At 48.8% G+C, this 70,864-nt stretch overlaps 2 protein-coding genes across 2 annotated transcripts; both read right to left on the reverse strand.

Annotated features, from left to right (window-relative positions):
- Positions 1-4,255: 4,255 nt before the first annotated feature.
- DZIP1L (DAZ interacting zinc finger protein 1 like) lies at positions 4,256-21,440 on the reverse strand. The gene is made up of 12 exons (XM_027791980.2): positions 21,212-21,440; positions 16,870-17,403; positions 15,917-16,001; positions 14,890-15,014; positions 14,350-14,511; positions 13,981-14,118; positions 12,215-12,245; positions 11,349-11,393; positions 10,749-10,885; positions 9,740-9,932; positions 9,157-9,361; positions 4,256-6,398 (listed from the first exon to the last, which is right to left on the reverse strand). The coding sequence occupies exons 2-11, from the start codon at positions 17,362-17,364 to the stop codon at positions 9,177-9,179; spliced, it is 1,596 nt and encodes a 531-aa protein (XP_027647781.2). The 5' UTR covers positions 17,365-17,403; positions 21,212-21,440; the 3' UTR covers positions 4,256-6,398; positions 9,157-9,176.
- Positions 21,441-23,177: 1,737 nt separating this feature from the next.
- On the reverse strand, positions 23,178-39,278 carry A4GNT (alpha-1,4-N-acetylglucosaminyltransferase). The gene is given in 5 exon segments (XM_027791981.2): positions 23,178-24,062; positions 25,023-25,434; positions 25,436-25,470; positions 26,222-26,442; positions 39,176-39,278. Coding segments are annotated over 5 exon segments (1,383 nt in total). The 3' UTR covers positions 23,178-23,450.
- Between the last annotated feature and the right edge of the window lie 31,586 nt (positions 39,279-70,864).

Below are 70,864 nucleotides of genomic sequence, written 5' to 3' on the forward strand. Positions count from 1 at the left end.
GGTTCTGCGGGTTCTTGGGAGCAGTATGGACAAGTATGTGTGTTTGAGGGGAAGAAATAAAAGCGGAGGCTTTGTTTTTTCCTTTGTAAGATATAGTTATATGCTGAGAGGAAATATTGGAAAAGCAGATGAATAAGCATCAGGGGACCCCAACTCACTGACACAATGATATCAGAGGTCCTTGCAGGGACCACGGGCTTGCTGCGGAGTACAGTTCAGCGAATGTGTGGCTCTTCCTGCGTTTGAGGCCAGTTTGGTCAGCCCAGCACCTGCTCGACTTTCAAGGGAGCAGTTAAACACTTCTGAGTACTTCATTGCTCTTAGGAGGGCAGAAAAATTGCTGGTATGCTCTCACTCCTGCCAGCCTCCACTGGAAAGGGGCTGAAAAGCAGGGGAATGTTTAATTTAGATAGGAAATGTGTGAAGTGGTGGTTAGGTAAAGGTACACAGGGCAATAAAAAATACAGAAAAAACACTCAGAAAAAATTGAAATACAAGTTTCTGACTGCATTAGAACAAATTAGAACACACACATAAAATCACAAGGAAGCCCCTTTGAAAGTTACATTTTATTTTTATGCAACACAAATACTCTGACAAACTCACCGAGCCAGCTATCTCTCAGTTTCATGTTGATGTGTGCAAGCGTGTAGATGACAAGATTGCAGGCAGGAGCATTATGGAGAGCTGAGACAGAGCTGTATCCGGGAATTCCTGCCCTCAGTAGATTTCTAATCTTCCAACATCAGTTTTCATTTCCTTACCTTGGCCGAAAACTTGCAGGATGAAAAATTTTAATGCCGTGAACTTTACTGAAAAAAAATCAAATTCCAAAGCAGAGAATCATTTATTTATGAGCCTGTTTGAGGTGTAACACCACCTGACATTACAGCTGCTCCCCTCTGCTTCTGGCCATAGTCAACCTTATCTTGTGGTGGGCACCACTGCGAACGGTGAGCATCAGGGGAAGGACACCATGGGAGAACCAGCATCCGCAGCCACGGAGCTGCAGTTCCTGCTGCAGAAAGCACTTGGTCTTTCCCTGTCTTGGGACATGGACCCAAATATCTCCTTTTCAGCTGAACTGATCTGTCTCCCGAAAGCCCTGCAGCTGAAACCACCTGCTTAGGGAAAGCTCTGGGTCTTTACTGAGAACAAAGTTTCTATTTCCAGGCTTTCCTCTGTGGTCCTGCGGACTAAAAGAAGTGAGGATACCCTCATTACTTCTTGGACTTTGAGAAAAAAGCAAGATCCAAAAGCCACCCCAGTATGACCCAGCATTACCTTGGTGGCAGCTCATTGTGTCCCAGTGCCCTTATGTCCCAATGCCCACACACAAAGGACACAAAACCCCGTGCCACATCCACAGCCCGTGGTGCTAAGCTCCAGCTGTGTGGGGAGTGGGGACACCCGCTCCATATGCTGCCTGGGGAGCACCCTGGGGCCACCCACCCAAAACACAGCCTCTGCACCTCATGCTGCGCCTGGGTCCCCCAGCACTGTCAGGAGGCTATTTACCCTAAAGGGGGTGAATTTAGACTGTGCAAATCAGCACCGCATGGGTAACTGAGCTTCTCGAAGGAGCAACACGCTGCTGTCGCCTGGTCACCCCACAGGCAGAAACGCGCGAAGGGTACAGTGTGCACCGAGGCATGTGGAGCAAAGCCATCACCATCCTGCCTTGCTGCCTGGCTGCAGTCTGGGAGGAGCAGTTAAATATTTGCTGGGCTGAACTGGGCTTGCTGGTTTCACCAATTGCACAGCAACGAGGAGGTTTGTGCCTCTGGAAGTCATTGGCTGAGTAAAGCCTGGAAATAACTGGAACCCAGATAGATACTGCAGATCTCTTGGCTTCATGAATAAATCCAGTGCTTCCTCCTGCCGTTGTTACTGGTAAGGGAGGGAAGACCCTCACCTTGCTGATTATTTTGCCTTTATTGACAATAAATTGCAGGGCAACGGATGCCTTTGGTAGCACTGACAGGGCCAAGGGAGATGAGTCAGGGAAACCGTGACGGGTGATGTGTGTGGGTGTATGTGTGCCTGCACTCAGCAATGGTTTTGTTTCCATCAATTTCATCTGAAAAATGCATATCCCGTTTCAGGGGAGCTAATTAAATATAGACTTGTCTAATAAAGCAAATGCTGAAAAGGCTGTGTGTATTATCTGTCAGAAGAGCTCTATATAGGTTCTTTCCGAGCTTCTGTAACATTTATAAGTATGTGGGAGCACGGCAGATTTGCATGGACTTTGACCAAGGGAAGCAAAGACGCATATCTGAAGCTACAAATTGGACTATGAGATAAGAACTCTCCTGAAATCTATATGCAATTAAAAGCCCAATCTTCCTTCCTATAGTGACAAGGTTATTGCTTTTATATAGCTGAACAGAGATGAATGAGTCTATGGATTAATAGCACTAAGATTTATGACACTGTGCTTGCCCCAAATATTATGGGAGAATAGCTCTCTGGGTGAGATATTCCAGCTGAATAAATTTGATAGGATTTTTCTTTTCCTTTATTTTTTTTTCAGCTTGGTATTATTTGGGAGAGATGCGCTGCTTCAGAGGTTGTTAGTGCTGTGGTTTGAATATCTACTAATTGTCCCAAGCTTATTTGTGCTTTATTAAAGTATTATCAATAACTAGAGCCCCAGGAAGACAGATGTAATTGAGAAAAACAAAACAAAACAAAATATTCTTTTGAAAAGCATGAGACTCCAATGACATTGAAACCTAGGCAAGAGACTGGCCAACGATTTCAGTGTAGTTGTGCTGCTTAGTCCCCAGGGGAAGGGGGTCATGTCTGTGCCCCACGGGTGTCCGGCTCTGTTACAGTACTGCAAGCTGGAGGCTGGTTGTGCAGGCATCAGCTGGGATGGTGTTTGTTTTACAAACGCTTCAATATGTCATAGAAATGCAAAGGTCCCTTTTCCAGAGGGAAACCCTGATTTACGTGGGGTTTCCTTCATTAAATCGGCTAGTTCTATATCTTGCTGGCTAGTTCTACTGTTCCTGGAAACTCCGGAGAGGACAAAGCCAAAGGAGTCACTTCTGGTCGGAGAAAGGGGTTGTCATCAATTGAAGACCATGGAAAATCCTCCCTGCTGTGCTGAACTACAGACAAGGTTGAAAAATTAGGAGGAGGAAAATAAAAACCTCTAAGAATTTAAACAGAGCAGTTTGGGTATGGGAGGGATGAGGTTACGTGCCCGGGCAGGGGACGTAGGTCAGGGCAGAGGGGTGAGGACTGGGCTGCCTGCACTGGAGGACAGGTAAAAACCTTGCCTGGGAAAAAATATGGCTACTGGGTTGCATCTTCCATCATTTAACAAAACTTCAGGGGTATTTTTTTAGCTTTTCAGGAAAAACCTCTGGGTGTTAAGCAGCACGGATGGGCATGCGTGCTCCAGCCCATGCACCCAGCCTGCTCACCACCCAGTAGCAAGCAGCAGGCTGGCGGTGCACAGCCACAGCATGCCAGTGGGCAGGATTTGACTTGGGCAGCAGGTGTGAAGGCTTGAGAGGGAGGAGATGTGGTGTCAGGCTCCAAGAAGCGCTGGCAGCAGGAGGGCAGGGTGCCAGCTCTACCTGTGGCAGCCTCCCCATTGCTTTCACTGCTAACAAAGTCACGCTGTCCCGTGGCGTTGCAGCATTGTTTCTTTACAGAGTGAGGGAAGTGAATTTTGGAGGCAGCTCTTGTTCCATTGTTGTTCTCCTGCAGGAGAAGCCATATTTTTTTCCTTAATACAGTCACAAAGAAATCTTTGTGCAAAGAAAATGTCAGGACATCTGCCTGCCTATCTAACCTCAGCTGTGAGTGAGAGTCCCCACTTGCACTCCTGGTTTTCTTTTCCACTGTGTGTTTTCTGCTGGATTTAGTTTGGTTTGCTTTGTTTTGCATTTCCCTGGCTGCAGTGATCCACCTGACTGGGGAGCATCCCTGCTGCTCTTCACTTCTTTAGCATCATGCAGCATGGCATGAGCATGTGGCAGTGCCAATGGGCACTGGGCTCATGCCACGTTCCCTGCAATGTGGCCCAGTTTGGTGTCATCAAGAAAAGGACAGTACTCTAACAAGGGGTATACAAGCAGTTGCTTTATCTAGGGAAGAAATCTATAAAACAACAAGGAAAAAAAAACTGAGCAAAATTTCTTTTCTGGGCAACACCCTGATGGAGCTGGTATCATTGGAGTTGCTTCTTTCCGCTCCTCCCCTCCCCTCCAGCTCATCACCTGTGATAACCCAAAGTGAATCTTCATGGCTCTTCCATGCCCACCATGCATCCTCTGCCATGTGGCTCGCTGCAGCTCACAGCACACAGAGAACAACTTCCCATGGCAAATGCTGGCTCAAAATGTCCAGTCTGAAATAAAAATGCTTTGCTTGTATCTCCATTCTTTGTTTGTCACGGTATGAGTGCCATGTTTCTCTTAGCACAAGGCTCTCAGCTGTTTTTGGAGTTTCCCAAACTTAGGGGAAGTTTTCACCCCACCCTCCTGGTACCACCTGGACTTGGTGTTGAGTTTGTGAAGCTCACCACAATGGCTCAAAAGCACCTCAGGCATGAAAACACGACAAAATGAATGTAAGAGTGATTCTTGCACTTGTCGGCAGGTGAATACGTGCAGGAGCAGCCAGAGCTGGGTCTGGCAGGGTTTGGTCAGCAGTCGGCAGAATGGGTGTGATGTAGACTTTAGCGCTGGGCAGGGCGCCTGCTTTGGCACTGAGCTTGCCACGTAGTCACGGCGAAACAGCTCTGCTTTCTGCCCTTTTCCTACCTGTTTGCTCTTTTGGGCAGAAACATATTTCCCCATTGATCTTGGGCCGTGTCAGCACCAGCGCCCAGCCCAGGGCTGCTGCACGCAGGCGGCGAGGGCAGAGGTGCGTGAGTCCAGGCAGGTTTCCTATCACCCCTCTCCCACGAGCATGCGACCTCCACTGGTAATTTTTTACAGTCAAGAAGCTCATCTCTTTCTCTTGGTTACCAATACCAGTGTTCTGAAAGGGGGGAAAACACCCCTCCCTTATTTATCAAAACCGGTGTTTGTTAAGGTCGACACTCACCAAAAAGAACAAAAGCTGTTAAATTAAGCACGATGTAACACATCTGGCAATAGCACTGTAAGCAATGAATAACACAAGCCAGGTATATTTCTTAAACTCGAATGATCAAAATAGAAGAAATCCTTTTCAAGGTAGGCAGCTACAGCCGTATGGGTGGGTAAGAGCACACAGCTGAATGTGCACGTACCAGGGCCATGGGGATTTGTGGAATCAGGGGGATGGGGGTCCTGCGTGTTTGTGAGCAGTTACCTGGAAGGCATTTTTTCTGTTCGGTGAAATTAAATTAAATCACCCCGTTCTGCTCAACCCTAGCTGGTCTTTCTGCTCCCTAGCATTAAACCCACGTGCAAGTGTTAGAAATAGGGAATGGCAGAAGTCTGAACCGGAGGTGGAGTGCGGTGGAAAAGAGAAGAGAAATGGAGCAATGCCTGTTTTTCCTGATGCATCTTCCAAAATTTTATACTTTTGAGGGATTGAGATCATAAATGCACTGCCACAAATGTACAAAATACAGAGAGAATTAGGAAGATGGACTTAATTTACACAGATGAGCATTATCAGTGGAGTCTGGTTTATATGGCCACATTTACAGTGCAAAAAAAATCATCCTTTGCGTTGGAGTTCCCACCAGTCCGAGAAGGAAGGGAGGAAGGAGACAGCAGCTCTGGCTTCTTACGCTGTCCAAAGCGCCCGCAGGCCATGTTCCTCCTAGAGCAGAAAATGAGACCTTTTCCATCGCCCTTGGGAGTGCTGGCAAAGAGGAGGAAAGCTGCTTTCTTCCCTTCCTGACTGTGTTTTGGACTGTTTAAAGCACGAAAGCCCCACACGGAGTGCCAGGCTGTGCCCGGTGCAGGGGGCTGCTCCCAGCCTGTCGGATGCGAAGCCCAGGGAGCACTGCTGGGTCTCCAAAAGCTCCTGGCACCGTCCCGCGCTGTGTTACTGCTTGTGTGCGTGATGATGGCAGAGCAGAAATCACTGCTTTGGCGACCACACAGCATTTATCCTCCTTGGTGCGATCCACAGTGGCTGGCCAGGGAGGACCCACCCCCCCTGTGCTGTCTGGGAGAGCTCCAATATTGGGGTCTTCCCCAAAAGAGGGGTGGCTGGAGCCCAGGAGCAGCCTGGCGAGGATCAGAGAGGCTGCTGCCTGTTTCTGGTCTTGTGGCACCATCCAGTGGCTGCTGGCAGAGGGCTGTCACTTCCCTGTCACCACCGCGTGTCCCCTTGCATCCTGGCTCCCCGGGGCCCTGGGAACAGAGGTGGTTCCCGAGCATCAGTGGTGGCTCCGCCAGGGAGCTGGTCTGCAGGTCACTGCTGTCACCTGCCAACTGGAGAGGAGCACAGAGAGGCTGAGGGGGAGCAGCGGGGCTAGACCCACACCCCACATTTGGACCCTGTGCCCCCCCTGCTACAAATCCACAGGGATTTCTTCTCCAGCAGGATGACGCAAAAATCAGGGCAAGGAGGGTCAAACAGGGCTGCATCAGGGCATCACACAGGAGACCCGGTCTCTATTTCTGTGGCTTGCAGTCAGCCCATAAACCTCATGCTTGCTTCACTGCTGTTTTTTTGGTTTGGGTTTTGTTGTTTTGTTTTGTTGGGTTTTTTTCTTTTGTGTATGTGTTTGTTGCTTTTTTTTTAAAAAAATACTTTACCAGTTGAAGGCCTAGAATTTCATTATCACAGCAATAAAGAAAAAAAAAAATCCCAGTATTTGTGCTAGGCCTTCCTTGGGTAAAATCTTTTTAATTTTTTTTTTCTCTGAAAAAGCAATTTGATTCTAACACTGCCACCACTTTAATTACATCAGCTCTCCCTCATAAATTGAGGTTATGTTTAAGTCCCATTTTAGTAATTTAATAATTTTGCCATTGCATCACTCCAATTATCTCTGGATTTGTTCCAGAGACCTTTTCTCAATTTGATTCTCTGGCTCTTATTGTTTCGATCCCAATTGCATGAATACTGATTTCCACCCCCACCACCCACCCCCACCCCACCCCAAAGAGAGGGAACGGACAAACATCACGGGAAGGACAGATGGCTGCAAGTGGGTGAAGGGGCCAAGGGCCAAGTCTCCGCTGCTGGAGGTTTGAACTCCCTGTGCACAGTGCCCTGTGTGCACTACTGATGGGTGGGAGCTGAGAAGTGGGTATGAGATGCCTTTTTTTCTGAAATAGAAATTATGTCAGAAAACATCCCTGTGGCCATCTGCACAAGATACGTGGAGTTTCTTGGTGGGGTGCTGGGTTTGGGTGATGCTGAGCTCACAGCTGGGAACTGTTTCAGCCTGCTGGGGCTTGGGGGGGGTGGGGATGTCTCTGTGCCGCTACACCCAGGTGTCTCTTCAGGAGCCTCACCATCATGGATGTGGCTGTCCCTGAGCAGGGCAGAGCAGGTTTAGCAGGGAGCTCCAAGGCACGGTGATGGCTCAGCTGGGTGGGAAGGGAGGAGAACTCCAGGCACTCTAGGGCAAGCTGGTTTCTTAATAGCTTAAATTCACTAGCACTCTCTGGACCCATCCCAACAGAGCTGTTTCAGCAAGCAAACGTTTTGTGCATAGGATGTACCACGGGGGTTTCCCTCCCTGAGCAAGCACTGGGTGGATAACACTCCGGTGTATGCAAGGATGCTGGAGGAAATCTCCATCTACACACGCAGCCCAGGCTAGCGGTGTATGACACAGCACCAACGCCTCATTTTTGGCCTGGGACACACCACAGCCACATGTAGTACCTGCTGCTGTCTGCAACTAATGCATAGGTAAGAAATGCCTCCTGCTTTCCCCCACCTCTCAGAGGGGCCATGGGGCAATTCCTACATCATGCCTGGACACATTGGGCTTTACAGCACATAGCCAAAAGTAAAAACAAGCTTTTCTCCTTGTGTTTGACAGCCCTTTGGGTCCTGTGGGGTCCGCTGCATCCTCTAGACAGTCTTCTTTCCCTCTGCACAAAAAGAGGGCTGCAGGATTTATTGCACCCTAGGAAAATACCCTGTTAGGGTCAGGCACACAAGTTGCCAAGGGATAAAGCCACCAGTGCCCCATTGCCTGGCTGGGTATGGGGGGCAGTGGGATAAGACACGTCCCACTTCAGCCCCAGGAAGAAGGTGACAAAGCGATGCTGACGGTGCTAACCAGGACCATCCCCACCCCCTCAAGAACAGGCAGTACCTGAAGCGGGTCTGACCCGTGGGAGCCAGTCTCATCCCCCAGCACCCCTGTGGAGAGCGCTGGCTCTTGCTTAGGGCTGAGCCTCACGGGGAACAGGGGAGGCTGCTTCCCTCCCAGCACCACTTCTGAGCTGGTGCACAGAGCTGGGTCAGGCGTGGGGCTGCTTTGGTGTCCCTTTCCCCACTCCTGAAGTAGATGCAGGGAAGCCTTGCAACACTCTGGGCTGCGATCCAGCCCTGAGCAGGGCAGCCCATGGTGAAGTCCCATGCTCCCCATGGACATGGACAGGTCTATCACACCCACCAAGAGCAAACACCTTGCTGCTAGCATGTCCAACAGATACTCATATCCATACCTTGGCTGTGTTTCACACCCATAACTGGACCTGGCTTTCTCTTGCTCCTGGAGCAAACAAGTAACTCCTTTCCTCAACCTGCTCTCAGTCACAGATGAGCTTTTTTTCTTCTCTGCTGCCGCCTCACACCCTCTCTACATTGTCTCTTCTCTGCATGGTCTGCACAGTTTCCACAAGCTTTCATTTTACATCTTTACTACTTCTGTTCCAAAACCCCAGGAGAACTCCTTCATCCCCTTGCAGAGGTTCTGGGAGGGAAAGAAGGAGCCGAACACCAGTGGGAACTGCCCTGTGTTTGTCTCCAGCAACCACATGGTGGGTAGCAGCCCTCAGGTCTGACTTTGCTGAGTTGTTTGGGTCACCCATATGGGCAGGGGGACCCCAGAAACCCCCTTTTCCAAACAAACCCCTCTGGGGTGCCACATTACCCACCACTCGGCAGTTTCCAAAGGTGCTGGTGTTTGGGCAGCACTCAGCATGCTTGGGGCCAGCTTGTGGCTGAGGCTCTTGGGCATTGCCCACCTGCCTGCAGATGAAAGGAGGTGATGGGACTCACCTCCACTGTGGGACAAGTCGTCAATGGGGGCTGCTGGCTTTGGAGGTCCGCAGGGTGCCCCAGGGAGTCCTTGGGGGGCTGTGGGTAGAGCAGGTCCTGATCTGAGGAGTAGGCTGGGGGATCACCAAGGCTCCAGGCTCTGCTGCAGCTGGTATCGCCATGGGCTGTGACCCATGAAGTGACCTGGGGCTCTTCAGGTTGCGAGCTGGAAAGCAAAATGGAGAACAAGGAGAGTCACCACCCACCTCCTGGTAGTCCTGTGGGTTGCCCTTGGGGGAGCCACGCACCCCACCTGACATGGGGTTGTATAGAAAAAGGTGGAAAAACAGATTTGGCAGTTCTTGCAAATCTGTATTTCACTCTGCTGGGGCTTTGGGGAACAGCTGATGTTTATTCTTGAACATGTCAGGCCAACCCACATGAGGTCAGTATGCAGAGAGCAATTGCAGAGACCTGCATCACTCTAAGTGCCCCTTCCTCTGCCTTGTTGCCCCACTGGGTAAGGGGACAGCATCCTGTGGCCATCAGTGGGTGGCAACAGGTCCCTACGGACAGTATGCAGAAAGGACAGGAGGTCATTCACCTGGGATGATGGAGAGCTGTCGAGGCAAAGCACTGCTGGGCTTCTTGCATCTCCTGACTTTCCCCATCACTGCTTGAACCAACTCGTCCCTCAGGGGTAGGAGACTGGGAAATTTCTCAGCCTTCTGTTGCTGCTGAAGCCTGACCAGAGCCTGGAGCTTTTTGTAGGTCCGAGTGGAGATTCCTTTTGCAACCTAAAGCAGAGGGCAGCTGAGGAGCCTGACATTGTCCTCCCACAGCACCGGGTGGTGAAACAAGCCCTTGGCAGTACTACTGGTACTCAAGTGCATCCTGCAAGCTCCAAGCCCTGCCCGGACACCAAGCCCCGACACCCATCGTTTCCCCAGCACAGTGTACCCCATGCAAACAGCCCACATTTGCACCTCCGGGAAGCAACCACATGAGAAGTCGTTCAGTCACTGTTTCCTCTTTGTGCTTTCGGGACGCAAACCAGAAATGCTGCCTTGCTCAGAAACACGGGTGGATGGAGCAAGGCGGGTTCCGGCAGCTGTGCCCACTGCCTGCCTTTGCATCAGCTCTGCAAGGTGCTAGGTGGTGGTATTGCATTGCCGGGAGCTCGGGAAGGCTTGCAGGCGGTACTATTTAATATGCTTGGCATGAAAAGGACTTGGACAGTGAAAGTCCCCTTGAAATCCCCGTGACAGGGGTGGCTGTGCCCTCCTTCCCGAGAAGAGAGTGAGCCCTGGATAATTTAGCATATGAAAGGCTGCTTGTGAGAAAGAGATTTGCTGGAGATATACTAATGACCAACCTCAGAGATGGGAGCATGGCAATTTATTCCCTGTGCTACTGTGTGATTTTGCCTCCACCTTCCCATTTGTCTCTCAGAGTGTGATTGCTCCAGATGGTGATTTTTTTTATTGCCTGTTAATGTTTTGATTGCTCCCTCCACAAAAACAAACAAACAAAAAGAAATCGGTCCAGAGCAGTCTTTGTGTCCCTGCACCAGCCCAGGGCTGGCATTGCAAATGCACTGTAAAGACACTTACCCGCTTGACACCCATGCTCTCCAGCTTTTCCTCCAGCACTTCCTCCAGGATAGGGCGAAACTGCTTCAGGAGGTTTGGGTTTCTCTGCAGGGCCTCCAGCAGCCTCTGCTTCCCACCCAGGGTGGCCTCCTTCCTGTCTGGAGTAAAGGTGGGTGCTGGCACCAGTGCAGTGATGTTGGTGTGCCCTGGGGAGGGGGCTGCTGGGGCCCTTCTCCTCCTTGAGGACATGGGTCCCACCGAACCCAGAGCAAGCAACTGATTGCCCTCAGCAGACAATATCCCTCTACGAAAGGGCACCTTCCTCCTCTAATTTGATTAATTCCTGCCCACAACTTTTTCGAAATCCCACCCACAGCCCAGCAGCTGCCTGGGACAGCTTTCCCAGGTGAAGTGCTGGCATCAGGGCTGGTCATGGGGCTGTCGTACTCTGCACAGCCAGGAGGAGACCGGCAAGGTCACCCCCTCTGCCCCCAGCCCACCACCTCATCACCGGCAGCTCCGGCCAGCACCCCCTCGTCCTCACCACACAACACTCCAAGGCAAATGACAGCTTCACCCTGGTGCTCTGGGGACAGGGATGGTCCCAGCTCTGGTACTCACCTGATGACTCTTCATCAGCCACCACTTCGGTCACCTCCTGGGTCACTGCAGGGAAGAAAGGAGCCTGTGAGGGTCGAAGAGGGGCCAGGGCCCCAGCACAGAAGCAAGCACTGATCACCACCTGCTTTTCCTATACGGAAAGTATGGACACACCTGTCCCTTTGGGGATCCAAGGCTGGCCCAGGTGTGGCACCAGACCTTGGAGAACATCCCGAGGGAAACCCTGGGGCACTTGTGCACCAAAGCCACCGGCTGGAGGATGTCAGTGGGCAATCAGCGCCCTGCTGCCCCTCAGGGCTGGGGTCAGCAGTGCTCCCCTTGGGTATTTACTAACAGACATCGCTGCTTTATGGCCTTTTTGTGTTTTCTGAGCAGCAGCCCCTGGCCAGGTCTGCAGCTGCACCGCAGGCATTAGGGAGCTGAGAAGTCCCCGTTTTCTTTCCCTGGCACCTGATTATAGAAAACCCAGACTGTAAAGAAGAAACCACAGCATGCCTCAGCTCCTTATTTTTATGCAAATAACCACTGGCATCATTTCGGAGGAGGCAAGGTCATCCGTTTGCTGTGAGTGCTTGATTGAAATCTCATTCCTTTGGGGTATGGCTACAATGCAAAACCCACCCAAGAGACCAGTTAGTTTTGTGCCAGCGACCAGAGCAGCGGTCTGTGCTGTTGCAGCAGACCGTTGAGGGACTGGAAGGTGTCCGCTCCACAGCTTTGTGTGAGAGGACATACGACCAGCTCCCTGGAGAGGATTCCACACTTTTGTAGAGGGAGAAAGAGAAGGCCTTGTGGTCTGAAGGCCTGTTAGCCATGAAAAATTTATCTAGATGCGAATTGAATCGCTTTAAAAATGTGATCATTATCTTCAGGTTTGCTTGCAGAGAGCAGCTTGATCTGTAAAGAAATAGATGGGGCATCATTCAAAGATCATTTCTTTATCTATAATTTTGGGTTATTTTTCCTCTGCCTGCAGAGTGTTATTATTAAATGCAATTCAAAAAAGGAGCAGAAAATAGCAAGAGCCTAAAGTGGGCACATACACTCCCCAAGAGCTCTTTCCCTTAAGCAGCCCATACCTGTGAGGGGTCAGCTTAGGGGCTTTCCATAACACGATCACTAGCACATCCTGTTATACCCCACGGGCTATTTATGGATCTGACAACAAGTGAAAGATGCTCCAAACTGTAATGCAAAGTGTTGCTCTGGTGATCTACACCCCAGTGGGCATGATTCCTGCCAATGATATTCATGTAGTGCTTCATGTTTAATGAGAGCGAAAAAGAGCCAAATGTAGCAAAGCATTACAGAATGGGCTTGATTTTAAGCTTAGCCTTAATTCAGCAAATATTTTAAGGCTGCTTAGAGTTAAACATCTGCTTAAACCCTCTTGATGAACCAAGGCCTCCTTTTTATTTTTTTAATATCACTTGCTTTCTTCTCCTGGGACTCTGTGACCTTGAGCTGCTCCCCAAGACAGGTGCTGAGGGCATGGTACCTGCTGATGTGCATGGTCCATAACTGCCCACTGGTCCTGAGATGGGGTGGCACAGAATGTCCTCTTCTCTTTCTTCAATTGCAAGGGGTAAAAACAAAACAAGAAGACTTGAACGTGGTGAAAAGGTGTTTGGAACCACCTCTTCCCTTCACCAGCAAGGACAGCTCTCTGGATTTTTATTTGATATTGAGATGGCCTCCAAAAGGCAGATCTGGCCTTGCAGAAGATATATGGCCAGCTTCAAAGGCTGCCGGTGGGAAGCTCATGTCTGCTTGTCAGCTGTGATAGGACACAGCTTTGGTTGCTGCATTCTTTTTATTCTTTCCCCTTGATAATGTGATAACTATACTCTGTTGCCTGAGGCTTTGAAGTCAGGCCAAGGTTGATTTGAAGTGTGTAGGCCCGCTCTTACCACCTACCACTTGCTGGGCTGATCTGCAGAGAGGGCATCCCTGATTCTTCTGAAGAGACCGTGAAGGAAACAAGCCCTTTTCTGGGTGAGGTGCCTGTTAGCTGCCAAGGACATCTAGCACCTACCTGGACCTCCTGTGCCTGGTTGTCCCTCCTTAGGTTCTTCAGCTCTTGCCTCTGCTCTGCCCTCTGCCAAATTAAACACATACGCGTTTCCTTCCTCAGGCTGTGGGCTTCTTGTGGGTATGGGCACCTGATCTCATCTGTGTTCAGAGAAATTAACCTTCTCTTTGGGTCCAGAAGTATGGTTGGCACTGTAATTCCAGTGCTGTTCCCAACTCTATGCTCAGAGGTACCATGCATGGTATAGCCTTCTTCAGATGTTTCTAGATGTTGAGAAGGAGGCTGATGCACAGGTAAATAAACTTCTTTTGTTTATTTAAGTGCTTTTCCATATGGTGAGCTTCTGCAGTGCTCTGGTGAATTGAGTTTCCCTGAAGTAAGCAGGACCATGACATGCCCTCCACCACCCTCCAGGTCCCATTTCTGGACTCAGGCTGTCAGCGCTCTACACCAGCAAAAGCCCTGAGCAGAACCTGAGCTGAGACCAGACATCCACAAAGCAGATGCAGGCAGAGGTGCATGGATGTGAGTGCATCTCCATCCAAATGCACCTCCTGGGATGCGCAGTAGGGGTAAGGACATGGGTACCACACTGCTCACCTGCGCTGTCATCCACTCTTGCTTGCCCTGCTGCTCTGCCCGGCTTGGTGCCTGCCACCGTGCCTCCTCAGTGTCATCATCCTGCAGGGTCCCCAAGTTGGACTTTGCTGCCTCTCTGGCCTGAAGCTCCTGCAGTTTCTGGAGTGGGGAAAGGAAGGAGCTGTGTGGCCCACAGGAGGTCCTGCTTTCCTCCTGGGGAGCCCAACCTTCACCAGCCACTGCTTCCAACCCCAAAATACTTGTGTGCCCCCAGGAGCAAAGGCATGGCCTCTTTGAGCTGTGAACCTGTGATGCCACCTGGACCAGGTGAAGCAGCAAGCTTGGACATCCCCTTCCCTGCTTTGAGGAGCATGTGGGGTGCTTGCTCACCGCCTCCACGGCACTGCTTCTGCTCGCCACATCCTTGAACGCTTCGAGGAAGATCTGCCTCAGGCCATCTATCTCTTCATGCATCTTCATCCTCTCCTCCTCTTTCCATCTTTCCAAATCTCTCCTGCCCTCCTCTTGTTGCTGGCGAGCTCTCTCTGTTTCCTAAAGGGAGTGGAAAAATGGAGGCAGGAGCTGTCTTGGCTGCAGAGCAGAAGTACCAAAGGCTGGGCCTTCTGCCCTGGCACTGGTGGCATAAGCACCAATGCTCTCGTTACACCCGTCGCTGCTCAGAGCCTGCCTGCACACTGTGGGGAGGCTGAGGCAGCACAGCCTCTCAGGCAGGCATGCTTATAGAATCCTTATTTCCATGTGACATTTACCATGGGAATTTCTGGGGGCAAATCTTCCAAAGAGATGCAAGCCCCACCATGAAATATTTTTCAATGCCTTTTCCACTTGTGCTTTAAAAACTTTCTGCATTTCATCACTCCTCCTCCCTCATTTTTTTTACAAATGGGTAGTTGTGCCCTCACCCTGTACCTGCTCCCTGCGCAGCTTCTCCGCTTCCCTCTCTGCTTCCAGCTGTTGCTGCGTCTCCCTCAGTTTCGCCTTCAGCTCCTCTACCTTGTCTTCCATTTGCTCCATCTGCTTCATCTTTTGCCTCTCTGCAAAGCTCAGGGAAACAAGAGGTGGTCTGTGAGCAAGGGTGCGATCTGCCAGCTCCTACTGGGATTTTGCTTTGGGCTGGGTGGAAAAGCCTAATAAAGCATTGACCAAAACCCCTGTAGGGGCTCAAAGTGAAGAAGCAGGTAGCTGAGCTGCAGGAAAAAACATGACAAATGTGGCCACGTGGCTTCTGATATTTATTTATTATTTTTGCAGACTTGGAGAGATTCGCGGCTCATGAGGCAGCATAACTTTGCATCGGGCTTGTTCTCTCCAGCAGCCAAAGAGCACTGCTTGGGTGTTTCAGGCTGCACTGGGGAAGGTGCCTTTGGAGCAAAGCTCAACCTGTTGCATTGCATCAGCCCTGGGCTGGGGTTCCAGCCTGCCAGCAACAGCAAAAGCAGCTTTTTTATGTGCCAAGTTCAAGTGGCGGGTGCAAGTGAAGCTGTAACGAGGCTCTGTGGCTTTCACACAGCACGTCACACCTGCAGCTTCCAAAGTGCTTTGCAAAGAAACATAAATTCCTTGACAAAAAAGGGGCATGGGAAAGGTGAACCCCTCTCCCACTCCAGTAAAACACTCTCCCAGAGTCCCCAGCATAGCTCCATCCCCACAGTCCTGTGGAATCTTTGGGTGGAGAAGATCCCTAGGGAAACTGAGGCACAGAGGTGAGCTGTAAAGGCACATGCAGTCTTGTATTCGACTGCGTGTCCTACCTGTGCTGGAGGGAAAGGCAGCAAGCAGAAAGCCTTCAGTCAGTATTCACAGAAATGCAGAAGAAGAAAAGAAGTTACAGGAAGTTGTCTTTAACCTCCTATGGTCACTCTGGTTTCCGACATCTACATCGAATGGAGGAAAACCTGCCTGGGGAAGTGGAGGGAGAAGTTGTCCCAGTGCTCACCCGCCTCGGTGGCCTCTGCGTGCCGGCGCTGCACGTGGGCTTGCAGGAAGGAGTTGTTCATGAAGGCTTTACCGCAGAGGTGGCACTGGAGAGGAGGGAAAAGTCAGCGTAGGGACTGGGATCTGCAGAAAGGGGCACCCCCCCGTGCCCCCTGCAAGGCAGGCAAAGCTTTGCTGCTTTAAAGCAAAAGGAGAGACCTCAAGAGAGATGGCTGTTGTGTTGGCAGCGCGTAGACGGAGGGCATTGGGAGTTTCTTCTGTCTGAAACCAAAGAAGAAGGCAGAAGCCAAGGTGGTGCAAGGATACTGGTTGGGGAAAAAAATGCTGCCTTCCCCAACAGAGCAGTGCAATAAGGGAAGCAAAGCACCAGTGAGGTCTTGGTTATAATGGGGTCCTACGCTTGCAGGGATGACTGGGCTGAATGAATCTAAATCATCTGGTTTGGTTGGCTTTTACTTTCCAGGAGTAAGTTAGTAGGTTAATTTGGTGATGGGGAAAAAGCAGATGAAAAAGGCACATCCAGCAGGCTTCCTGCTGAAAGGGTGGGAAAAGCTCGGTCGGGGGAAAAAGCAAAATCACCACCAAATCCAGGAGCATCCAGAAATCTTTCACTGGTCTGGAGGATGCTTAAAGTCTCCCTGGCATAAGATATGCCCCAGAACACAGGGATCTCCTGAGATCTCCCCAGAAGGCCTTTTACAGACCCCCTCTCCCACACTCTGTGCAGCTCTACCTGTAGTTGGCATGTCCCAAAAAAGGGAGCTTCCCTCTGGGCTGGCAAGGACTTGGAATCTCCATGAAGGTGATGAACCAGTGCAAGGGAAAGCAGCAGGGCTGGCCAGCACCTTTTCTAGGGCCAAGATGTAAGCATAGCGGGCTTCAAAGGCAGCATGCAACAAAGAGCATCCTGCATGGGGATGCTCTTTACACCCCTTACACCTTCCCGTCACGCACCTTGCAATGGGTGTTGGGGCCAGCTTGCAGGAAGAGCTGCTGCATGGCAATGAGCTTCTTCCACCTCCTGCTCTCCTCCTTTGCACCCCGGAGCTGCGCTGCCTGCTCTGCTGCCTGCTGTTGGATGCAAGCCAGCTCGGCGTGGGCATCTCGCAGGCACCGGGTGTGCATGGCCAGGCTGGTCCCGAGGCACTCCTGGCAGTGCAGCAGGTACTCAATGCTCAGCTGGGCCATCCTGAGGACCTTCAGCAGGACGGGGTCCGCCGGCTGCCCGCAGTGGGGGCACCGCTCCCCATCCAGGTTGCAGAAGGTGACGCCAGAGATGTGCTCCTGGAGTGTGGCCACGTCCACCTCCCGGGCCACCTGCTCCACGTCGATGGCACTGAAGCGACGCCAGTCAACACTGACCCGGCGGGGCTGGAAGTGGAAGGGGGGAATGTCCACCGGGATGGTGAGTCCTGGGGATGCCCCCAGTATCCCTGTAGCCCCAGGCATAGGCTGGTGCAGTGAGTGGTAAAAGTCTGCAGAAAAGTGCTGAAAGGCAAAAGGGATGTGTTAGGGCTGACCCCACAGCCACCCTCCAGCTCCACTGCCGCCCCTGCAAGCCCCCACACACTGTGGGCACTGAGCAGTGGGACAGAGCTGAGCTTATGTGGCAGCAAAAAACCTTCCCTTTTCCCTCCCCATCCAGAACTGCTGCAGTAGATAGCAAATTCTGGGGGAAAAAAAAAATTTACAAAAAAATCTGCCAGTTCGTTCACCATCTGTTTTCAGTAAGGGAGACGTCTAAAAGTGTTGCATTGGAACCCTTTGCAATGGCCCATTCTGAATGGACCTGTAAATCCCCGCTGAGTGTGCGTGGTTTAGGGGAACAGAACTGGCCTGTTTGGGGAACAAGACGCAGGGAACACTGGACAGGCTTTAATACCACAGCAGTCCGCTGCCTTCCACGGTTCCCTGCTCTGATCTAAACCTAGAGCACTTCCAAAGTAGTTTGCTTGTTTTCCTAGCTGTGTCCTAAATTAAACAAAAATAGTTAAAATGCATAGTTTTAGATCTGTGAAATAAATTATACTGTTCTTAGTCCCTAGCTAGGGATTTGCTGCTGCCTCTCTGCTACACCCACCTGCCACCTTTAAGATACTTAATTTTTTGAAAATGCTCTTTGCTGAAAGGCCACTTACCATTTTTCTGGATGCAGATCGGGCCCCCCCACAGGCTGAGGGCCCCGGGATACGGAGCAGAGCAGGCGGAGAGATGTTGGTGTGTTTTTGGTGTGTTGGTGTGTTGCTGGGTGTGCTGTGTAACGTGAGTCCGAGCCAGCCCGGTGCCTGGCACACACCTGTGCCTCCTGCACAGCCTGCACCTACTTCTGTGCTCCCAAGACGAGGACAAACACGGTCAGGCAACCCAGGGAACCGCTGAATAACTGCCTGCATGGTGCAAGAAAGCCAAGCTTTCCTACGCTTTCCTCTGCTAACTCAGAGGAAGAGGGGGCAGTGATTATCACTGCCTGTCTGCAGCAGAAACAGTGCCCAAATCAGGTTTGTGGCCCTAATTTCAGTCTTCAAAATGTTGTTCACAAGTGGGTGCCCTGGAGCCTCCAAGGCTCCCACTTGTGTTTCTCCAAGGCTCAGCCCTACCTGGCACACGGGGTGACAGTGGTACGGGCAGGGCAGAGCAAGGGCAAGGGGCTGCCAGGCTGAGCCAGCCCTGCACTCAGGGTTTTCCAACCAAGTGCCTAGCAGGGACGCTTTTCATGGTGCCTGCATGTGTGCTGGGATGAAACGATCCTGTTCTCTTGTTTTTTCTGTTGCTGGAGCAACCACAGGGTTTCCCAGGTGTTACGTGGGGTTGCACAGGGTGGAGTCCGTTAACGCTGATACTGCAGCCGGTGACGTCTGCAAGCCCACGAACATTTTCCATCTCACGGGACTGGTTTTCTACCCCTACCCTGGGTTCCCACTACTTTCACTGCCAGGATTGCTTCGTCTGCACAGTGCTTCCCGTGCCCTCGCAAGGCTGGTTTGCACTTGGTCCAGCTCAGCAGCATTCAAACCTATTGCAAACTCTGCAAAATCCTCTCTTGCGCTCAGAGACAGAGGGTCTCCTCCTGCCCTGAGTAAGCCCCTTCACATCTCTGTCTTGCTCTAGTCTGCTCAGTCAGCTCATTAGGCACCTAAATAGCTTTTTGCCTGTAGTCACATCTCCCACCGGGGTCTTTCCCTGTTGCAAGTAAATACTAGGGGTCAATGACTGCTCTGAACCACTTTGGATCAAGCTGGGTGGCTCTTTTAAGCACTTTTTAGCTCTACACCAATTTTACCTGACCCTCTCTTCTTTCTCACCCTTCTCTTGCTTACTTCCCTTCCTCAGTATGGCAGGAGACAGTAAAGCCTTGATTCAGGGCTGTAGCTAACCTGGGAAGCCGTCACACACTGCTGCAGACAAGGCACCAAAGCCTCGGGAACAGCTGTGGATCAGCGTGCTGTAGTTAACCCTTGTTTCCCTCTGGGGTTTGCTCATTCTTTTCATTTTTGGTGCCTACCTAAAGATAATTGGGTCAGCAAGCCCCTTCCCTTGCAGGCTTGTATGGCCAACAAAGATCATTATTGTTGTTACTGCTGTGATATTTATACTGTTAGCAGCGCTGCAGTGTCAAATAATCCAATTCATTGCATCAGGCAAAATGTGGTGTACATATATATGGATATGGATATATATATATCTATACATGCCTGTGTATATACAGGTGTAGCTACAGCCCTGACTCATAGCTGCATATTATATAGACCTGTTGGGTAATGGTGCATGGTCCCTGCCTGTGAGGTTTTGTTGCATACATTAATCATTCCTAAAGAGGAAGGGTTTGCAGGACCACGAATTAAAAATCCCTTAACAATCTACTACATACCCCAGGGGTAGGCTGTGTTGCATAACCTCGTTAATATTAACAAAGTCTTCATGCACCAAAGCCAGCTGTGCTTCATCCGGCCGTCGGTGCCGACCTGCTGCTTAGCAGCACGGCTGCGATTGCCCCGTCGCCTGCTTCAGGAGTGCCTGTGGGTGCTGCAGCCTGCTGGGTTGTCCTCTCTGTTTCTCACAAAATGCTATGTATAAGGTCTCAGACAGTGCAAGCATGGCTTCAGCGGGATGCTGGCATGGCAAAACTCTGGGAGTCCAGCTCTGAGGGTTTATTTCTTCTCTTTACTTCCTACTTGTATTTGCCCAGGACAGGTCCTCAGTTGGTGTAAAGCAGTAAAAGTATTTTGGCTTCCATGCCGTAATGTAATGCAATGTCAGCTGGTGTGATGGAGCTGCTGGCAAAAGCTGTCTTCATCACCCACAAGGGAAATGTTGGTATTCCTGCACTAGGGCTGAGATATGGACCGCTGGGCAATGAAGACATCGGCCTCGATGGGTGCGGGTCCATTACAGAGGTAGCAGCTAGCATCACTCAGCAGAGCTTATTGCTGAAGGTGGTCACCTGCAGCATTTCCACTCCACTGTGCAAAACCCATTTCCACCAAAGTATTAGTAGAGCTGGGTCCCGGGAAGTGTGATGGGCTTTCATTTTCCAGTCTGGAAGACAGTGTCTTTGCTGTCCCAGGGCATGGCTGCTGGGCCAGGCTGTTGCACAGTCCTCTTCTCTGCAACCCTGAGCCTTTGGCAGGGAAATTTCTCCTCCTTTCCTTCTCTTTCACCCTTTCCCACTGTCACTCTGGGGCCCTCCTCACTTTCCTGAACTCTTCAAGGGCTTCTTTGCTCCCTGCAAAGTCTAAGGCTGCCTCAGGTGCCAGCGTCCCTCTGCTCCCTGCCAACCTGGGAGCCTGCAAGCTGTGGGAGATGCCTTATCATGAAGCTGAGAGGTGTCAGGAACTCTGCTCACCAACTGCTCGAGCAGCTTCCCCACCTCCTCCGGACCCTTCCCAAAAGCAGCCATCACCTCCCTCGCTTTCTCAGCTTCTCTCCTCTTGCCCATACATAAGGTTCTGGGACTCACTCACATGGGGTGGGCACAGGAGAACCCCCCTCCCCGCGTGAGACCTTTGGCGAGGCTGGCTGTGCTTGCTGCTATCAGCCCTACTTTGCTAGAAGTCCTGATGGTGCAGGCAGGCAGGAGAGAGAAGTGAGGCAGGGTTGGACTCCATCTGCAGCACTGCTGCTACATAACACGGCAAAGCCTCGGAAATGTTTCTTGCCTGAGCTCATCTGCAAAGGCAGCTGGAGCGGGTCAAGTCTCTGCCCGTCCCCCTGCCCCGTCCCTCCCTTCCACGGACACAGCCACTGCCCGGAGAGGGGAGCCGGGAGAGCCGAGCCAGAGAAAAAGGCAAATACTCACTTGTTGGCAGAGACAGATAAACTGAAGAGGTGGGACAGGATGAGGATGGGAGCTGATCGGTGAACGTGGGCGGTGGGAGGCAGCTGGGAACAGCTGGGGGCTGCCTGAAGCCGTGGGGGAAGCGGGGAGGACTTTCTGGGCTGTAACCCTACGCTCCTCCCTGCATCCCCTCAGCCCAGGAAAGTCAAAGTCATGGAGGAAAAACCACAGGCAGGCGAAACGCGCTGGCACGCAGCAGGGAGCCAACCAGCCAACCTAAACCAGTGTGGATGGCACTGGGGCGTGAACCTGACGGCCCTGGGCTGAGCTGTGAGAGCCTCACGCGAGGGAAGGGAACAGCAAAACACTCCCCCACCCCACGTTGCTCCTCTGAGAAGCCGCAGTGCCCAGTTACGGGGGGGGGGGGGGGGGGGAGGGGGGGGCGCGGAAGGAGACACGACCCCCACTTCTGAACACAGCACAAAGCCCACGTAAAGCCTGCGTGCAGAGGGCTTTCTTCTCCCGATTAATCCTGCTGCTATTTCTAGCCGCAGAAACGGGGCTGCTGATTACAGCATGCTCATTAGCTGCTGTGTTTACAGAAGATAGCGTGGGCAGAGGGCAAACATTCGATTACGGGCCACTGATCCACCCCTGCCTTTCTGCTCCCAAGTTAAAAACAGCTGTTTGGACAGACTTAAAATTAAGATTTGCAAGCTGGGCTTCTTTTCAGGGGGGTTGGGTGGATTGGCATTACCCTGGGAAAAAGGTAAATGCAAGGGGATGTGTTGCTTTCCGGAGAAAAACCTGTTGGGGTTAAACAGGGATTTTCACACGGCTGGACAGAGCTGCGGCACCTCATTTCCAGGGCAGTGGCATACGGAATTAGACTCTATAACTCGAAAGTTATAAAGTAGGTATGTTTATTGCGCGCAGATGCACAGGGGATCGCTCCTCCACAAGCGTGCATGACCGAAGTGACGAACCATCTCACATTTATACAATAAAACAAATGAATATTCAATTAACGCCTATACATATTCGTTACCTAAACCCGCTTACTCTCGCTTCCTATGTTAATTAGCTTGTCAGTCCTTTGCCTGGAATGTGGTGGTCTTGCAGGTTTGTAGGTGATAAATGTCCTTGTGACCATCTGATCTTCTCCAGCAAGAAGACTTAGCACTCCCTTCCTCTAGATAACATTGGAATGTCTCTCATCCTTTTCTCATCCTTTTATAAATAGCCCCGTTATTAGAGGAAGAAGGGTAGGTGTCTCCTCAAAGCTGTGTGACTATGTGACCATACACCACACCCATGACCAGTCACCATACCCACATTCCTTGAGCAGACATATACAATCACCATCGATGTCCATTGTCCCCATTTCACAGTATTTCTCCATATCAGCAGCTGAACTCCATTTATTTCGAAGGGATTTGGGAGCCCAGCAGAGCCATCCTTATCCTTTCTCGGTGCCTCAGCATCTCCTTCCCAGGGGCAGATGTGACTCTGCAGCCAGAGCCGACCACAGGGGGTGGCACAGCGCGGTCCCTTCCGAGGAGAAGCCAATGTAAAGGTGCGTGAGCACAAACATTTGAAAAATGTAACTCATTTTCCAGAGGCGCACAGGGGAAAGCAAGCAAGCTCAGAGGAGTGGTGGTTTATTAACCGTTTTGTTTTCCCTTGCACAGGTAAGGTCCCTCTCAAAAACGTAGGGTGTAAAGTTTGTGTGAGAAAAACACAGATTAATAAAGAGACAGTTTGGGCTTCTTTTCATTAGCAATTACTGTCATCCATCCTTTGCTATACATTCGCATTACACTTGCCTCAGAGGCTTCAACACTGTCCAAAGCCCATTTTGTTTGCAACTCTTCTGGCACGGGTAGCTGCCAATAGCGCCAAGAGGTGCAGAGACAAAATTCCCCCCAGGAGGCCCCACATCTCTTTAGGAACTTTTCCCTTGGAAAAGCTCCCTAGTAAAGCCTGTAAGTCCATTTGATGCAGGAAGGTTTGGTTCAGGAGCAGCTATAAGGAAACAGAACTGAGGCAAAGGTGTCCTTAGCGTCGTGGGAGGCTACACCCGATGGACAGCCACCACAATGTTGCACAAGCCTCTTATCCTCCCAAAGGAGTAGGGATGGTGGTTATCAAAAGGTCTGTCTTTCTCCTACAAAGCCAGCTGCTGACACGAGTGGTGATTGTGTTTTGGCCCCAGGACGGGGAGGGCTGGAAAGATCACCCCCCTCCTCCTTACACCATGTCATGCAGCGTCCTCAGAGTATGTGAAATCTTTCAGCTTTGCATTTTGGATCAGGTCCTTGTAGGTGGTGGGGCAGTAGGTTTTGTACAGTTTTTCAGCCAGCGTGTTGCTGCCCGCGACCACAGTTTTCCGGTTGCGGTTCATGAAGTTCCACAAGTGCAGCGCATAGGAGTGGTTGAAATTGGGGCTTTTGTCCCACACCTCATAGTACCGGCCCCAGGCTGGATATGGTATGGGGTAGAAACGCTGGGGATTGAGGAAGGAAATATTCTGGCAGCTGTGGTCCTCGCTGCCTTTGAAATCTGTGAGATTGCAGATGGTTTTGAGCATCCTTGTCATTAAAAAGGGCCCCTGGTTCCCCCAGATGTACCCATTGTACTTGAGAACAAAGTTCTCCATGCAGTCCCAAATAAATTTGTGGTGGGCTGGGAAGCCAAAGATCCCGTTGCTGGAGAACCGTGACTTCTGTGCTGCTAGGAAGCTTTCCTCAGGGATGGGCCTGATGGAGATGACATCGGTGTCCATGTAGATACCTCCATACTTCCAAATGAGCGCCAGTCTGCTTGCGTCAGAGCTGACATGGACCCAGTTCTTCTCCTGCTCCGGGACCACCTGCAGAGTCAGAAAGGTGAGACAGTGATGCCACCGGCAGAGAACAGACCACATCCATCCATTGGGCTGCAAATGGCACCATAAAACTGCACCTGCACACCTGCAAATGTCACTGACCGCCTTTTCTTCCTCCCTCCAGCTATTGAATTTTATTGGAGCAAGATAAGGGAGCAGTGCAGAGCAATGCTTCGTTAATACAAATGAGTGCAGGAACATTTCACAGGTGTTTTGATGGAACCTACAATGTTAAATCAATGATACCATGAATCATTGCCTGCTATTTCTGTCGGACACAACCAACTTAACACACTCCTTGATCACTCCGAGCTCTCTGAAACAGGCTGGAGAGTTTTCATTTGAACTGTTGGTATTTGGAGTAAGTTTTTGCAGGGAGAAGCAAGAATTTGGAAGAAAAATGCCTGCCCTGCACAGAGATGGAGCCAAATTAATTTGACAAAAGCTACTTCACAAGCTGTTTGCCAGGAACTTCTTTCCAGGGTGGAGCTCACAAGGTCCCACCTTAGTTTTGCACATTGCTATTACAAAAACTGAAATCTCTCCCACTTCATATCTACTAGGGGCTCTGTCAGTGCATGGCAGCATTGACAAGCACTCAGGCAGCACATTTTGTTCAACCAGCTTCTGTTGAGAAAGATTATTAAGTGATGTTTTATCAAAACACGTATGCAATCTATTTTTACCAACGTTTTGTTTGCCAAAAAATCTGATTCTCCAGATAGGAGGAAAAATGCTGATAAATGTGTTCAACAAACAGATAGACGACCACACTGCAAAATATGGCCAAAATTCATCTATTCTGAACTAAAAAATAAAAGTGACTGATTTTGCATAGTCAGTCCTGCATTCCTCCTTTCATTCTAAGCTTACTTCAGACTCTTCCCCCCTCTATTTATAACTATTTTCCCATTTCCCGATTTTTCGCCCTATTATAATGATTACCTCGTTGTACCACTGGAACAGAGGGGTCTCCTGAAAGACAGCTTCCATCTGGAGAGGAAAAATGAAGACATTCTTCATAGAAGACAAAAGCGAGAAGGCTGCATAGCTGGAATTGAAGTCCAGTGCTGTGTCGTTTGCAAGTCCCTTCATGAAAAGGATGATGGGCCGGTCCTCATAAATCCTGGCGGCAGACTCCACGGAGCAGGACACCAGTGGGGGTGGCTCCAGGCGCTCTGTTGTCTCCAGAAAAATGATGCTTTTGCCGAGGTTCAAGACCTGCTCAGGTGTCAAGAAGTGCTTGGACATAGGCATAGGGGAGAAGGACCAGCTGGACAGCAGTGAGATCTCGTACAAAATGCCCGAGATAAAGAAGAAGCAGAGGCATATCTGCATTTTCTTCAACATTCTTGCTTCCCTGGCCTTTGGGGTCATGCCTCAGACATGGATGCTAAGGAGAGACAAGGAACAGCAAAAATACATGCCAGTGTTATTACTTAGCAGGACTGGGAAATGGTAGGACGTGGCTTTGGACAGCGTAGCATGAAGGCAGTTTGGTGAAGCTCATGCCTTTTCCCAAGGACAAGTGTGGTGAGATGCCTCACAGTACAGAGGGCTCTGCCCTGTGGGGTGAAGTGCTGGGGTCCCACCTCCTCACCCCCAGCCAGGCAGGGAGGGCCAGGAGAAGTCTTGGAGGAGGGACATGCAGCTATGTCTCATGGCACAGCTATGCAGTCATTGGGTTGGCAGAGAGGGAAGGACCAAGGAAGAGAGCAGGGAGAGCAAGGTGAGAAGGATCACCTCACCCCATGCCAAGGCAAGGACCCTCAAGCCCATCCCTGGGGCAGGCTGGTGTAGCAGACTTCCCAATCCCTGCAGCATCATGCCAACTGCTCGTCTACTTGCAGGAGAAGTCCAGGGGATCAGAGGAGCAAAATGTGCAGTGGAATTAGGTGACCAAGGGGACTGTACGTGTCAGTGAAGGGAACATCATGATTACAGTTTGGGATGTGTTGGCCAAAGCTAAAACATTGGCACATAGGCACCAAAGTCTTTTTCCCAGTCTGACCCTTCTGCTCACACTTCAACCCTGAAGGCCATGAGGGACTCCCTAAAGGGATGTGGCTGCAGAAGACCCAGAGAGAGGCAGATGCAAGGATAGAAAGCAGATGGTTTTGTACAAGCAAGGAACTAGGACGTACCTGGATTATAGTTCTGACAAATCCACATTTCTATCTTGCTTGTTTGCCGTCATGGTGGCAATCATGCTCCCTTAAAGCCCAGCTCCCCAGTGAAGACACCCAAAATGTCTAGAGCATGCAAAGGGATTTCTGAAGGCAGGAGACTGGTACACGGAGGAAAACTGGCTCTGCTGCAAGCTGAATCTCAGTCTCAGAAACAGTTTTGGGCCAATGGGATCCACCTAAAAGGACAAAAAAGGGAGAGGTTTTAGGTGAGACCCATCTCATGCCTACATCAGCCTGGCCTAGCTCCTCGTTCCTGGTCTCACCTCAACACAAGCCTGTACAGCACTGGAGAGTTCCCGCCAGTGAGAGGCAGGATTGAATCTTATCAGCATTGCACTGTTTGACAGACTCCTGACGCAAGGAAATTCCCTCCTGAAACGCCACCCGGCTGCCTCTGAGCAGCCCACATTTGCTCTGCAGAGATCATGAGCTAGGGTCCAACAGAGGGGAGACACTCTGAATGACAACCAAATGTCCAGGTGACCCCTGGAAGTGTTTAAAGCTTGTTTAATTAAAGGGAATGGGAGGAAACACAGCTCTGTGTGCTCAGATAATTAATGAGATGCATTACCATGTCACCCAGCCAGAATATAGATAAGTCTGCAGCACAGCAAACCCCGTGGAAATTCCCCTGCAAGTGCTGAGCACGTGCTTGAAGCTGTGGCAGCTCCTGAACCATTTCTTGGAGCTAGATCTCATCAAATTAAATATTAAAGCAATGACTGTTCCCATCAGCACAGCTTTCCATGCTGCATAGCAGATTTTCTTCTTTGCCGTTGCTACTGCACAGTTTCTCATTGCCCCCTGGGTCCCCACAACAGCATGGGAAAAGATGCCAGGGTGAATCAGGTGACAGTGCTACAGCCACCGGGCACCAGTGTGGCTGTGGGTACGATCTGCTGGACAAAGCAGCCTACAGAGGAGGGGATGCTGCTGTGTTAGTATTACTGTTTTTCCTGTCATTTTCCCACTTTCTCTCCTTGCCCCAGCACTCTGCAGAGGAGCCCCCGCTGTGAGAGGCAGCACCCCGTGCAGGGCCCTCCCTGCGGATATCGGATTTGGACAGAAGATGGGGAACAAAGAGCAAATAGAAGGAGTTTGGAAATGACCTGTCCCCCAGCCTGCCGACAAGGCAGCCGATGCTGCAGAGTGCCGCAGCCCCCGCGACGTTCAGGTGCAGCATGAATGCCTTCTGCTGAGCCCAGCATGACAAGCCTCAGGAAACACCAGCAGCAGAGAGATTAAAATAAACTCCATTACCTGAACTACAAAATTTCCTTCCATGTTCCCCTTCTGCCTCTTTCTCAGACACATGCTTCCGACTTACTCCAGCCATTTGAAAATAAAACAGAAAGGAAAACTTGCCCCCCAGCAGCTCCCTCGCCAGTCCTTGGCCAGATTATCAGACTTATTTTTTCCCCCCCCAGTCCCAGCTCTGACCTAAATTGCTGCTGATTCTGTGCTGCTGCTCCGGTGCAGTCCAGGGATGGGAGCTCCCTCTCTCCCTTCTTTGCAATTCTTAAATCTTGATGCCACTCTCTTGGCAATGTTTGCTTGAAGCAGAAAACCCAGGCTTTGCTTTGATTAGAAATGGGACCATCAGGACATTCCCATTACCGGATTAATATTTCTTCTTTGATGGCCTAAAGATCCGACGTCTCAGGTCTTTATGAGCAGCCTAGCAAAGCCGTGCTCTCAATAGTTGTTCAAATTTAAAATAGTCTGGGAGGCATTTTATTTGCAAATTGTGGGGAGAGAATAAGTAGACACTCCAACAGATACTGGCTCTGTGTACGACATTGTGAAGAGGAACACGAATCTTCATCGTCTCATTCTGGGAAATTGTTTTGCTTGGTTGGTTTTCCAAAACCCCTATGTGGCGAGTTATGAATTCTCATCACATTTGACCTGGAGGCTGCTGTTATCAAAATGTTCACTTCCCTGCTCAAGTTAAAAGGACTGCAGAACTGAATGTTAAAAATAAATCCCAGCCATTGAATAGATTACCCTGCTGAGTGGGTTGCTTTTCTGGATGCAGCAGACGGCATGCTGGCTTGATGGCCCATCTTGTAAAGATATTTCTTTTCTCGGGGCAATTTCAGTATTTCAAGTGCAGGATGAAAACGGGTGGGAGACTACAAGAGAGATTACTACGAATGTCAGCACACTACAGTGCTGTTACTGCTGTGTGATAATTCCTCCGAGGTGTCTGTGAGACACGTGCAGCAGGAAGGTACAGCAGGATTTTTCAGTAAATGCCACTGAAAGGAGTAAATCAGCCCGCCGGGGCGCTTCCAGCCACACGCACCCCCAGCACCTCACAGCCTGGCCCCGCAGATGCTGGGGTCCCTGCAGCAGCCCAGCCAAAGGGATGCCCCCCCGGGGTCTTCGACTCACAGGGACTCGGGACATGGCTTCACCTTGCACGGAGACTAAGTCTCCTCCTCATTTGCCCAAAGGATTTTTTTTTAAATAAAAAAATAACAGCGCCTGCAGCTTTTAGTTTGCACAGCCCTTCAGTTTAAATTTGATTTGAGTTTTAGACTACCTGAAGCCAGTCACCTGCAACAAGAACTACAGTTTACGCACCACTGGTAAATAATGCACAGATCAGAGTCCTATGGCAACACCAAACTCCACTGTCACTGAAACCTCATTCCCATGGCTCCTGGGCATCCCTTGGGATTCATAAGAGAGACTCCCATCCTCTTGCCAATCCCCAGCACTGCGGCTTTCCTCCAAGAACTGGTGGGGTTTGCCTTTGGGTCTGCACCCACCCAACTGGATGACTGGCAGGGAATAACCCCAAGGCAGTCCCTGTTTGTAACACATGCAGCATCGCTTGAACCTACGCTGATTTATTTTCACGTCTTTACAGAATCTGGTCGAGTAAATTACAACTCCAATCAAGTTAGCGCACGTGCGTGCACTTCAAAGCCAACTTCCTTACAGATTTAACACCATGCACATTTGGAAACCTCTTTCAAATGGAAAGCCTGTAGAAGAATATATAGTATTCATTGCAGACTGTAATTAATGCAGCCATTCCGACCTCCAGCAACACATACAAAGAAGTGGCTTCTTACCACATGGCTTCTCATCCACTTTCTGATTCTACAACCTGACATTTTTAAAGATAAAGCAAAACTGACCTCTTGGCTGTAAAAAGCAGGGAAAGCGTGCAATCTGTTGGGAAGCAAAGCCAAGCCGAACCACGCTGGAAGGTATCCACAGCCGGTGGAGAGCCCCTTGCCTGTGCCAGCGGAGCTGCGCTGCCTCTCCACTATCTTCTGCTGGGGCTTGGAGCAGCCTCATGGCTCGCTCTCCACCAGCTCTGGTGTTTGCATTCTTGTTGCGCTGAGATAAGGCTGAGCAAGGAGCTAGGGCTGCGTTTCCAAAGGTGCAGGCACACAGGAGCACGCAGTGCGAGGTCCTTTGGGCAGCCAAATGTGAGCTGCACCGCTCTGCCAGGGTCACAAGAGACAGGTAGAACTGAGCAAAGTGGGTGCCAAAAGGCAGACTGATATCACCTTTTTGGGGTGGTTTGCAGCATATTAAGCCTTTTCTCTTTGTATCTAGAACTGTGCTTATGGAAACTACCGTTCTCTGCCTTACAGCAACGAACGACTTTGCTGGGGTGGCACTGATGCTCTGAATACTTTCAAGGAAGGCAACAACAGGGCCTCCTACACAAACACATCCCAAATAACACAACACATCCTGAACTGGCTGCCTGACAAGCTCAGATGCCTGCCCAGCTCCTCATTAGAGATCAGGCAGGTGGGGAGGTTTGCTGATCTGTCAGAGGCTCTGCTTGTCCCTACAACCTGTCCACAGGCGGATGCCTTGAGGGGTACAGGAGCACCATCAGGTGCCCCCAGGATTGGGATGACCCACCTAAGGTTGGAAGGATCCCCCAGAGCTTTCCTGGCCCTGGGGTCTAAGGGGTATGAACTTCTGTGCCCATCCTGTGCTGGGATAGCAGGATTTGTAAGGGAGAGGTGGAGCTATAGTGCTGCAGAGAACTCCCCAGCATATCCCTCCTGCAACCCTGACCTGTGCTGGATGAGTGCTGCTCAGCCTCTGCGAGGAGAAGACCAGATGCAGCCCTTGGCTCCCAGTCACCCATAGCAATCAGGCTCTTTGCAGCTTCCCTCCTGCTCTGTTTCCCTTCTCCTGATTTTTGGCAAGGCTATATATCCAGATTTACCATCCAACCGACGAGTGCTGGCAGCCCCACATGTTGTGCACATGCAAGCATGGCAAAAACACTCATTTGCCCCTCAGAAAAACACTTCTCTCCACTAACAGCAGCCACTTAGTACTTAAAAGCCACCAAAAAGCGCTCAGCTCATCCTCCCCGCAGCTTGTGATGGCACCAAAAAGCCAGCCTGCTTGCTCTTAGCCACTGAATATGGCAGTTCCCGTTTGCTCCTTGCCAGCTCGGGCTCCTGCTGTGCCCTGTGGCAGGGTGCAAAGGACTTGCCCCTGGCTGTTTGCACTCCTGTGGACGTGTTTCCTGCTGCATAGAGCTGGCGGAGGATGCAAGAGCAGCTAAAGTTGCCACAGCCAGGCAGAGCAAACAGTCCCCGCGGAAAGCTATCGAGATAGTCAGCTTAATCAGCAGATAGCGCCCTGGGTGAACGCACCAGGAGGGCTGCAATTCCAAACACATCCCTTGGGCAATGATGTAAGTGAGGAGCCCCCATGCCCTGACACACCTCTCTGAGAAACGCTCTCCTGTGGCAAACACTCGCTCAAGTCCATTGTTTGCAGTCTGACCTGCAAGGAAATAGGATGGCCAGTGTCCAGCTCCAAAGCTGGGACCTCCTCCAGGAATGAACACGTCCTTCCATCCATCCATCCGTCCATCTATCCGTCCGTCCATCCATCCATCCATCCATCCATCCGTCCATCCATCCATCCATCCATCTGTCCGTCTGTCCATCCGTCCATCCATCCATGCCTTCCTAGTGCACGTACATAGTGTCTGCTAAGCCTAGAGGATTCATTGATACAGGGGATCATACAGGAGCAGCTGGCAGCTGTTATTAAAAGTTTCAGCCTAGCTTTTGTCTCGCACATCCCTCTCCTGCCCCAGCTCCCCCCATTGCCTTGATGTGCTATTGACGCCCCTGTCCTGGAGTCAGGAGAATTTTCAATGCAACTCATTCTTGCAGAAGGGGCTGTGTAAAGTTACAGCCTGGAGCAGCCTTACCACCAGCATACAGGGGAGATGAAACTGTGAGCCAAAATGCACAGGCTCAATGTGCGGCAGAAAGTGAGAGGGCTGTGCATGAATACAGGCTGCCCGCAGCCCTGGCTGCTGTGGGGAGCATTCACTTGAAGGCAGAAATGGGATTATTTATCTTAGGGGATTCTTCTGTCTACCCCTGCACCTCTACAGGAAGAGCTCCAGGGTTTGGCTGGGCTCTGATCTCCCAAATGAGCATCTTTGCCTCAGAAACATGCTTTTGAGGGCTGGACTCATCCTTTCGCTTAATATGTCAGATGAACTGAGGCAAACCTCTTTATACCCTCCCAGCCCCCGACCCGGATGCTGTGGGCTGCCAGCATCTCACCAGGACTCTGCCTCATGCTCCTGCTCTATGGCACGATGGGCAGATGCCACTGCCATGGCCTCACCTGTGCCCTGCCAACCCAGCGAGTCTGGGTCCCCAAACACCTGCTGAAAAAGGCAGCGGGGGGATGACAAGCAGGCTCACACACACTAGTGAGCTTGGTCTGTGTGGAACTGGGGGCTGTGCTGGTGAATGGGGCACTGTCAGGTTACTTGGACGGAGATGGCTGTGTGCTTCACACACCACCACCACCCCCCCAAAAAAAAATAAATACAGGAAGGAGCCAAAATCCTGGTGCTGTTCTGCATTGCCATCTTCTGCTTTGCTGCATGGGAAGCCAGAAAAATGGGAGTCTGCAGGCAGAGCCTGTGCCAGGTGCCTCTGCGTCCCCAAGGGCTTGGTGGCATGGCCAAGGGAGGCAAAAATCACACCCCTGTGTCACGTAAGCAATTTGCAGCAGAGTGAGGCCCCAGTTCCCAGCAAGGTGACTAGTGACAAAGTCATGTTTTCCCATCACCTGTCCACACTGCTGCACATCGAACAAGTGCAGAGGGACATTTCAGCCTTGTATACCACAGAAGACTCATCACGGCTGCAGGGAAAATGTTGCACCAGCTCTGGCCTATGGTCTGCCTGCTCAGGTTTGGTTCACATGCAATGTCAGCCACTTCCAGTGGCACATCCAGTGGTTTGGGCTGCAAATGTCCAACTGTTTTGCCTGACACTCTGGAGCAGGAACAGTGCTTACTGGGACAGCCTGGCTTTCTGCTCTAGAGCCCACCCAAGCCTTCATCTTCTCCATAGCAGAGACCCTGTGGAGATTTCTCTTTATCCTGAATAACCTGAGAGACAGTAATCCTACAAAATCACCCTTGCTCCACTCAGAGATGAGGTTCATTTTATTCCTGAGCTTGGGAATCTGCTTCAGTTTTGCTCCATGAAAGGATGAACATACCTGCTCTGGAGATCTCCTCCAGAAATGGAAGTGCATTGACGTGGCTGCTTGAGGATACTCCAGCAAAGGTGGAGCACTGCTCTCCATGAGCCCAAGCAGTTGCTGGTCTGGATTTGGCCCCAGTAGCATTCAAAAGGATGATTTCTCACCGATTCAGAAGAGAAGCCATGAAGGCAAGCACGCCATGAAGGCACTGGTGTTCACCTAGAAGCAGAACACATTATTATATTTCTGTACATACTCTCAGCATCACCTAAACCAGGTTATTAAATAGTATCAAAAACCATCTCATTTTCTAAACCTTACCAAAGGTCGGCTCAGGTCTGTGCCTGTGACCACCGCCAAGCACAGGGGTTAGATAAGTTCCTTGGGGCTTATCACCTGCTCTCACTTCCCTTATCTCCCTTCTGAAAAACAGACATTTGTCCCAAATGACCCAACTGATGTTGTTTGCCAAAGGAACTCCAAAGACCTCTTTCTAGGAAGTTTCAGCCCATCGGACAACCATCTCAAGAAGTTACAGCAATTAAACCCAGGTGCCCGTCGTTCAGGAGCTGTGGTCATTGCCCTGTGCTCAGCCCTGCCTTTCACCATCACCTTTCACGGTTTTGCTGTGCACTTCCAAGAACGGTTTGGCTCAGCCTTCCCTAGAAACTCTTAAATAGGGAGAGACAGCAGCTAGACCCCCTTGACCTCTGTTCTGGGTTGAGCACATGTAGCTCCCTTGGCCTCTCCTTGTACATCCTCTGTAACCTTCTTGGTGGCCTTCCATAACCATCCTGGTGGCCCACCACTATACCTTTCCTAGTTTTCCATTGTCTTTCTTATCCTGGGGGCCCAAAGCTGGATGCAGTAGCCAGCTATGGCCTTGTAAGAGCCAAGACAAGGTGAGCAAACCGTTCCTGTCCCCATGGTGCTCAGTTTTGAATAAGAGCTCTGGAAGAGCAGCCTGAACGTTTACAAATATGGCAAGAAACGTGCCTGGACTTGCTCCCTTCATAGACTAATCCCTTTAGGCATCCTACTTGCTCTTGTTAACTGCCAGCATGTATAGCTTTTGGTATTTACTGATAGCTTATGTCTGTTTTAGAATTAAGTTGATATGGTAGAAAACTCGTCTGATCCTTTTGAGCAACGGGGAAGTTATAAAATAATGCTTTCTTAATTATTTACAAAAAATCAATAGTTGTTGCTTGGGAAACAGCAAACCGCTTACATCTTACATGCATACTGACAGAAAAGAAGTGAAGCTCATATCACTTTGTGGTATGGGGACCCAGAGCCACATCTCTCAAAGGCAAGCTTGTCAGTCAATTCAGAGGAAGGCAGGGCCATAGGCACTAATGGATGGAGGAAAAAATGTCAGAGGAAGGAGAGCAAGGAGCTGAATTGTGCCAAATTACAAGCAATTGCAAAACAATATACTTGTGCTTAAAGGTTTTGTGCTGGTTTGTGCTGGGATACAGTTAAATTTCTTCATAGTAGCTGGTATGGGGCTACGGTCTGGATTTGTGCTGAAAACAGTGTTTATCAGCCAGGGATGTTCTTATTCTTGATAAGCAGTGCTTGCACAGAGCCAAGGCTTCTGCCCCTCACACCACCCCACAGCGAGCAGGCTGGGGCAGCTGGGAGAGGACACAGGTGGGACAGCTGAGCCCCGCTGACCCGAGGGGTACCCCATACCATACGATGCCATGCTCAGCATATAAAGCTGGGAGAAGAAGAAGGAAGGGGGGACGTTCAGAGTGATGGCGTTTGTCTTCCCACGAAACCATGACGCGTGACGGAGCCCTGCTGGCGATGGCTGAGCACCTGCCTGCCCATGGGAAGTGGGCAACGAATTCCTTGTTTTGCTTTGCTTGCGTGTGTGGCTTTTGCTTTACCTATTAAACTATCTTTATCTGAGCCCACGGGTTTTCTCATTTTTACTCCTTCAATTCTCTCCCCCATCCAAGCGGGGGTGTGTGAACAAGCGTCTCTGTGGGGCTGAGTTGCCAGCTGAGGTTAAACCACAACAGGCTTCCATGTTTGTGTTTCTAACACTTGCAACGTCCGTAACAGCTTTAGAGATAAAGCATGTTTAAGGACTGAAAAGGCAGCCACCATATCTGCAATATGAGAAGAGTTTACTTTTATATGCCTAATTTTACTTGAAGCTTTTTGCAGCTTCTCAGCCTGTGATACCATCACTCCCTGCAAACACACATGCAGTATTATAGCCTTCCTCTGGTTTAATTTAGTGAGCTTTTGTGATATTAATTTACACATCGTCATATCAGGACTTCGGGGAACTAACTGATTTTAAGTGTTTCTGCATTGGACAGCCTTCATTTTTTTACAAGGGGTTGTTAACTGAAGAGTTGCTGTTGTCAGTATAGTACAGAGGGAGATGGCTAACTGGGAGTGCTGCTAAATCTGCCTTTAGCTCATGAAGGCTTTTTGTGCTGGTATATCAGAGTGCAAATACCATTAGACCTCGGCAGCCTCACTTGCCAAAACCATTTTCTAAAAGTCTCCTCCTCCTAGGAACAGCTCTGTTTCCTCTGACCAGAGCCAGTGTAAGCTACCAGTTTACATGCCACAGATTATATTTCAGCCACCAGGATTCAGTCCCTGCAAGGCAAACCCGCGCCTCAAAGGAGAGCCCATCACCGGTCTGCGGGCTGTTCACACGTGAGCAGGGTGATCCAGAGCAAATCCACCCAGGTCTGACCCACTGCTGCAAGCCTGGCTTTGCTGGACCCCACACAGCTCCCAGCCCCTCAAGAAGAGAAACACTGAAAAATGGTAAAACTCCAGACAAGTGGTTGCTTCGCCTCTAAGAAAAAGCATTTTTGTAACACGACAAACATTTGTAAATGCTCTGTTAGCACAGTGCCCTGAGCGGGCTGGTCTGCCCCACCTTGATCCCTGCCCTCCCTGTGCCCTGCTCAATGGGGACGGAGCAGCTGATGCCATCCCCTGGGTAACACCAGAGGGAAAACGCTGCCTGCACCCCGGGGCGAGCAGGCACGCCTGGTCCCATGTTGTCATTGCGAGAATGTGGATCCAGACACAGAGCAGGGCAAGCAGTTCGGCGCTAAGCAGTGATGGGTGCACGTCTGGAGTAAGTGCATTAGAAACCTACAGAAAAAAGTCTATCAAAGAATCATGCTTGATTTTATTACCGTTTTGTGGAAAGCCAGCAACAAGAGCTTTCTATATTCATGAATTCATCAGATTCATATTTCAAAAATAATAAATGTTGTTGTTGTTGTTGTTGTTATTGGAATGAATTTCTCTATTATGTACTGAGTGATTGTAACTACTTACTGCCTCCAGCACAGGAACCACCTAAAGAATAATACAAGCAAATAATATTTCTGTAGATGTTGCTAGAGGGTTGTGTTAGGTTTTTTGAAGTGAGAAAGGTATTAACCAGAACAGCAGCAACGATCACCACAGGAATAAAGTCATTATAAGGTTGTGTATAACACTACCAGTTTTTTTCAGGTATATTTAGTTTGGGGCATGACTCATGCTTCTGTGAAATTTTTCTTGATTTCTTGGAGTGCTGCCTCTAATAACAGCTTCACGCTTTCTGCCTGCTTTATCCTATGTACAGAGGACGGAAAGGAAAACAAATCTCAGCACAATGACTTCCTGATCTGAAGATTGCGAAGGGGGACGGCAAGGCTGCTTGCTTCCAAGCCCTTATCCGCACCTGCGAGCCCGTTTGTTCCCATGGCCCCCGTGTGCCTCCTTGGCTTGTGTACTTTGGAGGCTGGTCTTTCCCTGCGCCTGGGCACGTTCCCTAGCGCAGCCTTTATTCTCACCAGCTTGTCCACAAAATGCCGTGTGTTGACAAAGAGCGGGAGAGAGGGACCAACTGACCATAAATTGTGCACTTGTAAGCTACATTTAGGTAACGAGTGGATTGACTGGATGAGCTGTGATAGATGGCTTTCCTCCAGCGAGTTGACAGCCTGGGGAATGGAAAAAAGGCAGAAGGGGCTGCAGAGCTGTCTGGGAGGCACTCCAGTGACTGTGCTGGCATGGCCCAGTCTCCCCTGCCATCACAGGAAGGTTTGTGGTGGAAGTAATGAGTCCTTCTTCACCCCAGTTATTTCTCCCCCATTGTGATCAGCAAGCCCCAGCGCCGTCCTGACCTCCCTTCTCATGTGATCATGGTGCTCTCATCCAGAGAGCTGCCCCAGCACTCTGATATAGAAAACTAGAAAAACACAAGAATTTCCAAGAGTCCCAATCTATCTGTCAGCATATTTTGACATGAGTCCAACAGGATGGATTTAAAAAAGTTGGGATCCCACCGTGCCAAAAGGCAACATTTGGTTGAGCATCTGCCAAAACAAAACTAGCAGACTGCTGGGAAGGCTGCACTTTGCAGGGCTTTTTAGGCATGCACAATGGCAAAGATGATCACTGTGAGCATCTTCAGTTCCCCAGCCTACCTGAGCAAGAACCCATTGATAGCTGGAGGGGACATCTATTAAAAATATTAAGCAAAATTTAAACTTACAGCCCCAGTGTGACAACAGCTCACTCCACTGCCACACTGTAATAAACTCAGCATATCTCTGTGCAGAATTCAGGATTTCCCTCTGCAATAATATGGAATAATTCTGCAAGTTACAGACACTTGGTCTGTTGCAACAGTGTGGAGAAGCCATTCACTTCCATGTTACCTTCATTTCAGTCATGGCATGTCATGATCTGATAAGAAAAATCAGAATTACATTTTGGTGGCTAAAATACACAAGGAACTTGCTTTCAGCTCTGCTGACCACTTGTGTGTCCATGACATCAGAGATGGTATGAGACCTTCCCATGAGCAACACTGCACTGGCGCGTTTAGAGGAGGACCTCTTCTCTCCCAAAGGTAAGAACAATTTTTGCAATTACTTGGAAGTTGCAGAGGTGTCTCTGAGCATGAAGATCTATCCTGCATGGACAATTTGCGGCCATCCCTTGTCTTCTGCTCCCACTCTTTGGAAATTTGTGCTCATATGGGAGACCGACATAGGCTCCAGATCTTAAAGGGAGTTTATAAGAAAGATGGGGACAGACTTTTTAATTGGGCCTATAGTGATAGGACAAAGGGTAATGGTTTTAAACTGAAAGAGGGCAGAATCAGGCTAGATATAAGGAAAAGATTTTTTTTACAATGGTGCTGGTGAAACACTGGAAGAGGTTGCCCAGAGGGATGGTAGATGCCCCATACTTGGAAACATTCAAAATCAGGTTGGATGGGGCTCTGAGCAACCTGGTCCAGTTGAAGATGTCCCTGCTTATCGCAGGGGTGTTGGACTAGATGACCTGTAAAGGTCTCTTCCAACTCAAACCAGTCTATGAGCTCCAAATTAGAGAGAGTGGATGGAGAGATGGCAGGGATGGACAAAAACATCAGGACAACAGAAAGGTACACCTTCAAAGTCAGGGGAACGCTAGAGACTGAGCATGACCATGCACATGCAATGGGAAAAGAAGATCATTGAAAGTTTCCTTAGTGAAATACATCAATGTAGGCAGAAAGGGGGGCAGCTAGCCAGCAAAAGCAAGACCAAGCTAAAAAGTAATCAAAACATTCCTTCCAAATTAAACAGATAATTAGGTTTTGATGGTAAAGGTGATGTGGATGGGAAAGTGAAGGCAGACAGTTACCTGGAGAAAGAGGTGGGGAGTGAAAGCTGCCACATCTGCATTGAAAGCAGGACCCTGGAGGGGACCCAGATGAAGCCCGAGGGCTTGGGGAATTCTTCATCCCATTTGGGGAAAAGTGGCACATGATGTGCAGAGGGGAGAGCAGAGATTTCTAATGACTTTTGCAGGTCAAATGGCACTGACAACCCCTACAAGCAAGTGGATTATGAGGAAAGTAAGGGAAGATAAGGAAAATGAAAAGCATGAGCTAGCCAGCTATGGATGTGTTAACCCACTTTTAGTTATACATGAGATTGTAGGACAAATTCTGAAGGAAACATTAATTAAAGGCACTGAGAAAAATGAGATAAAGTGCAACACAGGTTTACCAAAGGCAGTTTGTGCCAGACTGCGCTGACATCTTCCTTTGATAAGATAATTGGTTTTCCAGACAAGGGAAATTTGGTAGATCTAATCTATCTGGAGTTCAATAAAGCATTTGATATGGTGCCGCATGGGAAATTATTAGTGAAGCCTGAGAAAATGAGAATTAACAGAAGAACTCTGAAGTGGAGAGAGCAGGGGCTGGCACAGAGACAGCAGCAGGACTGTCACAGGGGGACCAGCGAGAGGTTGCTGGTGGGCATCCAAAACGCCTGTCTTGAGACTGATCCTGGTAAAGTCCCTCCATCTCTACGGCTGGGAGCAGACTTGTGAAGTTTGCTTACTTACCTGGATTTTCTGCAGCGTGACTCACGTGCGCTCGAAGCTTGCGACCTTGGATGCTGTGAACGGGAGCATCACTGCAGACTTTGTAGGGATGCACCTGCACCATGAGATGGCAATGTTGTTCCACCAAAGAGCATCCCTCTCCTCCTGTTCCGGCTCTAGTTCTCACTGTCTGAACACATTTCGGTATGTACTCCAAGAAATATCAGTGATTGCAACTGTGAAACGACGATGATGGTGGAAGCTAAATCAGTCCCTGCGTGGCTCAAGCAATGTGGCTCCGGACAATCAGCCCTCATGTCGTGATACTGAAAAGGCACAGGTGACAGGGGAAGGGAACACGTTTGAATACGTCAGGATGAGAAACAAGGCATTGCTATCTTCACTGCAGATCCAGTCCAAATAACCTTTCCCAGTGTAAAAAAACCAAAAAAACAGCCCAAACCCAGGCAATGTTGCTCAGGGTAAGTGCAAACTTGTACGCATGTGTGCATGGCAGAGAAAGAGGGAGAGGAGGAGACAATTTTATATAGAAATAAAATCTGCTTATCCCTTCCCTGTATTTTTAGCTTAAATTACACCCAAATGCCATCTGATCAATTCAGCTGAAATGAGCCCTTAATCCTAATAAGTCTTGATCACCTTTTTAAACCTTGCAAAACAGCAGGGAATATGTTTGCGTTAAGTATTAAGACCTTGATTCAAATTTCTTTGGCATGTATCTAACTTACATAAGCATAAAACGCTCCCATTAATATTAAACAAGAAATTGGAGAGGGCCACAGAAATGCTTTGGGCTGCTGCTTCTCCCCACACATCACATCTGATCACTCCAGCTCCTTTCTCAAATGGGAAGGTATGGAAGGTACATTAAATCTTTATGAATTCACTAGTTAAGGCAGCAGTGGGTTGCTCCGTCTGGGCTGAGCTAAGTATACATCCCATTCCGGCCCTTTCTGTGTACTGGAAATGTTTTAATCTAAAGTAAAGCAGAGGATACCAAGCAAACAAGAGGCTTCTGGAGACATCTAATAGGAAAACAGCTGATGCTGAGTTTCACCTGTGCTGCCACAGATTTATCCGAGGACAGGACTCATGATTTTCTTTAATTCTTTGAAAAAAGCTTGGAGGAGCTCATTATTCCTCAAACCTGCAACAATTTTGTCAGTTTTAATAAGTGTTCAGGGGGAGTTTAAGTACTGAATTTGCCAAAGGATGCTGTTTCGGAGAAATGTCGACATTAGCAGCCCACTGTAACCTTCATTCAGCCATTAGCCATTATGGTGCCTCCTGAATGTTGATGTTCATGCGTTATTATTGTTACTTTCTTACCTTTTTCCAGTACCAGTGCAATCACTTCTTCACCAGTGGTAGCCTACACAATAAGATTGTTTCTTTCTCCCTCATGTTTTACAGCTACCCAGGAATTCCTTTAGGTCACCTATCACTTACTAAATTATGGGTTGGAGCTGTAAGAGAGGAAGGGCTGGTAGGCAGAATCTCTTTTTATAGTAGTCTTACACAAGCCTGGCCTTAGCTGCTCCGAATTAGTGTGGACCCAGTGGTGTAAATCAAAACGTATTTATCTGAATACAGCCGTGATTATTTTTCCTAGCTGCGTGTTTGATGAGGGGGAGGGGCTTTTTCTGGTAACCTGCTCATTAGCCTTTGGCCTCATCAGTAGACCTGGTACTGAGGGTGCCCGTGGTGTGTGAGCTTCCCTGGCCGTGATGGGAGAGGAAAGGTGTGGGGCAAGCCTGAAGGTGGTAGCATTTCCATTGTTATCCAAGAGCCAATTTACTGTCAGCAGCAGTGAAAGCATCTGGAGGGGAAAAGAAAAAAAAAAAAAGGATGATGCTGGAGGGTCCCCCATGGAGATGGGGTCAGCTGTACCAGGGGAGGTGATGTGAGGCACCAAGGGGACGCTTGCAAGTGTGTATGGGGATGGGGATAAAATGAGCAGTGCAAAGCTGCCTGTGCTGGGAAATAAAACAGTGAGAAGAGAACAAAGTTATCGTGGCAGCCTGCTTTGCAGGGCAATGCTTGAAGGTGTAGGATGGCTGGGCTGGAGACCATGCTCAGGTCTCCAGCTCACCTGTCTTCTGGGAGGACTGAATGTGAGTCTGAGTGCGAGTTCCCTTGTGTGTTCACCTCCAAAGCATGGTGGAGGTAAAACTTTTGCAGGATCTGTGTTTCTAAGGGGTACAAGGAAGTGGGGCTCCCTTCCTGGGATCCACCTGAAAAGCCACATGGATCTCACACCCTTGAGCAATATGAGTCTATTTGGCCTCCACCTTCTACACATTTTCCTGTAGAAGCAAACGCTGGCTTTGTAAATCTTTTGGAGCTCCATCCTACGACACCTGAGAGCAGTGTCTAGATCCCAGATGTGGTTGTGCAGGTATCCCCCGCTCTTGTCTGCATTTTCCTACTGGAGCCCTGCAACAGCCGAACAGTTGCAGAGCTTCCCTTCCCATTTAGCTATAAATAAAAGGATCAAGGTCTTGACCTCTGGAAACTCACTGTGACCCCACCATTGTGCAGCCATGCCCAAAACACTGTATTAAACTGGCAAGGAACATAAATCTGGGAGGAACTAATGAAGACCCCTAGGGCCACTGTTCTCCATAGCTGTCTTGTTAACATGATCTAGGAAAGACAGGGGGCCCTTTAAAAAAAAAAAAAAAAGCAGAGATGATAAGTGACTCATCAAAGTCATGGAGAGGCAGAATATTGTCAAGGAGGTGTTGCAGCGCTGGATGAAGTATTGCAGAGCATTGTACTCACAACCGAGCAGCACTGCCAAGGGGGCTGGGGGGGCACTTATCTCTCCAAAACTTCAGTGACCTTCAGGGCCCATCCAAAATCAGCATCATCGTTAAAGGCAATGAAAGGTCCCATTCTGTGACCCACCCCTCACTGTCAAGAGCAGAGTAGGTGTGAAAGCTCTTTTGTTTTTGTCTTCAAGCCTGTAGGGACAGAACAGCTTGTGGATGGTGTCTCTCACTCATTTAAAAGCCCGAGATCGATATTTTATGAGAGGCAGGAGAACTGTCAAAGGCACCCAAGGTGGCTGGAGCCGAGGGCTGAGGTGTGAAAAGCTGCCTAGGGGAGACTGGCTGGAGTGGTTGGAAATCTGAACTACAACAGGCAGCACAGACATCACAGCTTGCATCGCCTTCCTGGTGGCCTCAGCAGCAACGAGAAAGGCCACGGGCTGTTCCGTTGGTAAAACTAACCTCTGCCAAGTCCAGAAGCCTGAAGCTGGAGGTGGGACTCAGAGTCTTTTGGTGAGGAAGGTGGCGATGGCAACGTGTTTGGGTTCAACTGCCACCTCTGCAGTGGCTGATGGCTGACGGCCAACCCTGGCATGCCCGGGCAGTTGTCCAGGTGGGGAGGGTCTGCTCAGGGAGCCTTGGTGGCCAGGGCCACCCACCTGTGGATGGCAGCAAACCAGATTTAGATGCAGCATTGAGTCTCAGGTCCCCAGACTTGCACGTCCTTGCTCTCGACCTTTCAAAATGACTGGCAGATGGATGGGAAAATTGCATGGGACAACTGAGAGTCAGGTAATGATTTTAAAACTGTTTCCAAGCCGGCTGCTTCATCACAGTTTTCAGATGCTACATGACAGAATGACACTGGCTTTCCAGGTACTGCAGGCGCTGATTTCCCCTAAAATTGTCTTTTGGCTGCTCACAATGCCGTCGCTGTCCCAGCTGCCACTGGGGATCCCAGTGGCACCAGGAATCAGGTGGGTTCCCATTGTGTTCATCTGTCAGTGAGGATGACGTGCCAAGAATGGATTAAACCTTAACACCAGAGACCTCGGGAGCCCTGGTACCAGCCTGTGTCCCTTGCTAATCCTATTCTCTATTAATTTGTTATCCTATTAACACCTTGCACATTTCTTTCTCTCACTGCTGTGCTATCCTGAGAGACTTCTGGGGACCTTGTAATACGGTATTTTGTCATTAAGAGTGTAAGCCAGCAAACTCTCCTCATCTTAGCCTAGAAGTCCCTTGATAGAAAGAAAGAAAACTGCTGCTTTGTTTCTTTCAATCAATACTATCCATTAAGATCTGTGTGTAACAGCTCCGAGTCCAAGTGAATAACCGAATGAGCTACCTCCTGCTCTCTTAAACCTTTGGAAACAGTAAATGCTCTTCTAAAAAGAACGATTTGGTATCACAGCCCTGCCTGGACCAGGCAGGGTGGGCAGCTTTCTTCTCTGATGTGTGAAAACGAAATAGCTCATGATTTTTGTGGGGAGCAATGGAGGGCAGAGAGAAACGTGCCCCTCCTTCTCTGCAGAGTCCCGCAGCGGTGGGTGAGACGCCAGCTGGGGTGGACCCCCCACTCCCCACCCCCAGCACCCCTGCACTGGCACGTCAAAGACTGCAGGGAGCATAAGGCGTAAAACCTCCAGCATCAAGCCACGGGTGGTGGAAACTGCAGTTTGACGTACTTTAGGGGTTGGCTGTGAGCCGGTCTGGCCTTGCTGCACTGGCTGGACGGTATGGGCTGTGGCATGGCAAGGACTGAAGGGAATACGGTTCCTCTGTACCTCCCAAGCACAGCTGACTTTTGGTGGGCTTTAGTGCAGCCCAGCACGGGCAGGACGCTGCTGTACTGTACCCACACCCAAAGTAAGAGGTTTCTCTCTCCAGAAGGGCTCACGTGAAGCCTCAGGAGCCTCATGATTAGGAACCTTCTTCGCATTCCTATCTTAAACCTGTCCGAGTCCAGTTTATACACTGTTGTTCTCATGCCTGTTAATACTGGTGCAATCAATACTATTGCAATCAAAAGTAGTACTGATACCAATGCCCCTCTCGTCTTGGGAACCCCCCAGAAAACTTTATGCTTTAAACCCAGAACTTGACAAGCAAAAGACCAGGTTTTCAGTCTAGGTGGCAAACCCTTCAGGTGACTCTGCCATGAAACCATACACGCAGCCCTGAAACACGTCAGCTGAGGGACTCCTGGTAGAGGTAGGCAAATACTCATACACTGCACAGGCAACTGCAACAGCGTATTCCTCCCTGTCAGCATTTCAGAGAGAAACTCCAGCCAGAAGCAGGCTTAGAAAAGGCTAAGAGGGTGATGACAGAAATGGAGAGCCCATCTGAGAAGTGCTTGGTGCCTAGAGAAACATATTCATTAAGCAGTGCCTGCTGCAGTGCTTTGCAAGACACGTGGAGCTATGAAATGCTTTTCCTTTCCCACCTGCTATCCCAAGGAGTGTGCCACCAAGTGAACAGTAACTGAATGTGCTACGGGAATGTGATCTGTGTTCATTATTGATTTGAAGGTTCATCGGTTAGAGTCAACGTGATCAATACTTTATTATTCCACCAATCGATTCCTGCTTTGTTTGTGAACTTTACCCAATTGATATACATTAAAAAGTTTAGCAGCATTGATAAGGTTTAAATCATGAGCTCTAGATGGGGAAGAAAAAGAAGCTGTTTATAACACAGAGCTCCCAGCACTGCAATATCTCCGGTGCAGGTGGATACTGCTTAGATAACCTGGGCTGTTCTTCTGTCCAGGTGGGACAGGCTAATGACCTCTTGGTCTCATAAAGCCTAATTAGAGCTAGGCCCTGCATTGGAATAGGGTGAACAGGTTCAGGAGGGTTTGTGCATGCAAAGTTGCTGGAGCTAACAACAGTCAAGAGGCTCTTGCTCCCTGACCATATCCCTTGTGGGCCCTTCTTGGGTATAGGGTGCTGCTTGTGGGGTGGTGGTAGTGGGCATCACCTTCCTGAAAGGAGCTGTGCTTGGGCTACCAGAGGTCCCATTGGGTTGGGAGAGCAATAGTGGTGCCCCTCAAGGAACTGCCTGCAAGTGCAGACTCATTTCTTGGCATCCTGGCATAGTTCTTCTATTTGAGTCCGAGACATCCCCATCTCAGGGTGATCCCAACCGATGCAGTCTGACACAAGGGGCCAGAAGTCTCCTGACAAGCCAGGACCGAAATTCCCTGCAGTCCAAACCCAAACCAGCGCAGTGGCCTTGGAAACGCATCAAATAGCTCCTGGCTACTTTGCCTCCATGAGCAGGACCACACTCCTCTGCTCCATGGTCCCCATGCCATCTGGTGGCAGATGAAAACTCCTGGAAAAGGTACAGATCTGAAGCAAAATCCAATAGTTTGCCTGACAGCCACATGCAAACAGAAGAAGGGCCCTACACGATGATTTTCACTGTTGCAAGACAACAAGTTGCCACGTGCTGCCCAGGGAGATGAAACCAAAGTGATGTTTGGGTTGTACACGGTACATGTTCTCACCATCCCCTCTGCACACCCAGTGTTTTGATCTCGGGATTTCACACCGACCCCCCCTTCTTTTACCCCAGGCTCTTATTGCGCTGGCTGTGCATCTGCCCGCTGTTTGTTTGCAATGCGCCGCCCCCCCCCCCCCCCCCCCAGCAAATACACCGGGGGCGTGAGCGTGGGAACTTAAGCACTGAAGGCTGGCCACGGGCTGTGGGGCACAGTGTCACTGCAAAACACTCATCTACCGTGCAAACCAACCTGGGAATGCTCCGCTTGAGCTGCTGCCCTGCCAGTCCCTATGGCCATGAGGGCTGTTTCCTACAGGTGCCATTTCAAAACCACCTTCCGACGTTATAACCAGGCACTGGCTGTCTCTTCACTCCAACAGAGTCACATACCCCTTCCATACAGCCCGTTCCCAGCTTCCAAGGCACCACAGATGTGCCAAGCCTGTCCTCAGACTGTGGCATCCCCACACTCAACACCTCACCTGGCACTTCTTAAATCCCAGCCTGCGCCATTCGCTGGCGGTGTCCTGCTAAGGACATCACCCTTTGGACTGCCCCCTGCGCTTTTTCTCTGATGGTTATCAAGGCAGGAGTAGAAAATACCAAGCAGCTTTAGGAAAAATAAAACACACACACACATATATATATATATATATTACCAAAAGCTTCCTGATTAAAACAGATTTTATAGCAGGATGCGAGCTCCAGCTGGAGTCAGCATCCGATTTGCTGGCCCCCACTCTCACCAAACTACTTGTATATTATTCACAGTTGTAAATTGCTTTGAGATTTCTGGAAGACGTTAGAGAGGATAAAACCCTATTTCTCTGCAGTCCTTTTAAACGTCCCATTGTAAAATCTATTAACATTCAGAGGGATGCATGGGGCTGAAAGGCGGGGGCGGGGAAAAAAAACCAACATTGCTAAGAGTATGCAGTGCCCCAAGCTTCATGCAATTTTACCTGAAAATGAAGCTTTTGTCAGTGTCTTTTCTCCATGGGGCTTTTCCATTCCCTGATGTAATCTGAACATTTTACTATTTGTGTCATTACTGAACAAAAGGGTGAAAATGTGATTTTTTTTTTTTTAAATTAAAGGGCTTTTCCCCCCCTATAGAAATGGTAAAAGAATATCAAATTATGGCCTGACAAGGTGCACTTCTGAAAGAGAATCACCAGAGTACAGCAGATCTATATCTTATCTCTCTATGAAATTGCATGTCTATGCAGTAGCATTGTAACAGATTTTAGCTGGGTGTAAGTTCGTAGCATTGCAGGGTCTAAATACGAAGCTTATTGGAACCTAAATTGCAAGTGAACTATGTATGAACCAATTTCAATACTAATGAGCTGTTAGCCACATAGTCGCAGAATATTAGCAAGAGGCTGCAGCTGAGATTGCGGGGAGCTGTTCTTCCCTCCCTGCAAGCCCCAAAATCACATCAGCCTCTGCCTGGAGCTGGAGAGGAATGAAGGGAGACGTGGTTCTTCTTCTCACCACGGCTGGAGCCCTTCTTACCCAGCCTGAGAAGCAGAAGTGGCTCCCTGGTGGCAAAGGGTAGCCCATGGTGGACAGGCTGCTGCTTCTGCCTCCTCTTTACCCCATGAAGAAGCAACAGCTCATGCTTTTTCACGTGCTTCTTTTTTTTTTTTTTTTTTTTTTTTTTTAATAAGAAATACTGATTTTCAACAGAAGCAAAGGGAGTTACTGTTCTGGTTGAAACACCATCAAAACGAGTTTTTTCCTTTTGTCCAAACTTTATGGAAGATCCTCAAAGACTCAAACACTCACCTGAGGAGTGCAATTAGCTAAGGGCACTGCTTTCATTAAACGTGAAACAAATGCTTCCTCGTAATACCGTCTCCTTGAGCCAGAAGTCCTTACGTGTTTTTAAGTGGTGGGTTTTGTTTTTATTTTGCTCTCATGATGTATCCTTTGAGTAATGCGTTCAGATAGGAAATATTTTTAACAAATATTTTTTCAAATGATGGTAGGATTACTTGCTCTAGTGTTCATAAATAGCTTTTCTCGATAATAAGGTTACATATATGGTTTAATGGAGAGAGCTGTTGATTTATGGTAACATTAAGCATGTACGTGAACTTACATTTGAGACTGATAAATATGAGCCTTTAATATGCGCATGCATCATTTTTATGTTTCTTTTACAAAGAGGCTTTGAGTTGTGTGAGTATTATAAAATTACACTGAAAAGAATGCTTGCAGTCTGCATGGGAGCTCAGGCTGTTGAGGGGTAATGAAATATACATTTTCTGGTATACTGTGTGCAGGTTTGCTATGGGAGCAGTATAAAATTTATGATATCCTGAGCTATTCATTTTCATGGGTTTTGAGAACTTGGGCCTTGTAAATGCTGTTATGGATAACTGTTGAAGCAGTTGTTCGTTTGCAGCTTTAACTGCTTTTTTTAATGACCGAATTTTATTGTTATTGTAATTAGTAAATTAGCCGTTTTTTGATTTTGTGCTGTTTTTCCTCCACATTTTCAATCTGGTTTCTGAAGGTAGCGAGGCTGGCACGGCATGCTGGCTGGCAAGCTCTCCCGTAACCCTTTCTAGACTGTGGCTTATTTCAACAAGCGTTTGGGTGTGCAGATGATGTCTCCAGGATAATTAAGTTCCTTGTGAAAATTGCTAACTGATTAGAGGAGGGGAGAGACTCCAACCACTGCCACCAGTAAGGGGAAGGGCGGCAGGATTTGGCAATTGGGTTTGGCAGCAGCTGGCTGTCCACACCAGCCTGGAAGAACTGGCCAGCCAAAACCATCCTGCAGCTGGATTTCTGACCAAGGTATTTAGGTGATAATAAATATGAAGTCTTCTCCCTTCAACTCATAGCAGAGTTGCAAATAATGTTAACTGGGAGAAGTGTGTTTTGGAGTATGGGAAGACAGCTGTTAGACATGATCAGATGTTTTAGGTGCAGTCATTCTTTGCCCACCCATATGCTCCCCTCTGAAACATTAGTTTTGCTTTTTGGGGCCTCTCTTTCTGTTTCTTCCTTTCTTTTTTTTTTTTTCTTCTTTTTTTTCCTCTCCACTTCACTCAGCCCAGCAACATGCAGTCCTTCCTCTCATCCTACTTCTTCCTGTCTCTCTCTACATCACCTCTTTTAATCTGCCAAAAGAGTGTTTGTGGGGGCATGTAAATATATCCAGGTGTTGATATATCCAGGTGGTTGATGAAGATGGTTCACATCCCAGCGTCATTGTTTCAGGTTCTCTGCAAAGTCAGAGATGTTACCTAGTCACAAGAGCCTGCTGCCTACAGCTGGCAGGGACCAATGAGCTACGGGTGAGGAAGCCACAGGAACGCTTGCCAACTGCAAAGCTTAGTGTGCCATCACTGTATGGCTTGTTCTGGGTACCGATTATGGGACAAACATCCAGCTAAATGTTTTTTTCTTTTTTAAAAAAGTAATTGGCGGGGTAGCTGCATTACGAGTGCAACAGGGACAAGCTCAGCAAGATGAACCTCTTCCAGCCTTGAAGACCTCACTCAAAAAAGGAGCAAATGGGTTGGTTTCCCACCCACTCCTTGAGCCAAGGCACAAGCAGACAGAAGGGCTCAAGACCTGGAGCTGAGCCTCCCTAAGAAGACATTAAGGAGCCTGTTGACATGGTCTAGTACTTCAAACCATCAACTTCATAAGCCCTCAGCATTTTCACAGGGAAAGGAGAGGATAATGAGCTGCAGAAGCACCAAGCTGAGCAGCAGCAGGAGGGAGAGGCGGTTTCTCCAGGTGCAGGGGGGTGGGAAGATCCATAACACTGTGATTTCCATTAATGTTTTCAGTGGACACAGAAAGATGCTTTCTCACTCACGCAAAGGCCCTCCGAGCAAGTCAGGACATGAGTAACCCATTTGATGCAGTGCCACAAAAAACACATGAAAAAGAAGATAAATACCCCTGTTGCCTGAGTCAGACCTTTGCTGCTAAACAGGAAAGTAAGCACTCGTTACTGCGAAGCCTTCCAGTGAAGAGCAACATCCCCATGACACTGTGGGGCTGGATGTAGGTGGACGGTCAGACCCAGAGAACTAGGAACTGGAAAGATCATCAAGGAGAAACTGGGATGGGAGAGGCAGTGTGAGGAGCCAGAAGAACTGGGATTTTGCAGGCTTTTCTCTTCATTCTTAAAAACTAACAAAACCCTAAAAAAATCTGTGTGATTTTCCTTTATTTGAGGTGGAGAGAAATGTGCTCACCTTAATGTCATGAAGCAGCCTTGTGCTTTCTGACCATCAAACCTCCCATGCACAAGCCACAGCATCACTGACCTCCTGGCTTGTCCCTTTGGGACAGAATGCCATGAAGGGCCTGTCACGGACCGTCTGAGGTTTGGTAATGAGGCAAAACCACCCAATGTAGTCACCGTCACTATGGATTTGAAAAAAAGCTCAATATGACTGAACCTGCAGTGAAGGAAACAACAATGACTTTACAGGACCATTTTTAAAGTTTTGGGCATGAGTTTGCATGAGCTGTCTTGCATCCTTACTTACCTAAAGACAAATTTCCTCAAGCATTCATCAAATATGATGGTTTAATCTTATTGTTAGTGATCCATAACACACTTTTGTACAGTTAGGATAGTGCAAATAATTAGCATTATTAGTTTAAAGGGATGTTAAACGACTTTTCTGGTCAGCTTCTACACCAGCTTCACATAGGCTGTGGGTCCTATGCATTCATGTAGCTCAAGCTTTCTGTACTCCACTGGCTGGATGTATCACTGGGGATGATTTTGATGGGTTTGTGTGAGAAAATCATCCCCTAAAGGAAGATTCATCCTATCGTAAGACAGGGAGACCCCAGGCAGGTGAGAAATCACTCATTACAACTCTTACAACTCCAAGGCGCCTAGACCTGCAGCCAATGTGAAGCATCCTTTACCAGCAGCAAGGGTTATGGATGTGTCTCACCAAAATCCCCACCTGCAGAGGCCTGGGGGGGGAGCCCAGAGCCATTCCCAGAGGCGAGTTTTTGACAAGGAAGAATAGAAAATAGAATCATAGAATCATTTTGGTTGGAAAAGACCTTTACAATTATTGAGTCCAACCGTTAACCCAGCATTGCCAAGCCCACCACTAACCATGTCCTTAAGCACCACATCTACACATTTTTTAAACATCCCCAGGGATGGTGGCTCCACCGCCTCCCCGGGCAGCCTGTTCCAGTGCTGGACAGCCCTTTCAGGGAAGAATTTTTTCCTAATATCCAATCTAAACCTTCCACTGGCACAACCTGAGGCCATTTCTTCTTGTCCTGTTGCCTGTTACTTGTGAGAAGGGCCTGACCCCACCACACTACAGCCTCCCTTCAGGCAGCCGTAGGGAGCCATACGGGCCCCCTGAGCCTCCCCCTCCCCAGGCCGACCCCCCCCAGCTCCCTCAGCCGCCCCTCACAGCACTTGTGCTCTGGACCCTTCCCCAGCCCCGTTCCCGTCTCCGGACACGCTCCAGCCCCTCCATGTCCCTCTGGCCGTGAGGGGCCCAACCCTGAGCCCAGGAGTCAGGGGCGGCCGCACCGGTGCCGAGCGCAGGGGGACGGTCACTGCCCCGGCCCTGCTGGCCACACGGCCTGGGACACGAGCCAGGCCGCTGCTGGCCGCCTTGGCCACCTGGGCACACGGGGGGCTCCCGCCCAGCCGGCCCAGCCAGCACAAATAAATCAGTGCCTGTGGTCTGGTGCTGGCTCAGATGATGAAAAAACTTTTCCTGGCTGTCCTGGATGAAGGATTCCCCGGGAAGGGTGCCCGTTGCACTCTCCTACACTCCAGTAATGCCTGGTGTTTCTTGCCAGGAGCACGGTTGCCTGGTCTTATTCTCTACTCTAATCCTCCCTTTCATTTTTTTAATTACTCCTAAGTGGTGTAATTGGGGAATATCCTCTGCTCAAGGGGTATCAGCTGTACACATTGGCCTTGACTTGCTTTTGGTACGCTGCTCCAGGCAACATGGAAGAACTTGTGAAATGCAACTGGTAAGTGCATTTTGCAGATCTTTTTCAGAAGTGTATTATTCAAAAAAGAAATTCTGGGTTTGGTTTTTTTTTTTTTTTTTTTTTTTTTAAACCAAGCACTGGGTTCCAACTCCCAAAATATATCACGCTTGTTGTTTGAAGAGGGCTTTGGAAATGAATGGAGCACTGATCACAATTAGTACAAAGTAATTTAAAATTATTTGAAGGGCTTTCATAACATGAAGTGTTCCAATAATTTGTAATTACTTAATGTTTCACCTGCTCTGAATCCCATTTACTTCCCAAATCAAGCCCTTGAAGGGCTTTGAAGTGGCGGATTTCAAAATGAACAAGGCAACCTGGAGTAGCTGCTAATTCTAGAAGCACTTCTGGTGCTCCTGCATAACAACGAGGGGGTTTTTTTGGATGCAATCCCCAAATGGTCACTTAAAGATTATCCCCCAAGGCAGGTAGGAAAGGCTAAGGTAAGGCACCGGACCTCTGAATGCAAGCAGGATGGGCCTCCCATCACATGGCGGCTGCAGGGGCAGCAGCAAACATGGGAAATGTGCTCTGTACACCACCTCCAGAGGAGGTGATGCAAGTCAAGCCTATGAAAAGTGACAGAAGGACACCAAAAAGGAACAGAAAAGTCCAGGCATTGACTTGGCAGAGCAATGTGAACACAGCTGCAGCGCGTGAGGATTATTACTGCTCCAGGGCTCCCATGTCCACTTACCACCAGGAGCAGGATCTACAGGACTGAGGGACAAACGTCTGGTTGTCTCTGGCCAGAGCAGCTCCAGGAGGTCATGGCTGAAACCAGACTCTGTGGACCAGCCTCAAAACCCAGCCCTGCATGTCTGGAGAATCTCTTTGCTGATTCCTTCTCCCATTTCTGCCTGTCCCCAGGGTGCAGGAGAACAGGACTCGTACAGAGAGATTATCTTCAAGAGTTTTCACTAATTTTGAGCATAATCAATGGGTGAAGCCCACTTAAGGCTGTCAATTGTTACACAGTGATGCTTTATAGAGTAAGATCATCCTCATGGAGTGCAGCATGGATCCTCCCTGCTGCACACAAGCAGACCCCCGGGAGCACCCAATTTTAACCTTTCACTTTAGAGCTGGCCTGAAGCCAGCAGAAAAACCCGGCTGGAGTCAGCAGCAAACCTTAAATCTCAGGACATGGAGGACAACCAAACAATTATCCACCCAGGGGAAGAATAATCATATACTCACAGTACTGGCCAGCTCTGCAACATCTCTGTGAAATAACTTCTCTGGGGAATGGAGGATATTATATCAGGTTAAGTGCAGCCTTCATGGAAGATGCTGTTTCCAAATTGTCTCTGCAGAGGTGTTTTGGCAACATGTCTAACAAAAGAAACCCTTTTTTTCACCAGGATCAGTTACAGTAAGAACAAAAGTTTAAGGCAACACCTGTGCACCAGTGGCCATCAGCTGCAAGGGGAGTACATAGTTAGCAAACACCTGTGAGGGCTGTAGCCAAAGGGCCACAGCTGATGTCCATGAAGGAAAGATGCTCTGCATTACCTCCTGGTAATCGATGTGGAATCGGTTTTACTGGATGTCTGTACCGAAAGTGCTTCCTTTTGCCTTGAAGGTAAATGGTACCTGTGAACAAAGAGGAAAGAATGGGGGAAAAAGGTCCTGCTGGGGCTTGTAGTGAAGGAGCTGGATCTCAGTCACCAGCAGCCCTGAGGCAGTTAATGATGGGGATCATTAACAACCCAGGTGTGCCTGAGCAGCTACTTGGGAAGAGCTGCAATAAAACTGTACAGTGAGGAGAGAAGCAGTTCCGGAATTTGTGAGCAGTGCTGGGATGCTGGGAAGGGACAGAGGGCTCTGAAAGTGATTTCAGCTTATGGGAAAAAACTTTCTCTAAACTGAGGGGGTCTCCAGGACCCCCCTGTCTTGGAGGGGAAGCATCTCTCTAAGCAGGAGGCACACCTCAACCTGATGCAGTGCAAGCAGTGGGTAGAGAGACAGCTCCATTGTGAGAAATCAATTGCTCCTATACCACCATCAAAAGCAAAACTCCCCCAAGGGAGTTAGTACTGATGGCAAATAACACAGTGATAAATAAGAGGGAGCAGAGGTCCTAAAATATTTTGAAAAGAGAGAGAAAATAAGGGGAAGAGGGATGACAGGTCTCTGCTGGTCTTAGTGCGCCAGCCTGACTGAGTGGGAGAGGGTATCTTCTGCTCTGTCCTGGGGAAGGAAAGGGGGTGTTGGGGTTGGTGGGGATGTAGGTACAGATGCCAGTGATGCGGAGCTGGAAGGAAGGCTCGGGAAGAGCTCTGGAGAAAGTCAAATGGTGAGTGTGCTACGTGAGCGGCATGCTGACACAGTCAGGCGGTGACTCCTCACTCTGCTGGGGAGAAGGAAGGCACCCCCTCCAGCACCACGAGCCTGTGCACCGGCAGATATGTCGTGGGGAGGAGAACAGGAGGCACCAGTTTAACTTCCAGCCATAAAAAGCCTGCAGGATAGCAGCAAACCCACCTAAGAAGCTTTTCTCTCTTCCTCAAGCACTTCTGTGCCTTCCATCCCCAGTTTTTAAATGGCACTGTTATCACCAAGCGCATCATCTGAAATGTTATTAGCTGTATTTCTTCTGTAGAAAACACTGATTTGTCCCACTGGTTTGGGCGGATGCACCCAGTGACAGTCAGGGAATGGGGGCACTGGGGGGCTGCTGTGCAACAGCTTCTGTCGGAAAATGATGTCGCAGGCAGGCATGAGAAGAAAGCTGTAAAAGAACTAAATGAATATGCACGGAAAACTTTATATGGGACATACAAATGTTACGGCTTGTTATTGTGCTTTAGTTTTGCTGAAGTTAAAAAAAAGCCATTCAGCTTCAAAGTGTCTTCTGAGCAGAACTTCTTGCACGCAAATTATTCTTAGTGAAACCTTACATCAGAGAAAGGAATCCGTGGTTGCAGCTTGCATGTAAGGGGGGAAAAATGCCTCTAAAATATTTTCTAATGGAATTTCAGAACTAAAGAGAGAATTAATGTCTACTGACGAGCTCCACAATTTGCCTTCCTCAAGCTTATCTGGACTTGGTGTTCAAGCAGCAGCTCAGAGGTATCAGAAAGTGCCTCATATCCTGTATTCCCTCAGATCTTTGCTGGGGAAAATGGACTTGCTCCCTCTTCAAAGTGTGACTGGTTCTTTAAAAGATCTGGGTTGAGGAATGACACTTTCGGGAACACTCTGCTATAGACAACTTGTAGAGCGTGTTAGTGGCCCAGGAGAGAAAATCTAGTCTGAATTCATTTGGGTGTAAGAACAAAGCCTCTGCTGATTGGGATGGAAGGTATCTGGGGTTTTGATGGCATCTTGCAAAGATCCTGCCATGGGGCCAGGCTGCACCAGGGACATGTGTCTCCTCTTCGTGGTGGGACTCTTGTGGTTGCATTGGAAGAGTCCCTTGTGCTGGTCCTGTTGGTGCTGAGCCCTCATCAGCTTTCTGAGAAGGGGGATGTGATGTTGTACTTACTCCTGCCACCCCCGCCAGCGATTTTGGTGTTCCTCAGTGAAGAAACAGGGATGTGAAGTGGAGGAGGAAAAGCATAAAACATTAAAACCAAAGGAATTCTCATTCTCCTCTCTCCCAACAAGAATAACGTGAAACCCATCCAGCAGAGAAATGTGAATGCTTTATACCGGCCTGAATTTCATTTGCAGCACTCTGCCTTCGAGTGTACTTGAGCTTACTTTCTAGCTTTCTGGCATAAGAGGCAGAAAAGCAGGGAGGGAAATGGCTCCAGTCCTGTTTCATTAAACTTGGGTTTTGACACCTTTCCCTTCTGGAGAGCCTTCAAGAGGCTCCTGAGTCTCTCATGTAACACAGTTTGGTTGGAAACCCAAGGAACTCACACAAGGCCACACATGCTCCCAGCCTACACCCGTGTCAGTATGAGAAATGTGGATTTTTCACCAAACCAACCCAATCGATCGAGCAAACAAGGGAACGGGTCCCCGAGAGCTGCAAACCTGCAGAGCAGCTCAGCAAACACGGCGGGAACCAAGGCTGGGCCAGCTCCTCCCGCGCCAGCAAAGGCTCGCAGCGGCATGGGCATGTGCACCGTGGCGAGCCACCTTCTCTCATCTCCAGATCAAATGCAAAGGATTTAATGAGTGTGACAAGAGAGGGCAAATATTTACACGGATGAGCTCAAGTAGGCAAATAAATCAGGCTTTTAACAAATGAGGCAAACATTCTGCACAGGCTGTAATTCAAAGGAAAGTTTGGATTTTGGGTCTGGGTCTCCAAAGTTGCTCCGTTCCTTCAACAAACTTCTGCAGACTGCATTCCTTGTCAAAGAGTGTCAGAGGCACAAACATTCAATTAAGTCCATGCAAACATGCACAGTATTAGCAATCCTAAATTGGGATGGAGAAAGAAATGGGTTCTCATTAGATCTGCAGTCACATTAGATTAGTTTTTGCCTCTTTGGCAAGCTGAGACCAACTTTCCCATTCTCCTGCCGCCGAAGTTGCACATTTCAGCAGCAGCCCTGTGCCCTCCAGCACACAGTAACCACCTCTCCGATCAGCCTTTTGTGACAAATAACTGCTGTTGAAATGCTAAAAGCCCCTATAAAGCCTCAAGTAAACAAAACATTGATCTTTTTATAGGCTCTGCAGGTTCAGCTGGAGCAAACGAGGGCTGCTGGTGCAGGGACCAAGTGCATCTCACCCAGCTGAAGCTGTTGCAGCTGCAGAGAGAAATCTGTGCTGCTGCCGGCAGGACGCAGAGCTGCTTCGGAGCTGCTGCAGCTTCCCTGTCTGCAGCAAAACGTTCGCGACAGTGGCCCCAAAGCCTGTGAAATAAATCGCGCTCCCTCCTGCTCCTGGTGTGAGGCAGATGCTCTGGCAATTAAGGAACATGCATCTCAGAAGATTCTCCACCAGGGCTCACGCTGAACCGAAGGTGAGAACAGACTAAAAAAGACGCAGCAGCTCCTCTGTCAGTTTGCAAACCCATCATCTATGGCTGCCCGAAGGCATGGGCTGTGCTCCTGCCAGACAGACGGACAGACGGGCAGCTCCTCGTGCCCCTTGGGCTCCGCGGGTCACAGGCAGGGCAGCCTGAGGCCTCCAGACCTTCGTTTTTGGGGCTGCCACCCCTGAGAGCCTCTTTGCAGGAGCAGGGTGGTGGTGGCTGCCTTGGGTTTGGGGTCTGCGCTCAGCAATGGGCACTCAAGGGTGTCTCCTTGGCTGGCAGGGGCCAGGCTTTCTGCTCGCTGCAGAGGTTTGGGGGTCCCAGACCCCACGGAGGCTGCCCTCAAGGGCACAGGCTATTGCCCTGGGGTTTCAGTGAGAAAGCTAACGAAGCTCCCCTGCCCTGCAAGAACACAGCGCAGCGGGGAGCCGGTGAGGTCCAGAGTGGGCAGGCAGTGATTTCTTGTGAGATTTTGGGGTCAAGCCCCAGCTAAGTAGCGATTTAAGTCAGGAGACCTGTCTCAGGCTCTCTCCTGCTTTCCCCGGGCAGCCCCTGGTCTGCCTAGCCGGGGTGGGGGGTCCCCTCCGTGCCCCCAACCCAGTGCCCCCCCGGCACGCCACGGTTGTCCCCCTGGCATCGCTACCAGCAGCCCAGGAGTGTGAACTATTGATCAGCAGGCATCGCAAGCTCGTTTAAACAGATGGGCTTTTAGGAGTGAATTAGAGGAAGTGCATAACCAGAAAAGCATGAAGAATGTATAGGATTCCTGGAGCTAATCACAGCAATAACGCATGTTCACTGACAAGTCTTTCTTCATGTAAAGACCAATCCCCATTTATCCAATTTATCCATTTATCTGGAAAGCAGATATCACGGTACACAACGACTCAGAGGCAAGTCCACAGCAATAAATCAGTGTTTTTTTTCTGAAGAGTAAGTAGAAGGACAGGCCTCGGCATAACAGCTTTGCACCTCAAGTAGGAATTAGTCAATTCTGAAGCCTGACAGGATGCTAGCAGCCCTTGCACCTAGCACGTGCTGAATTCTGGTTAGGTTTCTTCTTCATTTGCCATGCCAGCACCAGGCACTGAGTTAAAAATATTATCTTTGCTTTGCTTTAGCAGAGGACTGTACTCTAGCTGAGCATCCCCGTTGCTTATAGGAAACGACACTATATTCTTATTACGTCTCGTGATATCCCTCACAATCAAATCACTTCTCATTGTCCTCTCTAGGCTAAATGACTTCAGTGCTTGTGATGCCTCTCTGCGTCACATTGTTCTGGTTAATTATTTTCTCTCACTGCCAAAAAGCTAACAAACAGAAAGGGAGCAAGCGAGTGGAAAAAAAGAAGGAAAAAAGAAAAAAAAAAAACCTGTGAAAATTTGACATGGTTGCAAAAATATTTACTTTCTTTGCATGAAAGGCGTCCAGTGTGCTTTAACTTTTCTAGGTTCAGTAGAGAAAAATAATTTCTGCTTGTAATTAAATGCTTAGATAGAGTCTGCATCCAAGTTTGCCTTCCATAAATGGGAAAGCAATTAATGGCTTGTATCAATGTTGTTTGTCTCCTTCTTCTTGCAAGTCTGCCTGACAGGAGAACATTCTATTACAAGGAGGAGATACCTGTTTGGGTCAAAAGGATGCCTTTTTAGGAATATGGATTTCAAGTCCTAGCCTGCTGCAGATCTATATTTGCAGTTCCTGTCATATACTGAAAGATTCATCAACAAGAGATGGGAAAGGCAAGAAGCAGGATGGGAGATGCAATAAAAGCCTATTTGTTATTTCAGCAACATGAGAAACATCTTGATAGATTGGTTTCCATTAGAAAAAGAAAAAAAAAAAATCCTTTACTTCCTGTCTTTAATGGCGGCGTCCACATTGCTGTTGATGGAGACTGCCAGCACTCTCCTCTCCTCATCATGAATTCTCTTCTAGAGGTGGAGTCCAATTTTTGTTAGAAATGCTCGCCCACAGGGCAGCAAATGTCAGGCTGACCTGAGAGTTGTTCCTCACAGGCTGTCCTTCAGGTGGTCTTTGCTCAGAAAGCTGTGTGCATCTTACTTCACATTCATTACAGCCCCACACAGAAGCCTCTCCCAATTTATTTTTTTTCCATTGCAGGCATCACACTGCCATGTGTCGACGGACAGCCCGCGTTAGCTGGTGGGCTTTCTGGCAGTCTTTGAGCCTCTTAAACCAAACACATGAGAGCATTTAGCAAGCTACATTTCACTATAAAACGTGTTCCTGGGTAGCATTCACACATAAGCATGTCATTGATGTTCCCAAAGCGCCAGTCTTGCCAGATGTGTAATGGGGAAATCTTCTGCTAATGCTTCAGCTTCCCTCCAGGATGCTGTTTCGGCCTCAGGAGGGGGGCAGCTGAGCATATGTGTCAGCTCTGCGAACGTGTGCCACCAAGACACTTGGTGGCTCGTCTGGAAGACGCACAGATCTGGGTCCCAGGGCACAGGAAAACCTCCACGATGCTGAGAAAAGCCCCTTCCTCGGCTGTGCGACCTGCCGAAAGCTTACACCGCCACAGTGGGTGGATTAGAGCAGCTTCCTGGGCAGCACGAGATTAGATAATCACTAAATGTCCCAGCACAAGCTTGGTGGCAGGTCCTACTTTAGCATGAAGCTGGTGAGCTAACAGGATTTTTGGGGTAGAAATATCGTGCCTGTTCTGACTGGGAAATGCCACCAGCGAGGAGGGGTTTCTCGCACACAGGAGGGCACCTTGAGCATGTCTGCATCATGGAGCTGGGAGAATGTAACTGTTTAAAGCACCTCGGGTTAGGGTTTACACAGTGTGTAATGAACTTGTTGAACAGGAAGGGTGAATTAAATAAAGGGTGAAGGACGGGCCAGAGAAAGCAAAGCCCAGACTTTCACAAGCACTGAGCAACCGAGGGGGCTTCCTCCACCACCCAGGCATCTGACACATCTCGTGCCCCTGCAATCTTAGTGCAATTGGTTCAAAGCACAGCTCCAGAAGAGCCTGTTTGGAACTGCAGAGCTAGGGATGGGGCTCCTCACCCTGCACAACCAGCGGTAGCCCTCTAAAAGCTGAATATCCCAAACCAGGCCACTTCCAGTGGGGAAAAGCCTGTTGACCTCTAGAAAGTATGAAGACTGCTTCCTGGAATGGGTAGGATGAGTCCCCTTGGAAGAGATTCTCTTTCACCGTGTTGGCTAGGGAAGGAGCCCAGAAAACTGCTTATTTCTGATTATTTAATTCTAGCACTCATGCTTTAGGTCATGCATAAGTGTGCTAAGCAAACCTTTGAGCAGGGGCTGGGAAGAGCAGCTTCCAATGCACAGAGCAGCAATGCTCTCATTCTGGTGCATCCCTCAGAGCTCTCGGAGAAATCAGTATTTGATTTTTTTCTTCCCTGCAGACCGGTTTCTGGAGGGAAGGAGAAAAGAAAGGTGGTTCTTGCATCTTCCTTCACCCCTTCGCAGCTTCATCCCTATGTCTCAAGTCATGCTCTTTGGCATCCTCAGCTCCTATCCCACCTCAAGCCACCTCCTCCTCTGCATTATTTTCAGCCCTGTCCCACCGCTAACCTTCTGCCCTCTCCCCCTCCTTCCCATTTCTTCACTGCTTTTCTCCTTTGGTTAGAGCCCAGCCTCTGAGGTTTCAGCTTCCAGTCACCAACATACAGCAACAGGAATGGTGCAAATGGGCTTTTTCAGGAGCTATTGGCTTGGACTAAGTTTGGGTGAATTTCTAAGAGGCCACCAGTGACCTCAGCTGCTCTGCCAAACAGCGTGGGCTTCTTTGCCTGGGAGCATGGAAACTCCTCAAGGTTGTAAAACTGTTTAAATGTGAGAGGGAAAAAACAAGATTTTGCTTACTTCACATCTCAAGGAAAGCTGAACCCTGCTAGGCACTCAGCCAAGGAAGTTTCAGCCCAAGGAATTAAAATCCAGCAAAATTATAAGCAGGCGCTTTTTTTGTAAGGGAGACACTGTCAGGAAACTGTAAATAGAAGTATTGGTTCTTGCTCTGCGTAATAACAAACACTAATAATTGTGTACCACGTATCGGCTCTCATTGCTGTTTCTTTCTCAGAAACAAGCATTTAAAATAATTTATTATGAAGATACACTCAGAAACTAAGAGTTCTGAATTTATTATCATTATATATTATTCATATAATGACAACACCCTAAGTTTGCTCAGCACTATGCACAAAGAGAGGCAGATAAAGCCTCTGGCCCAAAGAGACTTCTAAATAAATGGAAATAAGGTTTGGATCTGTCTCTGTGTGTGTGTGTGTGTGTGTGTGTGTGTATAATTTTTAAGTATTACTGAAGAAACTGTGGGGGGAAAATTGAATTATACATCAGCTTATTCACCAATAGGAAAAAAAAAATGGGCAAGTCTGCAAGCTCTTGATAACATTTTAATAATTTACAAACTCAAATTTCACCCTGGGAGTGACTTTCATGAGAAGTAAGAAATCCTGTGACTGTAAACACAGCTGGAAGTAAGCAGAAAATCATGGTGAATCCTCCACACGGGGAGAGGGAGCGGCAGGAGGAGAGGGAGGATGGCTCGTGTCAGCTGCAGAAGCAGGGACATTCTTTGGGTACCTTGTCAGAGAGGGCAGCAGGGATGGGGCAAAGCGTTGGCTGCCCAGAAGCCCACGTTCACACCCCTGGCTACGTCACATCCATCCTTTTGCCCCTTCTCCCCGGGACATGCACAGCCTTGCTCTGTGTGCAGGGAACAAGGTGCAGAAATTCCCTGCCAGCGCGGCACCGTCCCCTTGCTGCGCCATGCGAGGAGGAGCTGCACGTGCCAGGGCCGAGGGTCAGATGCAAACAAGACAGCTGGGCAGCGCAAGCTCCTAGAACAGCATCCCTCAGAGTAAATCCTCATTTTAATCCTTATGTCCTCAAAACAGGCAAATTGCAAGTTCGCTTGTGCTCCCTGCGTTCCCTTGGAGAGTTTTTCCCCTGGTAAAGCCCTCGTGCACCAAGATTTCATGCTCTGTGGCCAGTGCCACTGCCCTCAGCACAGCAGGAGCAACCAACACCATGGAAATACTGCTGTGGGTGCCCGTGAAAGCAGGATTTCATGCACCCACAAGGTCTGACTGTCCCAAACCTGCTTGTGAAAGCCGCAGCGGCGGGGGTTCATCTCTCCATCCCATGCTTGGTGCCTTGTCTCCCACCAGCTGCAGCAAGGAGACAGAGGCAGCAATTCAGAATTACTGAGATGTCCATGGGGGCTTATGGACGGAGTAATGAGTGTAACGGTGTGCTTATAGGGCTGTGCTCCACCTCACCCCATCCCAGCCTTGCCTCACCTGCTTTCGTGGCCTCCAGCCCCATGTCGGCCCACATGGGTACACAGCCTGGGTTTTGGAAAGACCACGACACCATGACAGCCCCCCCCCAGCCGATGGTACAGGGTCAGTGCCAAACCCAGGGCTCACAGGGTGGGCAGCACTGTGGCAGGACCTCATGTACGAGCTGCTGAAAGTGCCTTGAAACATGGGGGTTGTGTCTTTCCCGCATTGCTGAGAAATCTGGTGTCAGCAGGGAAAAACAGTTGCAAAAGTGTGAATGCCATCCCTCAGCTCCCCCCTGGCCCCTGCCTGCAATGCTGCAGTGCGTGCAGGTACCAGGGGACGGGTGACAAGAACACCAGCCCACGTGAATCTTTCTGTGATTACTATTCTCTGCTTTTTTCTGCTTCTCAACCTGCTTTTGTGTGAATTTCTTCGCCCAGCGGACACTGTGGGACCTACATTTCTTTTTACCAGAGAACGCAGGGTTGCTGTGTTCATTGGAAGTGGTGTGAAAAAACCCTGTCCCTACTACCCAGCCACTTTCACTGCCTCTGTTTCTAGGTGGTTTCCACCCTTGTGATTATTTTGTTGCCCAGGGGTGCCTGGGGAGGATTTCCAGCCTGTTGTAGATGGAGGTGCTCGCAGGCAGTGGCGCCTGAGGACCCAGGCAGGGCCTGGGGGATGTGGCAGCAGGCAGGCAGCAGGGTTTGGAAACCCAGCTGGCTGCACAGCCAGGGGTTGGGGATGCCAAAAGCAGAGCGCACTGAGATACCATCTTGCCTGACCGCCTGCGAGAGGGCAGCCAGATCACCTGCATCTCCGAAAGACACATCTCCATCGCTCCCTGCATCTCCGTCGCTCCCTGCTGTGAGCGGGCAGCAGGTGTTTCTGTTCGGAGAAGGCTTTGTTGTAAAATGCCTCCTACGAAAGCCACCTTGGCAGCAAGAGTGGGAAGCAGAGGCCTCTGTTCGCATTTACGGAGTTCCTCTTTCTCCTTCCCTATTAATATGGGGAGAGGTCACACTGAAAACTCCGCGTCCCCACTGCTCAGCATCTCCTGCTTGTTCCTGTAACAGCACTGGAGCGTTTCCAGGTACGGGAGGCTGCACAGATCTTTGTCTAGTGCAAACCATTGACTCACATTCTGTCTTCCCAGGGAGGCTGTGGAAAAGCATCCCTGGGGAAGCATGGGCTCCCTGGGCAAGCTTGCCTGCCCTGACACAGGGACTATCAGAGCCAGAGAGCCAAAACCCAACAGCCTGTTGAAAAAGCAACAGGGACCAAATAATTTATTAGCAATGGCATTAGTAACAACGTCCCTCAGAGCTGCGGTGCTTCCCGGTATCTCTTCTTTGCCCTGAGGAAAGGCTGTTGGCTACATCTGTGGAAGGTGGCCTTCAGAGACAGCCCTGTGGTGCCTCTTGCTCAGCCCCGCTCCGCTGGGCTTGGGGATGTGCAGGATTTGGGCTGTGGAAGCCACTAGATGTCAGGGTTACTCCGTCGCAGCTGTGACACCTGCCAGATGTGGCACTGCTGGCTTGACCCGGAGAAGGCAGGTCCCCTGTGCCCCCCCAGTGCAGGCCGGGGCCAAGCAAGGCACAGGAGCTGAAAGCCATACCAGGAACTAGGGGGAAACCCAGAAGAAAGTGGGATGAAGGTTTTGTCCCCTCGCTTGCATTGTGAGCAGACTATTCACTATCTGCCTCTTCAACGACAGCCACGGTTTGGTTTGTCTGGTGACCTTCTGAACATTGATGTTGCAGGAACAGCCACACCAAATGGTCAAAAGCCTGTCCCCAGAGTCACGAGTATCTTAAAAATTAGTTGCTCGTGGTTTCCCAGCCAGGCATGTGCATTTGTAGCCAGGGTGGGGTTGGATTAACTGCTTGGACACATGTCAAGCCACCATCTGAATCCCTCAACTTTGCATTGGCCGTGACTGTGAACAACTGCAACCCCTCAGCCCCCCGCCCGCCTGTCCCACTGCTCAGCTGGAAACATGTTTTGATCCATTTTCATTTAGCCCTTAAAATCATCCTCTTTGCTTAAAAACCTCAGCACCAAAACCTACTGCTTTGGGGGGAAAAATGTGAGGAAAAAGTTACAATTTCGCAGAAGACAGAAGAAGTTCAGATGTTACAAAGACCGCAACGCTTTCTTTAGAGCACAAGCAATGTAAAATACAGCATTTAGATGAAACTGCATCATTTTCTGAAACGTGCTAGTTGGTTTACTGCATTTATTCTAAAACTGTAAGCTGAGTTAATCTCATAAATTCTAAAAAACTCATTTTACTGTATTAGAAACTAAAGGAAGTTATTTCATTATAAACAGAAGTGGAATCTTAAATTACTGAGACTTTTTTCCCCTGTGGAAATACGTTCACCGGGTTGGAATTAAACAGCAGATACAGGGAATCCGAGCTTTGTTAATTCAGATGCTCAGCTAGTTATTGACCTTCCTCCTCAACAGATACTTTAGAAAGTGGAACAAGACCCTCAGTCTTTAGGTATTTTCCTGCTCTACTTTATGACTCATGCTGGTGTCTGGAAGAGAGTAACAGACTTGAGAGACGCAGCTTCGTATCACTTCCAAACCCTTCTCAGCCATAGCTGTAATAACTGTGGGCTTCTGACTGCCCATTTAATGCCTGAGCTTCTTTAATCTTGCAGTGTTCTTGGGCTGAATGACTTTCTGAGGTGAGAAGTCCCATGAACTAATTATGCTGTATATGAAAATTTATTTTCCTTTATCAGTTTGAATTTTCTGCCTTTATGGGAGAGAGGGTTATTTATTAGGAAAAAATAACTCTGGCTTTTTGCAGTTACAGCTTCTAAGATCACCTTCTCACGGAGGGAATCAACAATTAAAGCTGGCTCCGAGTTACATCACTACTTAGTCATGATAGATATTCAATTTCATAGTTTTCATTATAGAAAATAGGCACCAAAGTACATCAATAAACTATACAATGTGAAGGAATACTGATAAAAGCATGCTATTAGATTCATTAGTGCTGATCAGAAGGAAAGCATCTTTGGTTACTCATTGATAATACCCAGTTAAAAAAGTGGTTTCTTAGGGTGAATGATTTTCAGTGATATGGGATCACAGAAAAGAGACTCTAAAAGCAAATGTCAAACCTGCCTCATTCACTGAGTGTTGTCACTAAAGGAAGGAAGGAAGGGAAAAAACCCTCAGATGAGATCATACTATTAACATTTTTATAACAGATAAGGGCAAAGGAGATAACACAATGGCAGCAGATAAGATGGTGTAAGGAACAGAGAAGACGATGAAGGTCTGGGTGAACATTTCTGCTAGTGGGTATGTGATGGGCACTGCTTTGTAGCTACAGCGTTGCCTGGTGCATCTCATAGGGGGAAAGATGCAGGTGCTGGGGGTGCAGTCAGAGATGGAGCACAGCCTGGGACCTTCTGGCATACAGAGGAAAGAGGAGGTCAGGAGAACAAACCCAGATCTGTAGAGAGGACTGCGGAGGTGATGAGAAGGTTTCTTTGGCTAGGATCCAATTCAACCAATTCATTGCAATTTTAGACTTGGTTACAGCTGATGAATTGGTCATAGAAAATAACTGTGGTGACTAACCATGAGAAGGTCATGTGAAATTGGAGGGGAAGGAAATAAATGTAGATCTCTCTCAAATTCACAAGGGTAAACTTGGGGAAATCCAGGGAACTCGTTAGAAACTTGCTGGAAAACCTGGGGGCCTGAAAGTTAGGAAGCAGTCTGGAAGTTGTTTGACAACTAACAGGGAAAATATGTCTGCAAAAAATTCCAGCTATGACAGGATGACTAACTGCCTCTAAAAATATATTAGCAGTAAGTTGAGAACCTGCAGAAAGGATAGAAGAAAGACTGATCATCAAAGAGAGATGTGACATAGAGGTCAGGAAATGTGGGGAACAAATGAAAATTGAGAAATTCAAACTTAACTGGAACTTTCAGAATATATTAAAGCCTCTAACACAAGGCTGTCTCTAGAGCCTCAGTTCTTCCTTGTTCTTTCCTTGTGTAGCTAGAGATTGTGGCTAATCTAGGTAGGGCCAAACTGAAAATGAGTCTGTTTCTGGGGGTTATGCTGAAGGCTGACATGAAGGCAGAGTGGAGCTGCAGGAACAGAAATGAGGTGGATGCAGAATGAAAACGTTGGTGCACTCAGACTGGTGGGATGAGGATGGGAGAGGGGACTGAGACAGCAGTAACAGTGTCCATTCTGAATCCTGAGTTCCTTTCCACGGTTTTGCAGGTCTCCTGGCAAGGGCTGGATGACCAGCTTGTGGGCATATCATCAAACTCAAGAGCAAAGGCAGCTCACATGTGTATGAAAGAGAAAAGCAGTGACTGGAGCAACTGCAGGCAAGATATTCTGAGCGCAGTCGTGTGCAAGACTAGAACAGGTCTAGAGGGAAAAATTGGAGATTTTGAAGAAATGTGGAAAACCAGGGAAAACCAGAACACGGGTGTGCTCAAGCTACAATGCCTTCTAAGTAGATCAAAGCAAGCTGGGCACTGGTAAAACCACATGGTGATTACTGCTGGGGAAGGAGACCCCTACAGGACCCGTAAGTTAGATGATACGGCAGCAATCATCATCCTCTGCTCCTGCACAAGACATGCTCTCGAGCTCTCCGTTTTTGATGACAGTGCTGTAACTAGCAGCACGCGGCCACCGGCCTGGGACTTTCAGTAGATGCTTTCCTAGTTCCACATGAGGCACGAAGGAACCACAAGGCAGCTTGCCTTCTCCTCCAGGGCAACACCTCTCCTAACAGCACAGGTCTGAACGCAGGAAGACTTGCATCTGAAAATTAAAGTGAGACTTCATTTGTAGCATCTCAGAAAGACAGAAAGAGTCCCTTCCTTTGACTTCGACTCCGCCACAACTCCCTGCAGGGGTGCAGGGGTCCAGTGCAACGCTCAGCTCTGCCATTTCGTTTGGCTGCCCTTTGGCAGCTCTGTTTTCCCATCATGTAGATCACAGAACAGCATCACCTTGCTCTGCATGTACGCGTGTCATCTGGCACCATGGTGATTTGATCTTGAAGCCTGTTGGTCTAATCATGATGAGAAGGACAGATGCTGGCAGAGGCAAAGCGTCGGATCAAAAAGCATACAGAATTTAGCCAGACTGCAGGATTTTTTCTGTGGTATGGACAAATATTGACTGGGGCCGGTTCCAACAGCTTCCTTTCTTAATAGATGCTCTAACACTGAACACGAGTGGTGACAAACTGGTGCAATTACTCACCATGTTACTAATCACACCACTTCCCTCCCCCCCATTATTGATTTTGGAAACATTGTTTGAAAAGAAAAAAGAAAAAAACCTTCATTGCCTGTAATACCTAAATGGAAATTTAATCCCTCTTCCATCTACCATCTCCTCTCTGCATTTATTTTCAAGACACATTTTGATTGTTTTGTTTACTGCTTACTGTGTTTATGATTATTTTAATAGAAAGTGTTATGTGATACATTTTGTATGAAGGTCACTGCTTAGATATTCTCCATAGATGCTTTATTCAAGCAGCACTGATTCATAATGAATTCATGCCAGCCTCTTGCAGGGGGTTCTTTCCATTTCCAGACGGGGGTCCCGTTGTAATCCGACATTAGCAACATGCTGAATAAATACCATTATCTGCTGTGGTATTTAGCAGACACTGCAAATAGTGTAAAGGCCACTGTGAAGTTGCTGAGGCCTATCATTTCACCCAGAGGTTAATATATGTCAATAAACAGGGACACGGATGATGCTGGGCAGTTGGCTCACCAGAAGCCAGAGATGTAGTAAATGGGAGATTTCATCTTTACTCCAGCTAGATAACTACTCATGTGTGCCCTAGGCATTCTCCTCCTCTTGGTGCCCTGCTCCAAATGCGCTCCGAGACACCAGGCATCAGTGCTCACTATCAGAGGACCTAATCTGGCTTTCCTAAGTGCTCTTTTCTCCCCAAAAGAGATCTCAGCCTGCTGAGATCATCAGTATTTACTTGTATTTTGTGCAGAGAGTGAAGACCATTGTGTAGCGCTCAATGAATCCTTGATGTTCCCCAGGTTCCCACCCAGGTTTCTCCCTGCTCCATATTCATAAGACAAGGCTTGTTTTGTCTTCTTGAACTACTTGCATCGGGTGACCTTCCTGGCTCTGACCTCCACCCCATGCAGCTATGAACGCTTGAATTGTACTCACGGTGAGCAGCGTTACATGAGTTGTAAGGGATACCACTTGGTGGAAATATTCCTTCCAGGTACTGAAAATAAGAGGCTACATCCACTTGCATTCACCTGGATAAGGTGTATTGAGCATCGGAGAGCAGGTCTTGCCCAGCTGTGAAGGTAATGGCTGGCAAACAAGGACCTAACCCACCTCCACAGGAGTTTTAGTGGATTTTTGTGAGGACCTGGACTAACCAGGGAGAGGGAGAAAGCCTGCACCAGCATAACCATCTCATCAGACCTTGTCTGATTACAGTCTTGGCAAAGGATCTATTTCAATGTGAATTAAGTTCTGAGGCAGGTAACACTCCCCACAAACACTCCCTCGGACTCCAGTGGCAGGGGTTTCATTGTCTGTGTGTAGTTTCTCTCGTTGTGGGTTTCTCCTTTATGAGCTTGTCTACGCTGCCCTTGAGTCCAAGTGAACTCTCAGCAGTCACCATATCCTGGGGCACAGGCAGCTTGCAGGGGAACCCATGCCCTCCTGTTTGAATGAACCAGCTTCTGCTCGCTTCCTTTGTGATCCTTTTATTCTTGTATAGGAAGGGAGGATTTTCCAGGGGTCCCAATGCATTTGAAGCTCAGGATGCTGTGGAAAACTTTGCAGAGTCTTTGCTCCGCTGCAGCATAGCTTTCTTGCTTCTTACTCCAGATAAGCAATAGGACGGGCTCTGGGGGTCTCACAGGTGTGTACCCCTTTGAGTCCTGTTTGAAATGGCTGGATCCAAATTGCCTTTGGAGAACTCAGGGTGCCCCTCTTTCTTTCTTTCTTTCTTTCTCTCTTTCTTTCTTTCTTTCTTTCTTCTTGAGAACTGGACATTGAAGGGCTCTGGGCTTGGTTCCCATCTCCTGGTTATGATTAGATGTTCAATAGCTCAGCATTGGCAAAGGCAGAGATCCCTCCAGCTCTCCCCACAGCTATTATTGTTTGGTTTAGAATGGTCTGGGATCCATTAGCATGAGGAAAAAAAAAATCACAGATAATAAAAAAAAAAGCAGCTTCTAATGATTTTTATGCAGTCTGGCTTCTATTTCAACAGAACACAAGCAAAACTATCCTTCCAAAAGTTCCTGGAGAACAGACAGACATGAATGCTGGACTTCACTATGCAGACTGCGTGCTTTCATCTCAATGCATCAGGAGGCACCACATTTATCTCTGCATCTTTCATTCCTACCACCTGCTAATACCTGGAGCCATACCTGGACTGAATTTCTGTCTGTTTAGTAATCCTTTTCTTTTCTGTTATTCTGTCCCACAGCTCTGTGCTGTGTTTCATGGTTCATTTTCTCCAAGAAGGGCTTTCTCATACTCAAGTACTCAGCAATACAGCCAGCCAAATGTAAGTGGGCTTTACAAGCAAAGGGAAAAACATCTGGAAAAACAAACCCCTGATTTGTCTTAGCCATACAAGTGTTTGTTCTTCCCTGCAAGGCAATCTGGGTACAAGCCCAGGAGGGTGGCAGGTCTCAGTGGTACTTCCCTGTCACAAGGAAGAGACGTACTTAGGTACAATCAGGAAGGAAAAGACATTTCAAGACTCTGGAAACTCTGGCTGCCAAGCCCAGTACTCTCTAATTTTCTTAGTGAACAGTAGGAGCACCGTATCTACCGTATGGCCTTATTCTGTCCTGTTTGGGGCAGGGTGGGGAGAATTGGAGCCCAGCATTCGTGGCCAAAGAGTCCCTTCCCGCACTTGGCGTCTCATCCAGGAGTCAGAAGAAGCCTCATCTGTCAGCTTTGCCAGTCTTAGCATCTCATCTTGACTGAGGGCTCTAATTATGGTGCCTCCATTTCCTCTAAAATGAAATAATATATTGTCCACGCTTTCTCAGCCTTTACGAACTGGCATTTAACCTTTCATGCCTGGACTCAAAGGGGAATCTTTCCAGAATTTGTTCGGAGCTGGTGGTGACAACAGACTGACTCCAGCTCTGAGTCATTCCCTAGAATACTCCTTTTCCCTTCATTGACCAGAGAGGGAACAAAGGGGTCCGACTCCAGCAGCACAGGCTGGAGATCAAAACAGACTTTGTGAAGGAGCTCCTGGGAAATTAGCAAGGAAGGTTCTGGTCACGGCTCCAATCCTGGAAGTGAGCAAGACCATTTCTCACACCCCTTCTGCAGTCAGAGCTGGGATCTGTAGCCTGAGATCTGGATGTCACTGAGTTTAAACATCAAGGCTGACACTTGGCGTGCTATTGCTCCTCCTCACACTGTTCACCTTCCCAAAAAGGCATGCTTTTTAGCACAAGAAGATGATGCTTTTAAACAGGGAATGGAGGCTACACCGGTAACATGAAAGGCAGGGAAGATGACTTCTCCCAAAGTGCTCAGAATAAGACTGCACAATTTTGCCACTGCAGCCCCTGGTGTGATACAAGACACACATTGGGAAGGGCTGGGGAGCACCTTTTGGTGGGTTAAACCAGGTTTTGATGATAATTGCTTCAAGACCAACAAGAAGTAGAAAGCAGATTCAAACAAATCTGTTCTCAAAGCATCTGGGTCTGGAAAACCACTTCACGATGTGAAGCTTAAGAAACTCGACTTAGCTCCATCAAGAGAAGTGAAAAGTAGGGTCCATTAAATTATGTAGGCACAGGGTGCTTGTTCAGGGTTTTTTTGTGCCATGCCATAAATCTGAAAATATGTTGATAACATCCTGCTCCCTTCTGTCCTTGTCGGTAACAGATATATTCTGTCTTTGGGTTCGAAATACTAGCCATAATTCATGTTTTGGCTTGATGTAGATATCTGGGTGACCTTTAACAGCCTGTGATATATAGAAAAGCTGATTACATGTTCTTTTGTTTCATAGGAGGGATCAATACAAACGGAATTAGGAAAAAAACAGTTTCATTCATGTTAAACAAA

This window comes from Falco peregrinus, chromosome 12 (assembly GCF_023634155.1).
Source record: "Falco peregrinus isolate bFalPer1 chromosome 12, bFalPer1.pri, whole genome shotgun sequence".
Classification (NCBI taxonomy): Eukaryota; Metazoa; Chordata; class Aves; order Falconiformes; family Falconidae; genus Falco; species Falco peregrinus.

Excerpts from the sequence above, each read along its gene's own strand:
- DZIP1L (XM_027791980.2), bottom strand. The coding sequence starts at position 17,364 with ATGCCTGGGGCTACAGGGATACTGGGGGCATCCCCAGGACTCACCATC. Across the intron at positions 16,002-16,869 it reads GCCCCAACACCCATTGCAAG|TGCCACCTCTGCGGTAAAGC; the intron begins GTGCGTGACGGG and ends CCTCCTCTCCAG. Across the intron at positions 11,394-12,214 it reads CTCTGCAAGCAAACCTGAAG|TGACCCAGGAGGTGACCGAA; the intron begins ATAATGATCACA and ends TCTTCCCTGCAG.